The sequence below is a fragment of the Eublepharis macularius genome, chromosome 6 (assembly GCF_028583425.1).
Source record: "Eublepharis macularius isolate TG4126 chromosome 6, MPM_Emac_v1.0, whole genome shotgun sequence".
Taxonomy (NCBI): domain Eukaryota; kingdom Metazoa; phylum Chordata; class Lepidosauria; order Squamata; family Eublepharidae; genus Eublepharis; species Eublepharis macularius.
In genome coordinates, this window is record NC_072795.1 from 105745883 (window position 1) to 105817971 (window position 72089).

General features: G+C 43.8%; 1 protein-coding gene across 1 annotated transcript; it reads left to right on the plus strand.

Moving 5' to 3' along the window:
• The first annotated feature begins 9905 nt into the window (after window positions 1–9905).
• LOC129332772 (cGMP-dependent protein kinase 1-like) lies at window positions 9906–10430 on the plus strand. Its single transcript, XM_054984011.1, has one exon. The coding sequence runs from the start codon at window positions 10033–10035 to the stop codon at window positions 10300–10302; it is 270 nt and encodes an 89-aa protein (XP_054839986.1). The 5' UTR covers window positions 9906–10032; the 3' UTR covers window positions 10303–10430.
• Window positions 10431–72089: the final 61659 nt, after the last annotated feature.

A 72089-nucleotide genomic window follows, 5' to 3' on the forward strand; every position in this document is an offset into this window, starting at 1 on the left:
CTATCTCTTTCACAATCAAGAAGAAGAAGCTGAACACATACTTAATTCTTCAGTTGAAACCAACAAGGCTTAAATGTGCTTAAACTTTGGCTGTATCGTGCCCATTATTTTGGGACTTTTAGAACGGAGTTTAAAATATTTAAGAACTGTAGGAGCTGAGCTTTGCAGCCAATGAATAAACTATTTTCTCTGGATAGGTAAATAATTAGAAATGTTCCAACATAACATTTTAGAAATGATTCCTTTATTTTCCCATGAGAAGATTTTTTTTTTATAATCACTCCTAAAATAGCATCTTGAACTTTCTTTAAATAAGTCTCCTGCCTCCTCTTTGCTTTGTTTTTGGCAATTGCCTGGGCACAATATCCCTCCAGCTACCCAACCAGCTTCCTGCCTCCACTGAAGGCAGAAGCAGGCATCCTCTCTGCAAACGTGTGTCTCCAAACCTATTATGATCATGTGAACGTGGATGTGCAGAGGCAGAGAAGGCACCTGCGGAATGAAGAAAACAAAGGCAGGATGAAGTTTATTTAATTAATCAATGTCCTGTCTTTCCTTGTGGCTCAAGGCAACTTATGGATTTAATTAACAATTTAAAACATACAAAATAAAGTCCCAAATAACTCCCTGCCCCCCAAAGATGCCTGCAGCCTACACCCCTTAAAAGCCTTGGCAAACACAACAGCGTTGCAGCACCGTCTCAAAATTTCTAGAGACAGTGCCCCCCCACCCCCAGTGGATCCTATTCCACTGAGCAGGAGCCGCAATGGGACAGGCACTGGGCTCTGACTGATGCCAGGCAGGCAATCTGAAGAGGAGGAACAGCCAGCAGCTGGCAGTGGATCATAGTTAGCACACAGTGACATATGGGAAGAGGACGTCCAGGGGGCTTATGGTGCCCCCTCCTCTGCAATGACCTTGCGAAGTCATCCTGAAGGGTGGTATATAAATCGAATGTTGTTGTTGTTGTTATATGAGGCTGTGAGAGAGCCACTGGCTGAAGACTATCCCGTGAGTTTCATGTCTGAGTGCAGGTTTGAATCCAGATCTCTCCAGCCCAATGCTCTGACAACTCTGGATCTCAACACCTAATGATTCTTCCCTGCTAACGGGCAACCCCTCTGCTCCCAAACAGTTTCCCCTCAGCTGGGATCGGTTAGTTTTTATTTATTTGTTTAAAGCATTTGTATCCTGCCTTTCTGGCCAATTAGGACCGTCAAGGCAGTGAACAGTTCAAAAGATGTTAAAAATCATCTTGAAAACAATTTATCTACATAAAACAGTGATTGAAACAAACAACAAAGAGGGTTAATATGAAAATACTGAAGGCAAGTCTTTGCTCGTCAGCACAAGTTAATGATAAAGGGAAACAGACAAAACTCAGTGGAGAGGGAATTCCACACTTTTGGTGCCACAGCTGAGAAGGCCCTAATTCCAAAACCAGGCTTAGGAAAAAATAACTAAAAATGGCCTGAAGGAATTTGAATGGAAGCATTTACAAGTGGGGAATGGGTTAGACAGCCATCTGCTGTGAGAGCCCCAACACACCTGCATTAGTCTTTCAAGGAGAATGAAATTCTGGGAATCCAATTTTTCCATCTTGTGCTACCTAAAGAATAATGTTAACAAAACAATTTCTTTTCAGATGCTTTCAATTAGCTTGAGGCAAAAATAAACAACCCCCAGCATGTACTTTGAAAGATCCATCCATCCATCCATCCATCCATCCATTCATTCTATAGTCACTTTCTTCTCAGGTCTTACTGTTTCCCATGGCTGTTGAAGAATACTGAGTATCTGTGGAAGAGCTGACTACATTAAACTTTTTTCTCATGCTGTCCCTAAAAGTAATATCTTGCACTGGAATGTGACTGTTAATTATACCACCACTATACCCAACTCAGCACTGAAGCCAAATTCCACCTACTTTTCACAAGAGCATCTTCAGTTGAAGAATATTCGTTTGTTGGTGGTCCAGGGTGAGGCAGTCTATATTAATGGGAGGAAGCTCCCCCCTGGACATAGGCAGGGTTGCTAGCCTTTTCTGGTGACTCCAAGTGGGAGGGGGTTCTCCCTTAATCTCTCAGTTTTGGCCCTGTCTGTCTCTCAGACAGGTCGTTGCGGGCAATGCTTGTTAAAGAGCATGGTGGTGATTCCTTTCTCCACAGCATTAGTTCTCACTCTTTTCCCTCCATTTCTGTCAGAGAGGGCTTTTGTGTTTTTGCTGTCCAAGGTTGGGTGGTGTTGGCCTCAAATCTGGTGCTGGCAAGGAGTGCTTCCTACAAGGTCAATGCATGTTCCTTCAAAAATAGTGTGAAAATAACATGCAGTGAACACTATATGCTTTTCAGCTGGCATTAGAGATACCCCCTCATGCTATGCTGAGGATCATGGGACCTGTGTGTACAAAAGACGTGTAAGATGAGTCTGTACTGAGGATGGAAATGAATCAAGATTGTCCTTCCTCTCTCTTCTGTGAAAAAAATTGGTAGAATCCAACCAATAAACTTTACCAACTTTAATTTTGTTAGTATATGTGCACCATTCTTAGTTCTTTTTGAACATGTGGAACAGCCTGAAGACAGTAAAACACTTGAAATAAGACTTCTTTTGTTCTGACAGATTATTGCATTTGAGGAGATTCACACTAAGGGAGAGATGCTGAAACGATCTCCACTCCCCCCACCCCCAACAGCTGCTTCCACTCTCCTGATGGTCTGTGACATTTGCCCTTGGGGTTGGAGGGGATGAAGCAAATCTACAAACCTAGGGATAGGAAGCAAATATGTATGGGTGTGTAGTCAGAGCAGTAATTTTTTTATCAACCCGAATCCTAGATTAAGTTCTGATCATCAGATCAACAACTATGCTTTTATAGGAGTTGTGTGAAGAGTAGTACTAGCACAATGAACAAACAGACGCAAGAGGTCTGTCTATGCTCCAAATTTATTTTGGCTTTCCAGATGAATTGTCATGCCTTCCCACAAAAGAATCTTGGAAGCTTGGTCAAAATATTAAACATTGTGTTCTAGTCTCTCATGGAGAATGACAGTTCTTAGGATTCCTTAGGCAGATAGTAAGTAGGTCAGGAAAGAGGCATTAACTGCATTACAAAGCTATTTGCACAAAATCTTTGCCCACAAAAGCCTGATAGAGCCATGCAGCACAATGAGGTGGTAGAATGGGCTGTACCATTTTGCAAAGGGGGTGGGGGAATATATTAATTTTTCTTGCTCCCCCTCATAAAAACTCTCTGCAGATTAAAAAAAATAACATATTAGAGAGAAAGTTCTAAGATGAGCCTTGAGTATGCTGTGCTACTTTCCCAATTATAGGGAATTTTTAAGGATGGGGGACCTTTGAAAAACATACCTTACAAGCTGTCTGAAATGGTACAGTCCAACGCACCATGGAAGGCTTGAGCTCTCCTTGGCTCTGCTCACATCCTGCTTGCCCGTTGTGAACATGCAGCTAATTGTTTGGCAGGCAGTTGGATTGCTTGTGAGCAGTTCAGGCCTGTTCACTGGGTTATTTTCTGCAAATACACAGTCAGTTGGATCCAAACTAAATTGGCACTCTTCACAGATACCCCGCCCACCCCCCAGTCCTGCTGCAGACCTTTGTGTCATTCCTCAGGGTTCCCAGTCTCCCAGCAGCAGCAGTTCCTGGAGATTAGGAGGTCAGGAGACTGCAATGGGAGGGAGGCAGGCAGGGAAGTTCCATTTTGCCACTGCAAAATGGAGTCCAGATCCAACTTACTGAATATTCACTGACTCACCCATTCCTGCGCCCTTTCTGTGCTCTGCTGCCCAATGTTTAAATGAAGAATAAACCAAAACTGTCAGGAACATATAAACATTTTTTAATTTTTTTTTAAAAAAAACTCTTACTTTTTGTTGTTTGTCTTTGTAGACTCACCTTCATGCCCAGCTTGCTTCCACTGGGGCAAGACAACTAACTTCAAGGTTACATATGACTGAATTAAGGCTTTTGAATCTCTATATCCAGGGGCCAAATTCAGCGCTACCCCTAGGCTGTCTGTGAATTGCTCAAGAACCATTTCTATAACCTTAGCTGCAGGTTTATCGAGCGGGTGTTAAAAGTGGTAGAATAGCAAACTGCTGGATTTGGGGGCTTATGAAAAATGAATTACTTATATGACTGACTGACAAGCAATGCTATCGTTACAACCTTACATTCTTAAACGCCAGATAAGTTCTAAATTGTGATAAAAGTTATTATGAGTTTCCTTTATAATCTGCTGATGAAACTTAATTGGCTTCATTTAAACGTGTTAACTTTCCGCTTAATTGGATCACGATAGTTTGTGCAACATTTTGAAGTGTATACCTTTTTTTAAAAAAAGATCAGGCAAAGCTTAACAATTAAAACCTTGTTTTACTGCTATTTAGAGCAATCTCCTCATTGCAAAAAATAAATGTATTTGTTACTACAACATGCAAACATTAAAAAGTACATTGAGAATAGTGTTGTAACTTTGCTAATTTTTACAAGCGGGCTAAAGTAGTACATGAAGAGATTTTAAAGGCACCACAGCCAATCAACAAAGATAACTCCTGTGTAATCTCAGTGCCTCTGGGCATTCATTTGATGCTATGGACGTGTTGATACAGAGAAATACAACCTGCTGTAGCTCAGTTTTCTCATATACTAGCTCTCCCGTTATGTCCCCTGCAGGGGCTTGCACTCCAGTGGATAAGAAGCTTCTGGTGGTCCCTAGTCTGAGGGACATTCAGCTGGCTTCAACTAGGCCCATGGCCTTTTCTGCCCTGGCCCCGCCTGGTAGAATGCTCTCTAGGGCTGCCAGCTCCAAGTTGGGAAATTCCTGGAGATCTGGGGGGGAGGGGTGGTGGTGGAACCTGGAGAAGGTGGGGTTTGGGGAGGGAAAGGACCTTGGCATGGCATAATTCCACAGAGCCCACCCCCAAAAGTAGCCATTTTCTCCAGGTGAACTGATCTCTGTGGCCTGGAGACCAGTTGTAATTCCGGGAGATCTCCAGCCACTACCTGGAGGCTAGCAACCCTAATACTCTCCCTATGGAGATCTGGGCCCTGCTGGACCTTTTACAGTTCTGAAGGGCCTGCAAGACAGAGATGTTCCACAGGGCCTTTGACTAAGACCCAGCTTTTGCTCCCCTTTTCTGTCCGCCATGCCCCTCTGCAACTGCCCTGGGCCTTTATTATGGTGGTCCCATAGTTATTATGGTGGTCTTGTAGTTTCGCAGTAGTCTGGTATTATTAGAGACACCTAGATTTTAGCTGTTAAATTGGGGGGAGGGGGTTAATACTGTTATGATATTTTAATTGTACGTTCTTGTTGTAAGCCCCTCCGCAAAATATAGCTTGTGGGAAGGGTGTGGTATAAGCTGAATAAAGTAAATGAATAAAAATGGGAAAAAATAGCACCCAACAAAACAATCACAGTACATCAGAGATTAAAGGTGTCGTTTATACTCAAGAGCTCTAATAAAGATTCATTTTCATTACTTGGCTGGCTGCAAGCATTGATGACTTCTGCTCATGAGAGATTTCGTATCATCTGGAGTCATCTGAACCATCATACCTTTCACTGGAGCTTGTTTATCCACATGTTCAGCTGTCTCAGTGATGTACATGTATGCTAATCCAATCTGAAGTCCCAAACCTGAATCCATAATATACTAATATACAGGGCTTTTTTTTCTGGGAAAAACAGAGGGGCGTTTAGATTGCCCTCCCCTCTGTCTGGAGATCAGGGGGCGGGGCCACCAGCCATGTGGCCACTTTCAAGAGGTTCCGGAACTCCGTTCCACCGCGTTCCAGCTGAAAAAAAGCCCTGCTAATATATTTCAGGGTTTCCGATTTACCTTACGTTTTCATAAAGGTAGGAGCTTACGTTGCCGAAACCCAGGGCTTTTTTTTCAGCAGGAACGCAGTGGAACGGAGTTCCGGAACCTCTTGAAAATGGTCACATGGCTGGTGGCCCCGCCCCCTGATCTCCAGACAGAGGGGAGTTTAGATTGCCGAGCGGCGCGGAGGGCAATCTAAACTCCCCTCTGTCTGGAGATCAGGGGGCGGGGCCACCAGCCATGTGACCATTTGCTTCAAGGGCAACCCACTGAGTTCCACCACCTTTTTTCTTAGAAAAAAGCCCTGCTGAAACCTATAACTATATGTGTTAGAATAGTCTGTAGGAAGGTGGATGCCTTTCGCATTGTACCCAGCACAGCAATCCCCAATAAAGCGCTGCATTTGAGTTCTATAATGGCTGTAGATTTCAGTGGACTTTACTTTTAGCAAAATATAGTGGGAATTACTGCTTCAATGTATTTAAACTGCTGCTTTTCAGTTCCACATGTACTTGGAAGCATGACTCATTACATTTTTCTGAGGAATTATAGATAAAATCTGGGTATTTGTTAACTTTCAATTAATTAACATAGAACAGCAGCAGAGCATTCATGCTGGGCAATTCAGGAGCAATATTTTATGACTATGTTACTGTGAACAGGATTTATTTAGTGTTTCTTTTTTTTAAAAAAAACTGTCACCTTTCTCCCAACACGGGATCCAAGGCAGCTTGCAAATGATCAATAAAACAATGCAATACAATCTCTAAATAACTTAAAACACCAAAACAGTACAAACTGCAAAGCAGTCTAAATTCAGGCCGGGAGTAGCATGACAGCTGCCAGTATTCGTGCATAATTTGCACAGAAGTGGTGTGTACATACAAAGTGGCACTAAAGAATCATCAACAGCAGCAGCTCACACTGGACTAATTGCAATGATTATAACAGAATGGAGGGGTGGTGGTTAGATCAATTTTACCTTTTAAAAAAAATTCTGCAACTCAAAGCCTTTGTGAACAGAATAGTCTTAAGCCGTGTCCAGAAACAAACGGGAAGCCACTTTAACACAGGTGTAGTCTGTGCAATACGATGGGATCCAGTGACCAACCTAGCCACTTGTATTCTAAACCAGCAGATGTTTCCAGAGACTTTTCACAGGCAGCCCCACATGCCATACGTGACAGTAATCAAGCAAGATCACCTGTGGCAAGATTTCCAGAGGTGGCTGCAGCTGGCAAAACGACTCAAGCGGTGCTCAGAGGTCTTGATGGACTGGGAAATTAAAACAGCCCAGTCAAGACGAGTGGCATTGTTGGCCAGCTCTGCGGGAACCACACAGCGCAAACCCAGCCAGTAGTAAGGGGTGTCAGGTCCCAGCTTGGATGCAATGGATTCTGGCCAAGCAGGTTGGGCAGCAGCCCAGTGGGAACTTTCCCAGTAAGTGAAACGGCCAGTCTGCCCCTGCTTGGAGCTATGGATATCCCTATGCTATGCGACTCATGGCTCCTTGAAGCAGGACTTGTAGTACAAGAAACTAGAGCAACAGAACGCTGCCTTAGATTTCTGATAAGCACGAGTTAGTTGGTAATAAAGAGCTTACAAGAAGGAGGCCTGTGAGGCAGGAGAAATCCCACTCCCCCTTCACTGGCCCGTCTCCCTCCATCTGGTTTTCCTCCTTCTTCCCTGCCCAAGCTCCGACTCTCCCATATCGCCCCCCACACCCCAGCTGCCCTTTTCCTTCTTCCCCTCCACTAGCTCCTTCCCCCTGGCTCTTGCTCTGCCTCCTCCTTATGGTTGTTGCTAGAATGCTGGGCTCCATTTTGGGCTGCCCACTATTTTTTTAAAATGTCTATTGCCCCTTTATTTTATGCAACTCAGAGTTTTGTGCAAATCTGGGGTTCTGTCAGAGACTGGAGAAGTATATGTTGCAGCCAGGCTAGGACCCACTTTGTGGATTTTTTGATCTGCACAAAGGCGAGCTCTGGGCTATTAGAAATAAGGATTGGTGTGCAGCAGTGGCAGACTGTGAACTGGCAAGTCCTTGATTCAAAGGTCACCTCAGCCATAAAGTCACTAATGATCTCAGGTGCTTAAAGAGCAGGAAGCGGAGCTAGGAAAGGAAATCAGCAGCTGTAACATTCACAAATGATTCTGGAGTTTGTAGCAAGCAGGGAAGTTGCCAAGTGGACTCCGCCAAATCATTCAGGATGATGAAATCCCAAACAGACAGTGAAGAAGAACAGAAGGATCTCTCCAAACTGCACGGAATCATATCACAACGGCAAATGAGACTGAACTGCAAAGCGACACACACTGTGAGTAATCGCAAAGCCATGTGCCCTGTGGCGAATATACCAAATCAATGTGGATGGGCACTGAACTTTCAGAGAAAGTTTGGAGTGCTGAGGAGAGCCGATTGAAATCGTCAACTTGGTGAGCAATGGCAATGAAAGAAAAAAACAGAGTGCTGGGACTTAAGGACAAGGCTTGAAAATAAAACTGCCAGCACTATAATGCCTTTTGGGTGGCTTCTCTTCTTGCTCTGTTTCTAAAAGATTCTCACAGAGTGGAAAAGTGTAGAAAAGGGGAGTCAACACGAGGTTTAAGCATCTTGTCTCCAAGGAAAGGGCAAAGCATTTGGGGAGCTTTGAATTTTAGACAAGAAGATGACTCATCGTCAATTTATTTTGCTTATATGACCATAGGCCTTAAGCATAATTTAACAGACAAAAAGATTACTAATTGGGGGTGGAAGGACTGGTTATTGAAAGAATATTGACAGTGAAAGAACAGGGAGAGATTTTTCTCCTCTTCTCACAATACCAGAGCTTGAAATCACCTTTTAAAAAGTCTGTCTGTAAATTCAGGACGGTCAAAAGGAACTAGTATTTTGCACGATGCATGGTTAACTTATGGAACTCACTGCCACATGATGTGGTGATGAACTATAGCTTACAGGGCTTTAAAAACAGTTAGACACATTAAAGGAGTGTGGGTCTAACAATGACAGAGAGGCCATGGGTCAGTACGAGAGAATCTGCTTTGCATGAAGAAGGTCCAGGTTCACTCCTCGGCAACTCCAGTTAAAAGGATCAGGCAACGTGAAAGACGACAGAAAGGCCTGCTGCCGATCAGAGAGGGCAACATGGACCTTGATGGGCCAGTGGTGCAATAGTATAAGGCGGCTTCATGAATCCACGTACTTCTAGCCATGATGATGGAACTTCCATGTTCAGAGGCCTGGAGGAATCTGAGTCTCCAGGAAATAACATTTCATAACCCTTGGAAAGAAGATGCTGGACTAGGCGGACCCTCAGTCTGACCCTGAAGGCCTCTTCTTACGTTTTTCTGCCAGGCAAGTGAACAGTGCTTCATTGTGAGTCCCACCAACTGCAAATAGCACCGGCTTCCTTCGCAGGGCTGTTGTAGCAACGATGGAGGGTGCATGAAATGCCTGGAACACTTGAGCTGTGGAGATGCTGGGAGAAGCGACGAACTGATCTGTGCAGGTTATTACTCTAAACATCTAATTTACCCCCCCTCCCCCGCCTTAGGTTCTGGTTACCAGAACTGCATCACCCTTCAGACCACATGGCAATTGTTGCTATTTCAAGGATCACATCTGGAAAAGTATCACTTAGCATCGAAAAGTGATGCAGTGTCCGTGAGATGGAGGGAGTGCCCTTGCCAGTACGAAGCAGCTCAGGAGTTGGGGGTGTGTGTGTGGGGGGGGCAGCGGTGGGGCTGACCAACCTGCTTCTCCCATCCCCACCAACCTTCTCCCCCAGCGACCGCGATCGGTATCAAGGGCAGGAGCAGCAGGAGGGTGGCTCTAATTGCTTTCTCAATGAAAGATAATCACGGAGTCCCAAGAGAGGCTCGGCGATTAGCACTCAACCTCTCTTCCCTCCAGTGATCTCAGCCTTCTCCATCCTGCCTGCCTCCATTTACAGCCCATTCAGCAGTAAGTGGATCGAAGAAAGCCGCTCACCACCACCCATTAGTGACAGCAGATCTCTCCCCACTGCCTCGGACTTACTTTTTCCCCTCCTCTCTCCCTCTCTCGCCCTCGCCCGCTCTTGCTTAGAGGCTCCATTCACTGCGCGCTCGCCTGGGCTGCTGCTCCGCTCCCGCGGCTCCGACGGGATAGCAAAGTTGGAAGCGAAGCGGGCTGGGAAACATGAGCGAGCTGGAAGGGGACTTCGCCAAGGTCTTGCAGCTGAAAGATGAGCGGATCAAGGAGCTGGAGAAGCGCTTGTCGGAGAAGGACGAGGAGATCCAGGAGCTGAAGAGGAAGCTGCACAAGTGCCAGTCGGTGCTCCCCGCGCCCACCACCCACATCGGCCCGCGCACCACCCGGGCGCAGGGCATCTCCGCCGAGCCCCAGACCTACCGCTCCTTCCACGACCTCCGGCAGGCGTTTCGGAAATTCACCAAGTCCGAGAGGTAGGCGCGGACCGGGACCGGGGAGGGGGCTGCGCGTGCCGCTGTGGCACGTCTCGCGCCCGGGGTCTCGCGCAGCCCCCGCCCGGGACGCCCTCGTGGAGCCTGGGGCGGAGCTGGGCGGAGGGCGTGTGTACGGACCCCTCTCTTCGCCTGGGCTGGGGGTCAACTTCTCCCCGCCGGACCAGGCGACGGGGGAACGGATCCTTCGACCCAGCCCATCACGTGCTGGCTGGGAGCTGCGCTGGAAGCCGCATCTGCCCTTGCAAAGCTTTGCAAAGTTCCTCCAGCAGTTCTTGCGGCTCTTTGGCACCCCCCGCTTAGCCCCCCCTCCGCTGTCGCTGCCCGGGAGTGCAAAACCTCTCGCTCCCCATCATTTGGCACTTTTCACCGCTCTGCTATTTTTGTGGAGCACGCCTGGACGGCCGGGCATGCTCAGTGTCAACAGTGGAAGCCGCTGCGCCCTTCCTTGTTTGCCCTTAGAAGCTGCAGCTTCCCACCACGGGAAAAGGGTGGGGGGAGACGTAGAGTGGGAAAGCGCGAGGCGTTGGGCTTGGGGGGAGGAGCGAGAGACGGCCGGGGGTTCAAAGGCCCGACGGGAGGCGACGAGGAGCCCAAGCCCTGCCCGGCCTCGCCTCGCCGCTCCCCCACTATCCCGCCGGCCTCCGCCCCTCCCTCTCCAGCCTGGCGGCGGCGGCGGCTGCTGTTTGCACCGAAAAAAAAAAAGTCCCGGACACCAGAGAAGCCCCATCGATCGGCCCCAGCATGAAACCCCCTGTGGACATTAGCAAGAGGAAGTGCAGAGCGCATTATAAGCTTTTAAGTCGCTGGAAGCGCAGAGCTCAAAATGCATGTTGCAGGATATTGAATATCCCATTAAACTGCGTCTCTCTCTCTCTCTTTCTGCCACAAACGCCGCCCAGCCCGCTCCTCCTTGTTCATCATCATCATCATGTTTCTTCCCAGGCTACTTTGAACGGCCGTCCCTTGTTTGTGGGGGGTGAGAGACAGGAGGGTGCCTGACCCGCGCAGGGTAGAGGCCAGGTTTGGTTCTCCTTGGCTGTTTGGACTCCAGAGGAAAGTTTTTAAGGGGGGGGGGGGCAGTATTTCCTAGGCTGTGCTTGTCTGCCCCTGGGCGCTGCTGTAGAACAAGGCCCCCTTAGCTTTGGATGGCTTTGGGTCCGATTTGATGTGCATGTGTGTCCTGTGGCTGCTCTCTGGGAAATGTTGATCTGCGGTTCCCATGGCAATGAAGGCTGGATGGAGAGGCCTGGAGTGCCACTGCTCTGAGGCCTGATAGAGCTGGCAGCCCTGGCAGTTGAGGAACATGCGCCAGTTCTCTCCCTTTTACAGCCACAAGTGACTTAGGAGAGTCATGGTTAGTTTTCCCCTGTTGCCCTCGGTGGCGGCGGCAGCAGTGGCAGTGGCAACAATATGATTCTCTTTCTCACAGCGGCTACTGCCACTCATCTTTGGGTAATTACACCATTGTTGCACTATAGCAATGGCTCACAGCTGGGTTGGCTTGTCCTCACAGGAAAATCTAATAATGCTAATGCAGTATCCAACAATGTGTTGATATAGTAGGGTTGCCAACTCTTGGATGGGAAATCCCTGGACTTTGGGGAGTTGGAGCCTGGGGAGGGTCGGGTTTGGGGAGGGTGTAATGCCATAGAGTCCACCCTCCAAAGCAGTCATTCCCCCCCCCCCCCAGAGAACTGATCTAGAGATCTAGTCTAGAGATCTGTTGTAATTCCTGGCGATCTCCAGGCCCCACATGGAATTTGGTAACCCTATTACCTTACACTTAATTGGCCTTAATAAGTTTGTCTCCTAATTTCTAAGCCCTCCAATACTTTAGTTGATTATTCATTATGAACGAATCATCTGAATTGTATTTGATCTGCATACAAATAAAACAATTGGTCTGAAGGGGAGAAAAGCCCATTTTATTTTCCGATGGTACCTATATCACAGCAGGTGCCATCTTTGAAGAGGCCATTCCTTCTGGGTGCATCAGGGAAAATGGGGAGAATAGGGGAGAATGCCTCTTCTAAGATGGCACCATGGTTATTGTAAGCATCTTAATAAAACCTAATTTTAAAAGTAGTGTGCAACTAAGGGTACCTTTTAATCTATCAAAAGGATTTTAAGTGAAATAATCAGCCTTAAAGGTCATGTTGTTTATGTTTAGCATCTCTAAACCCTGAAAGAAATGTTTTTTAGAAGAAACATATCAGCAAAACTGAAAGCAGGATTATGCTATACAGCTGCTTAAATGGAAGGAGAGCCAGTTTCAGGGGGAGGGGCAGAGGTTGGCTGACTGAAGAACACTGAAGAGTTGTTACTTGGGGGGGGGGGGGAGGTACAGGAGAAGCAAAATTTCTCGGTGAATCCAAACCGTATCTATAAAACTGTGTTACAGACATATCCCATACAAGAAAGCCAGAAGGGTATGATTAAAAATTGGCTTCCTTGCTGTGTCAACTGTGGCCTGAATATGTGCGTGTGGGTTTGGTGCTGTTCCTTTGGTTATTTCTGCTTCTGGTGTCTTCCTCCTCTCTCAAACAACTGGAATTTGGGGGGGGGGGTGCTTGGGAGTGAAGCAGATTGCCTGCACTTTTAACACATGCAGTTCATTAAAGGCATTTAAAAAATAGATGCACTGACTATTTGGCTACATTTCACCCTTGGGTTTAAAAAAAATCCCCTCTCTTTTAATGACTGGTGTTATTTTCTGAATTTTGAAAGTCTAAAACACAGAGCCACTTGAAAGAGAGCACTGTAAGTCTTGCATTAAAATTAAACTGGCTTTGTAAATATAGGATTTTAAGTGAGGGGTTCCGTGTGCCTGATATTCCCACTGGAAAATGACTTTGAAAGAGGTTTCGCAAGGCGGTGGATGCCATACTCATTCCTCCCTCCCAGCTCTTTCCCAAAGTGGGAAACTACAGTGCAGATGGCGAGTGAGTCTCAGTTCACGGAGAGAGATTTATCTGTTCAATCAGATGTTGGGAACACATATTTTTCTTCCAACATTCATTGCAAGTATTAAGTCCCAACTTCCTCCTCTTGGTGGTTTACACTAGGACAGAGGGTAAGCGTTTTCCCCTGCTCAACATTTGGACTTTCGAATAGAAGCCATGAAGTTTATTTTCAGAACACTGACTCACTGTAGCGGAGAGTTATGACAAGTATAATATATTGAGATAGTAATGGTTGGAATTGAGGGTGGGAGAGATGCACCAGAAAATTTAAAGGAACAGAATGCCTTTTATTAACAATACTCCGGATTGCTTTCTCCCGTCCACTTTCTTCCTATCAGTGGCATGACCATCTGATAGCTGAAGTCATGTATTTATTTCTATTTGTAATGAAAACTATTGCTGGAATCCTAAACATGCTTGTTTGAGAATTCTGTGGAGCCCCTAGAATAAATAAAAATGAGTAAGCATTCTTAAATAAGGCTGGGAGGGTATTTTCCTAGGGTCCTTTGCTAAAAGTTGATATAAATAATACTAATACATAGTAATGGGGATGGAAAAGGCAGATATATTGAGTGTGTGTGCAGTAGAATACATAGCCTGAAGAATTGTGCGTAACGACAGCTGTTTGAGTTACAGTATCCTCTTTAAGGGTAGTCTTAGCGAAGCTGTGCCACCTGGACCTCTCTAGTCTCTATACTAAACAAATATATAAGACAAATATTTCCAATTAAAAGATGGAATGTGAAACAACAAGTCGTTTATCCCAGCTGCTTTAGAAAATTGTTGTCCACCCCCAGAACTACTTCTGCAGTATGCAAGCATGGCTTTTACGGAAATGATATCTCTGTGATTTCTGAAGTGATAATGGCGAATGCTGTAAATGTTTGAAACACAGTGTATCAATGGAAAACAGGATCTGACTGGTGCTGGACAAAGTGGACTCTCTCTGGCTCACAGAAGCCTTATGCCTGGGTACATTTGTTAGTCTTTAAGATATCACAAGACTTGTTATCAGTCTGAAATGATATGAAGGCCAAGTATTTTTTCTTGTAGCAAAACAAATACACAAATTACCACTTTTATGTTATATATTATGATTTATTATCTAAATTTGCATGATGGTGCCGTGTGTTAAAGGTGAATATTTCCATCTGTAAAGATTGAGACCAAAAGTGATACGGAAAGTTCACGATATTTTTCAAGTATGTGATTAAATTATTGAAATAGTAGCCCTCCCCCCAAAGCTCAAAGGCATTGCTGAATTGCATAGTACAAATTGAGCAGATTGCTTGAAAACTGTAGCATGGCATCTGAATCCAATAATAGGAGCGGATCTGACATTTGCTCCAATGACAGCAGCCCATTTAAGGTATGGGCAGAGCTGCTAACATGTCCATTTAAGGTGCAGGGAGAGATGCACAGATAGTGGCGCTTCCTTCGTTTTCATGATCATAAAAAATACTTCTGAAATAAAATGAAAGGTATCCTTGTTGAAGCTTCTCTACATCATGCAAACAGCCTTCCCAGTTCAAACTGATGGTCTGTGTGACACTGTAGCCAATCCTCTCCGGCACTTAATATGATAGACTAGATAAACCCCCTTTCTCAGGCCTATTTGACTATTTTCAGCTTTCATCAATCAAATGTTTGGGGACCTCAACAGTGTGAGAACATATATACTAGCTATTACAGGATGAATTCATGCTTGCATGTCCGTCATTTGCAACATCAAATAATTATAAGCATGTCTGGAAGAGCTATTACAGAAATAAAGCATGACAGAACTTTTTGAGTACTCATTGTAATTTCAAGCACAGTATTTTCAGTGGCGCCTGTTTCCATATTCAGGTATGAATTGTGTAGAGTATTCAAATATAGAGTACCTGCATGTGCAAACCAATTTTCATTGATAGCCATTGCTGTTCATGCATTTCATTAATTGGTCAAAATCAGTATTGGAAGTTTCTTAGTTTGAGATAATAATAATATATATTTATATACCGCCCTTCAGGACAACTTAACACCCACTCAGAGCGGTTTACAAACTATGTCCTTATTATCCCCACAACAATAATCACCTTGTGGGGTGGGTGGAGCCAGGGCCAGATCTAGGGTTGCTGTCGCCCAGGGCAACCCAAGCCTGGCCCCCTGTGCACGTGCGCTGCGTGCGCTCCCAGCACTGCGTGATGACATCATCACGCAGGGGCAGGGCATGCTGCCAGTGGAGCGGCAGCAGCGCAGGCAGCTGTGAGGCCGCCCGTGCGATTTGCCTGCCCTGCTGAGGGGGTGGCTGGCTTGCTGCACACTCCCTGTCATGCGGGGCAGGCGAATGGTGCAGGCGGCTGCTCAGCCCTCTGTGCCGCTCGCCTGCCCCGCTGAGGGGACGGCCAGCTTGCCGCGAGCTCCCTGTCCTGCTGGGCAGGCGAATGGTGCGGGCGGCTGCTCAGCTGCCTGCACTGCCACCGGTATGCTCCTGGTGGCTGGCAGCTGCACCCCTTCTTTGGTGGTGCCAGGGGGAGACTACCCCCCCCGTCAATCCGGCCCTGGGTGGGGCTGAGAGAGCTCCGATATAGCTGTGACTGACCTAAGGTCACCCAGCTGGCTTCGAGTGGAGGGGAATCAAACCCGGTTCTCCAGATTAGAGTCATGCGGCTCTTAACCACTACACCAAACTGGTATTGGGTGGGTCTTAGTGGTAGAGCAACTGTTTTGCATGCAGAAGTCCTAAATTCAATCCCTGTCATCTCTGCTTGAAAGGATCCAATAGTATTTAATACGAAAGACTTCATCAAATGCTGGAGAAGACTGCTGGTGAAAGATGGTCATAGGCCCATGGTCTGACCCAGTATATAATGCAGCTTCATGTTTCAAAACTCTTCTTCAGATTCTATTATAAGACTTGTAGAGCTGTGTGCATGTAAATGCAAAAAAAGATGTGCTTTTCAACTGCTAGAGTTTTTGGTTCCGTATTGCAAGGTTTTTAAGGTACGATTCCTGTTTCACACTGTTATCAGACTAAGATGTAGGAAAAAGCATATAATACACATAAATGTAGCTTAGGATTCACGACATAAATGGAAATAACATGCAGATTATGGGAGATATGCAACTAAAATATTAAGATTATTTGCAACTGTAAAAAAAGTCAGATTTTATTATATGTGCTGGATGAGATGCATGCCCTTGAATTAGTTCTTTTTACTATGTGTTGGACATTACCACATGAGGCAGCATTAATTCCAAAGAGCAAACACGTGCAGTGGGAAAAAGTATATCATTTCGTCCACTAGAAAATGTATGATTTTTCCCTAGTTCTTTTGAACCAGTAAAGAAAAGTTATCCTAATTACTTTCACCAAGTCATTCTTGACATATAGCATCTCTTCCATTTAAACTGAAAATCTATATTCTGCTTATTTTTGCATATTGTAAAAATGTGCTATATGTTAATTTTCACTGTTCAACTCTGCTTTTTCCCCCCATGTCTGAAAGGAAAGACATTTCTTTGTGAATTAAAATGGCAGATACACTATACTGTTGCATGTAGAAGATTTGGTTTTAGCCTGTGAAACAGGTTTCACATGTCCTTGTAGGCCCCTCCTTTCCCTAAATTCTACCCTCCCCAGGCTCCATCCCCCAAATCTCCAGGAATTTCCCAACCGGGAACTGGCAACCCTAAGCAAAACAGTAAATGATGCAGTAGGCAGCATTCTCTGTGATGAGATGCATTGCAAGTCTTTAATTGTATGACTACTTTAAATGTATTTCTTGTAGCACACTAACATTCCTTTTGTGACACAATACTGTGACCCATCATATAGTTTGGAAATCATCACATGTTTATCCCTCTCTTCCTCTGTGGCATCACATGTGTCTGTTCTGCTCTGTGATCCTTAAAGTAACTTCATGAAGTAGGATAGGCTTAGTGAAAGTGTATGATGCCCAAGATCATGCAACGGGTTTTTATGGCTTACGGGAGATCTGAAGTCCGATTTCCCTGAACCGAGTGTGACCTAGCCATTACACTGCACTGGATCTAATTACTACTGTATTCCTTTATGTATTATCACTATTCTGTTAACACTTGTAGTCAGGGAGACGTACTCAAGACATTTGTCGGTGTGAATATGGCCCACTTTCTATTTCAGCTCAAATTGACACTAATAAAGCCTGAACATAAGAAACCACTTCTCCTGTTATCTCTTACTTCTATGCTAAAGAAATGTCTGTCGTAGGGCTGGAGCAATGGCTACCTATTTGTTCAAGTCCAGTCAAGGGATCTGGGTCCCAAGGCAGCAACCTGAGCAATTAATCATCTGAAGAGGCAATCCAAAGGGGAAGTGCAGTGAGAACCAAATCTTACTGCATTTCAAAAAAGACAGAGACGTGATAGGTGTCAGTTGGGACACCTCTGTAATAACACTCATGAGTATACAATTTAGGGCTGATTCTGGCCCCAGTTATAGGACAAATGGCTTGGTTCAAAAACAAAAAAGTTTGTTTCTTTCCAAGCTTGGAAAGAGGGAATGAGAGAAGGCTTTGGTTTGTCAAATGAGTTCTCGGACTAGATGAAGGGAAAGAACTGGTGGATCACAGTCTCTGAAAACTACTGATTAAGGAAGCGGAGAGTGTTTGAGGGAGAGAGGTTTGAAGGATCCAGAGGAGTTAGCCGTGTTAGTCTGTAGTAGCAAAATAAAAGAGTCCAGTAGCACCTTTAAGACTAACCAATTTTATTGTAGCATGAGCTTTCGAGAATCACGTTCTCTTCGTCAGATGCATGGAGTATTTGAGGGCAGTCCTGGTCTGACGGATGGGCAATTCCAAAGTGATTTCCTAAGCAGAACTACAGCCTTCTAAGCCCATTGGCTGAGTCCATTGTCTTCAACTGGTTTAGAAAAGATGGCATTCTGCTGAGGATGGCACTGTTAATTAGATCATTCTAAGGTGAGACTTTGGGGGGGAATGCTAATGCAACAGGTTCATTATGTAGCTAAAGGCATGCTGATTCATTGCTGAGAAGACTCAATAATCTGAGACTGTGAGAGGTTGATTTTCTGGGGTGGCTGTTTTCCTCCTGTCAGGTTGATGTGAGTAGGTATAGGACCATTCCTTTCTATGGGCTTTCTGCCTTTTGTGGTGCTAATGACTAGAATCTCTGTTTTGTCCCATACAGAAAGGAGCAGGTCCCCAGCATCAAAGGCAGAAGGGAAAGAAAGGTGAACTGAAATAGAGGCTTAATGGCAATAGTTTGCATTGTGGTGCTTGAAATAAAAAGTGTATTGTATTATGCAAAGATTGCTCTTAGAAAAAAGCTGTTGATGCATCTGGAATTAGTTCCCCCTTGCTTATACCATTTCACAATCAGCAGCCATTCAAGTTATTTGGATATTGCATTGTCTTCTCATCTTACAATATGCATCTAGAATTCTTTAGATTGTTTGAATGCTCGTAAAATAAATTTTCTAAACAATTATTTGGGTCGACAGTTGTAGGTTATGATATACACGTTAGCTCTGTCTTGGGCAAAATGGTGTATGTTAGTGTTCGCTCACATGTGGCTGTTACAATATCATAACTGCCTTTTATTTTGGAATAATATCATTGAAAAAATGTCTCCCAGACCTATACCCTGGATAAACTTGCTCGCTTGGGATTGGGAGATCTTGACTGGTGGAACATCCCTTATATGACTTACCTTGAGGTAAAGAATCTGCTTGGCATGTAAGGTGTCCCAGTGTCATGAGCCAGCCCACTGTCTCCTCCTCTGAGGATGAAGAGATGGAGGAATTGCCGGCTTTGCCCTTGAGCATGACACCAAGATTCAATACCCAGGAATGCCAGTTAAAATGATCAAGTAGTAGATGATGTGAAAGGCCTTTGCCTGGGACTCTGAAAAGCTGCTGCCAGTTTGAGTAGACAATACTAACCTTGATGGACCAATGGTGTGATAAGAAAGCTTCATGTGTATGTGTTCATATGATTCCAAATACTGTGCCATGGAAGCAATGGGTCATGCAGAGGTCCACTTGACCCCAAATACTAAATTGGGGGTCGATTTTTTTAAAATGGCCCCTAATTTAGTATTTGGGGTCAATTTTAATCCCCTCCCCAGATGATCCATCATTCCCGTGTTGACCCGGAATGATCTCATTCCTGGGGCAATGTGGGGTTATCAGGAGTGCAAGTGCACTGCTAACAAGTATGAAGTGAGTGCCCCCCCTTGCTACTTGCCTCTACAAGCTCCCCCTCTCCCGCTTTCACCCCCGGGGAACCTTGCAACCCTACCCTCATGGCAGCATCATCCTTGTGGTTGCCATGAGGATGCTATCACATCTAGTTTCGCTGTAGGAGACCCAAAGTTTTTAGGGGATGAGTTCAGACAAACTGTTCACCAAATTTAACTAACAATGGGTTCATATTACAGAGCGGAGACAGCTCTGTTCTTATTTAGAAAAATAGTAAGATTTTAATATGGTAAGCTTTTTCATGGAAGTATTATACCAATCATAAAATGGATGGTATTTAAAAATCAATGACCTTAAAAAAATCATTTAAATTTTTTTGTTTATACCTCAAATGAGAAATTTAGATCCTAGAAACAAATGAATTTTTCTAGTGAAATACAGTTTTTAAAGAGATGTCTATTTTATCACTAAAATGAAAGTAAGAGAACCAAAAATTTAGCTTTGTGGCAATGATAATTCGATTTTTAATGTTAAATTGTGCTTTATGAAAAAGCCATTTTGTTGTTTGGGGTAGCTCATATAACCTTGATAAGGGGGGCATTTTGAAGAGGCACTCATTTTATTCAGGACACTTTTGTTGTTCTTTTTGTTAAAAAAACACCCCCACAGCTTGGCTTAGAAATAAGGGCACACCTCATTGAAATTCTCCTGAAGTATCCATTGTGCTTTGTGGGCTGACACTGGTGAGTTTTGTTTTCTCTTGCTTTGCCAATGAGTTCTGGGCAGAAGACCCTCTCCTGGGGTAGCTTTAGTTTTAAGCATAAAGCATACAAAACTAATAAAGTGGATGGCAAATTATGTGGCTTAAGCAGCGTTTCTTTTATTAATTTAGCATTCCTCCTTTGTTAACAGCTGCCATCTGGGTCAGTGTCCAAAATACAGTAAGAGACCTATGCAGCTTGCATGAAATAATAAAATCACACAATCATATTCAAGTAGGTGTTAGATGTGATGGAAGGTAAAAATACACTAAATAGAAATCAATAATGGATTGGTGGATAGTACTTAAAAGCTTCTGGAACACAATGTTTCTAAAGATGAAAATAGAAGAGTTTCTGATGCTGCTCAGGGCCTTAACAACCAATGGAACAAACGAAAGCTCTCTCCCGCACACCATGAGCTGCTACTGTTATAAAGGCAGGGCAGACTCAGCATTATCACGGCTGATGATGAGGCTTCTAAAAGCCCCTGGAAGAATGAAAATTAGTGTTTCCTGTGCTACTCCAACAAGGTCAGCAAGTACAAAACAGCAGTCCCTAACCTTTTTGGCACCAGGGACCGGTTTCGTGGAAGACAATTTTTCCACGGACCGGTGGGGGGGCGGGGATGGTTTCAGGATGATACAATTGTGCACTTTATTTCTATTATTACATTATATAATGAAATAATTATACTACTCACCACAATGCAGAATCAGTGGGAGCCCTGAGCTTGTTTTCCTGCAACTAGTCGGTCCCATCTGGGGGTGATAGGCACTGCCGGTGCCAGGGTTTCTGGCGCCGCGGTGAACCGCCGGCGCACATGCGCACAGTGCGTGCGTGCCACGGGCTTTGTGATGACATCATCACGCAATGACGTCATCACGCAGCACAAAGCTGCCTGCGGATGGCTGGGGTGGCGGGAGGAGGCTGCTCCAGGCTCTGCATGCCGCCCCGGCAGCGGCTCGCGGCTGCTGTGCCCGGCTGGGGGCGTGTGGCGGCGGCAGCGGCATGGGGCTGGCTGGCTGCAGCAGCTGCAGCCCAGCTATGCCAGCTCCGCAGCGCGCGCCTCTGCCCCCAACACCTCCTCTGGCGCCCCTCCGGAGCCCTTGCGCCCTGAGGCCACCGCCTACTTGGCCTCAATGGGCGCGCCAGCCCTGGTGATAGGAGGCGGTGGGCAGTGGCAGGCACAGTATAAGGCCAGTACTCATGGACCGGTCATCAGTGAGCAGCAGCAGCAGTTAGCAGCAGCACACAGAGCTGCCCAGCAGCTGCACTGCCACGAGGGCTATATTTTTTTAGTGCAACTGTGCAGGCAGGAGGCCAGTGGTACTTCACTTTCCAGCAGTGGTTACGCCACCGGAGGAGAGGAAGAGGCAGGCAGAGGCAAACTTGGACAGACGGCAAGTGATGCTCAGAGCAGCTGGCTGCCTAGCGGGTCTGGTGGTGACCGGAGGAGGCAGAGGCAGACTGGGGCAGGCAGCAGGCAGCACTCAGGGTGGCTGGCTGCCCGGCGAGCCTGGCAGTGACCCGGCACACAAAGGTGCGAGAGCAGGGTAGGGCAGCAGCAGCAGCAGCTCCAGCAAGCACAGCTACAACAACCACAGCATGAGGCAGCAACTGTGCATGTGCCAGCTGGGAGCGGGAGGAGAGACCCAAAGGCATGATGGGAGTCAGTTGGCCAGGTGAGGTGATATTTCTAATGAAAAATGCAGGGCTGGCCAGACGAGGCGCAGCTGCCCCTCCCAAGATGGCGACCGCCTGCTCCCTAGAGCTGACTCTGCACTCACACACCACTCACCTCCTGTGTGGCCTGGTTGCTAACAGGCCACGGACCGGTACCAGTCCGCGGCCTGGGGGTTGGGAACCCCTGTGTACAAAACACCAAGATTGCATAAGCCATGCTGTTGTAAAAAATGTGCCTCTCAGGTTTGGTTCCTGAGATTTCCTGTCCGCATCCTTTGTTTGACCTTCCAGACTAGCAATATTTGACTGCAGTGGATGCAAAGGTGCATCTGAAGTTTGTGGCTGTGTTCTTATTAGCTGCACTGTAGGGAGATATTTAATAAGTGATGCTACACTGTAATGGAGGAAACTTCCTCCTTGTGGACTTCCCCTAGCCAAGGAGCTTTGAAAGGAACAGAAGATTCTTCCTGTATGATCTGGCAAGTATAGTGGCTGCTCTGTTCAGATCTTCATGGAAGAAAAGAGCTGCAAAAACAGAGCATCCTACTGTTTAGGAAGACCATGAGACTGGTACTGTGCAGGAATATGATGTCAGGAACAGGGCCGGTGCCAGAGTTTCTGGTGTCTGAGGCCGGGGGCAGTTTCAGGGCTGTTGCTGCCCCCACGCATGCATGCGGGCTGTGTGATGATGTCACTGTGTGTGATGTCTTCATGCAGCATGCCGCTGTGAGCTGGCCCCATTGGTCTGGCAGACAGCTGGGATGGCACGCAGATGACCTCCCAGCCCTCCCGCTCAGTTGCCCCACGCCACCTGCCGTGCCTGGCCTGCAGCTGTGTGCAGGCATTGGTGGCAGCATGGAGCAACTGAGTGGGAGGGCTGGGAGGCTGCCTGTGTAGACTGCCCCGCACTGCTGCTGCCAGCGCGCGCTCCCAGCTGGGTGTAGCAGCTGCAGGCCAGGCATGGCAGGTGGCCGGGACAGCATGTGGGCTGCTTCCCAGCCCTTCCACTCAGCTGCCAGCGCTGCTGTTGCCAGCTCTGTGGCGTGCGCCCCTGCCCCCGGCGCCCCCCCTCAGCACTTGAAACGGCTGCCGGACCCATCTCCATGGACGCACTGGCCCTGGTCAGGAAAGACAGGAAGGGAAGCGGTCAGTAGAGCTGGCCCAACAGAGCAAGCCATCCGACCGCTGGGGAAACCAAAGAAGTAGTGTGCATCTGATGGAGCACCCAAGGTTCCCATGCCCTATTCCAGTGGATTCCAGCGTGTAGTTACTGGATTGAACATGGACATGAATGTTCCAAAAACTGTCCCCTTGCATGCTCTGTATCATTTCAAAAGATCCTTGCTCATACCTGTCGGATATGATAGCCATTTGGGGCATAAAATGGCCTTCTAGATGATAGTAAAGATGTTTTTGTGGAAGTAGTCTGCATGTTCCAAGCTCTTACAAGAGATAAGAAGGAAGAATGTTCTGTTTAAATGAAAAAAAACACGTTGTGATAGGTAGTACAATTTTGGACAATAGTTTCTTTTCTGTCAGGTTAACTTGGCAATTATGGGCTGCACATTCTAGTATTTGCAGTTCTTGTCTTTTATTTTCAGTTTTCAGTTACTGGGTGGGAATACAGATTACCAAGTACCTTGGGATGCTCAAGTGAACCTCATTTCACATTCCCTCCCCCTCCAACTTCCCATGCACTCGCTTGCACAATAACACTTCAATTTACTCTGCTTGAGTACATTCATGTATTCGATATCAGTTCCTCTTCAACTGCTAAAAGTATCCCAATTTCCCCCACATCCATTCATTGAAATGCAGATCTTGACACTTTCTCAGACCTCAAAGAAATGAAAATTGGCAAATCAAAGGAGCCTACAGTACTTGTTCTCGCAGTGAAAATAGAGCTGAATTGGTGCTCCACCCTCTGAATTCACTTGCAGATGCAATCACATAAAGGGAGCTTGTGTGAAAGTGGCATGCATGTGCCCCGAGCAATAATAGTCTGCATGTGAATTGAGGACCACACATAAAATCCTGCACTTAAGTTTCCCCGGGAAATTTGCAACATGTATTTTCACTCACTGGTGAGTACTGTTGGGAGGCTGCTTTCTTGTTGCCTGAATAAACTATCCATTACTCTGGGGTCCAAACTAGTTACATTTTTAAAAGACTAACTCTCCCCAAAGCCACACAGCAGCTGTTTAAAAATGAAAGAAAGCCTGAGTCAGCTGGGAAATATGGCGTTGGGGGAGGAATAGCTCCTGCCTTCCTTCTAGGGTTACCAGGTCCCCCTACCCCCTAGAAGATGTTCTTCTTGCAGTCATGCAGTCCTGGCCTGTACAATGATGTCACTTCCCAGAAGTGATGTAATTGCATAGGCCACGTGCCATCCTGGGAATGCTCCAGTGCTCAGCAAGGGGCCGAATTGAGGCGCTGTGGAGCGCACGAGGGCTGTGTGCTCTGCAGTGGCTCAATTCGGGCTGATTTGAGCCCAATTCAGCCCAAATCCAGCTGTTGTGGAGCACAGGCATGCTCCCGCGTGCCACAGCAGCCCAATTCAGGCTTTGGTCTGGGAAGTGACGTCATTGTGCAGGCCATGTGCTCCAATGCTCCACAGGGTGCTGATTCAAGCCTGAACCAGCCCAAATTAGGCCATTGTGGAGCGCAGGAGTGCTACTGCGCTCCACAGCGGCCCGATTTGGGAATTAATTGGACCGCTGTGGAGCACCGGAGCGCTCCTGCACTCCACGGTGGTTGGATTTGGGCTGCTGCAGCATGTGGGAGCACAAAACGCCACAGGGGAGCATGCTCTCGGAGTTGTGTTCCCCCCCAGCCGGGCAGGTAAGCGGCGAGTGGAGGGTGGGAGCAGGAGACTTGCAATCATACTTCCCTCCTTGCTGTTTTCCCAAGTGCTTGTGGGTAGTTTCCTCCTTTTTGCAGCTCCACATGTACTAATACTGTGTGTGCAACTACAAAAAGGGTGAAAAAACTCCCTACAGTGCTGTTTCAACTCAGGAAAATGGCAGGAGGGAAGGAGCCCGTCCTCACCCCACACCCTAGTTCCCAGCTGAATCAGACTCTTCCTCATTTTTAAGGATACTTTCCCCATAGCTGATGTCTGACTGCAGAGAGTGAGTCCCAGTCCTGACTATTTTGTAACATCTAGTTTGGCCCTTGAGTACATGTGTTTTGGAAGGAATACTTAGTAGTTGCAAAGTGCAGAAACAGGCCTAGAAATACTTTCAACTGAGCAAATTCATTTTCAGACTACTACTTCTTCTTCTTCTTCTTCTTCTTCTTCTTCTTCTTCTTCTTCTTTTATTATTACACTTCTAGACCGCCCTCCCTGTCAGACAGGCTCAGGGCGGTCTCTCTACTATTTCTCTGATTATCAGTAAGTTTGAAAATCCACAATGGTCTGGTATACTTTCTCAATATTCTTGAAGGCAGGATAGGTAGGTAAGTGGATATCTATCTTGAAAACCATTGTGGTGTAATGGTTGGCCTTGGGCTAGGGAAATTTGAATGCAGTCCCCATTCAACCATACTGCTCACTGTGATTTGGGCTACTTTTTCTTTTTCTTAACTGAGAACAAAATGGAGGAGTCATATTTGTACCTGAGATCCTTGGAAGGACAGGATAAACAAATGAATCAGTGTAAATACATAAAGCAGAATCTTTGACATATTTTTAATTACGCAGACATCTATGACTGCACAAAAGTTCTCTTACTGGTCACAGGAAAATACTGAAAATGAACTATTTGACCTTTGCTTTTTGTAATAATTTTATATTCTAGTAGCTTCCCAGTTCTCAGCTATTAGGAAATATTAAATGTCATTTTTGTCAGAACTTTAGAAGTGCTATTAACATGCCATTATCAGAAGCAGAATAGAAGGTAGATAAAAAAGTTACATTTGACAAGACATTCTTATTATTGTAATCAGTTTTATTTCATGCACAATTTAACAAAGTCATTTTAAAATTCCTTGATCATCTGAAGAAAATAGGACTAAAATGGAAAGGTGTTAATATTATATTCGTTGTTGTGTAGAATTTGACTTTGTATTTGCTTTAACATGGTTTGAAAAATGGCCTCTAAAATGTACTATTATATTCTTATCACACAATTTGTGGCAGAGATAGAGTGAAGAAAAATTTATTAGCGGTGCTCAGATGCTCCAACATTGCTGTATGTGGATAACTAGCACAAGGAGAAAGGTAGCCAAAAGACAACTGCAGGGACTTTTTTCATCTTGCCTATAGAAAAGATGTACATCAGGGGAAAGACTAGGCTAGGACCTATATATGCTAGCAGCGTTATCCTTCACAAAGGTAGACATGCCTAAGACCATTTATTTGAGTGGATCTGGAGACACCTAACTTTTTGCAAGATTAGGTTGTTTGAAGTTTTGCACACGGGCGTGTTCAGTCATGTAATCCACCTGCGTTCTGATGTGGTGCAGTCTCTTGCTGGTAAAATAACTGCCATTTCCCAACAATTCAGTGTAGCGGTTTGAGTGCTGAAAAACTCTGTTCCCCTAATAGATGCAGTTGCTGATAAAACATCTGGATAATGTGCTTAGCAACATCTGCACATTCACTGGGGGGAAAAGGTCCTACTTAAGGGTAGGTATATGACAAACTATAGCAATACTCCTAAAAACACTTTCCTGAGAGTAAAAAGCGTGTTTACTTCAGAGTATACCTGGCTAAGCTTTCTCCCCCAGTCTTCTACTTTGCCTTCTGTGGTTAAGAAATGGTTTGAAGTGACAATGATGTTTTACAAGACCACAGTATCAAGTGGTAATGATTGTGATTATATAGAAAACACACTGTGAGAAGATTTCATAAAAAGGTACAGAAGCCTGATAAACTGGAGATACATCCTATTCAAGCAGCAATACTCTGTGAGGTGGTAAGTTTTTTTAATGTGATGTGCCTATTTGAACTCTTGATTAGAGATGGGTACGAACAGCGATACAAACTAAAAAAAGCCACAAACAGCCCAATCAGCTGTTCGCAAACAAGCTGTTCGTGAGGCCCCATTCTAAACGAACAGGTGGTCGTTGCAAGCCTCCTTCATTGCTGTTCGTTGCTATTCGTCAAGCCAGACAATCTGGCACCTGCAATCAATTCCCTTGGCAACCAGAGGCAGGGACTGCCTGAACTCTGTCTGAACTCTTGCTGTTGCCCTGGAAACCCCAATCTAAGCCCAATTTAGCTTGACAGACAGGTCTTCCTTTTAAGTGTGGAGCTCCAAATTTGTTACAAGGAAGCAAAGAACAGGGGGGAGGGGTCTCCCAGCTCTGCTTTTGCAGACAGTCAGGGAGAGACAGTTGCTGTTGGCATTTTGAGAGACAGGGAGAGTGTATTGGAGCTTGAATTTTCTTTGTGTGTGGTGGGATAGGGATCTACCTCTTCAAGTTCCAGGGCTGCTGCTAGGCTCTGGGCCAAGCTATTATTTATTACTGGTACCTTTCCTGCTGCCTGCTCAGGTAAGGTTTCTGGGAGTGGTGCAGTAGGGATCTACCCCTTCAGGTTCCAGGGCTGCTGCCAGGCTCTGGGGCCAAGCTATTATTTATTATTGGTATATTTCCTGCTGCCTCCTCAGGTAGGGTTTCTGAGAGTGGTGTGGTATGGATCTTGATGGATGGAGGAGAGCCTGCTGGCCCTCACGAACAACGAACATGTTCATGTATAGGTCATGTTCATCAATGTTCATTGTTCTTGGATGGCAACAGACAACGAACACCATGTCTGTTTGTTTTTTTCTGTTCGTGCCCATGTTTACTCTTGATATGCTGGGTATTTTATCAACTAATTAGCTAGTTATCCTAACGAGAACTGTTTATTGTAACAAAGATCCAGACCAGTTAGCCGTGTTAGTCTGTAGTCGCAAAACAGTGGAGTTCAGTAGCACCTTTAAGACTAACCAACTTTATTGTAGCATAAGCTTTCAAGAACCACAGTTCTTTTTGTCAGATGCTGAAGAGAACTGTGGTTCTTGAAAGCTTATGCTACAATAAAGTTGGTTAGTCTTAAAGGTGCTACTCGACTCTTTACCATATTGTAACAACGGGGATTCATCTTTTTTAACTGCTTTATTGTATGTTCCAAGGCTGAGGACCATTTTATCAATATCATTTTAGATAGCTCTGTTTATTTTACGCTGCTTTTATATTCTGTTGAATGACCTGGTTTTATTGGCTCAACTACGTTTTATTGGTTTGGCTTGTTTTGCATACTTGTTGGTATTGTTTTGTTGGAAGCCACCTCGAGCTGGTTCCAGAGAGGCATCATACAAAGTCTCTAAATGAATGAATGAATGAATAACAGTAAGCATAAAAACACATCCCTATGTTAATGGCCACAGTTCTCAAAGCCTGAGGCCAGCATCCCCCCAGATAATTGGGACTGCGAACTATTTCCTCGAATCTTATCCAGGCTTTTATATCATAACTAGCTTGATGCCTGTGCCTCGCTATGGTGGACCGCATCATCCATTTGCACCACAGAGCCCTTAGAAAGGTCGTGCACCATCTCTCCATGAACATTTAAAAACTCAGTTGCCATACTGACTTTTATATAAAATCCCTTTTCATGAGTCTTGTGTACTGTCTTTTTTCACCTGTCTGCTGTTTCCTTGACCTAATTTTTACCTCAGAACATAGATTTCCACAGCTGACCCATCAGGCTGCCAGGCACACAATAAAGTCAAGCCCCACAGGGAGACTGGCAACCTTAGAGGGGCCGAGTGGGAGTTGTATTTTTACCTCAGGATACATTCAATGACTGGAGTCATTGAATGTGTCGTGAGGTACTGCATGTGTCCTGCATACTGTTTAGAATGTTGAGATGATGGCCAATCAAGGCTGCATATGCAAATGACCTCAGGGAAGCGTGGCGGTTGGCAGGGGGGGGGAGGAGCACCCTGCCAGCCACACAAGGAAACTGTATCCCTATGGGAAAACACATTTTACAGCTTTTTACCCCCTTAGGGGGTGAATTTCTTAAAATCCATTTTTAAAAAATGGTTAGAATGCTATTACAGTCAAATGCACTTATCACCAGTGTGTGTGTGTGGTGTGTGGTGTGTGTGTGTGTGTGTGAGAGAGAGAGAGAAGTGCTGACAAATCACAACTGACTTATGCAAACCCCAGCAAGGGGCTTTCAAGGCAAGTGAGAAGCAGAGGTGGTTTGCCAGTGCCTTCCTCTGCAGAACCTTCCTTGGTGGTTTTCCATCTAAGTGCTGACCCTGCTTAACTTCCGAGATCTGCCAAGATCAGGCTGTACCATGCTGCCTTCCCTCCCACTTATCACCAGGAGGGATAGCTGAAACAGCTGGTTGTGAAATCAAGTTGGATGTAATTTAGTGATCATGAATAGTTGTGTTAATCGTTATCATTAATCTTACCTGTAGGTGCTGCAGTGCCTATGCTCTCAATAGATTTTTTTCTTTTAAAATATTGCTTTTTATATACCAAGAGAATGATTCTAAAATCTGTAAACTTTTGGTTTTAAAGCTATTAGCTATTCAGAAAGGGTTGTTATAGGGTTAGCCACAAGATGGCAGCTGGAGTTAAGGTTTAACACACGTATGCTCAGACTTCAGGCACTATTTTCTTTTTTTCCTTGAGTGACTGTGTTTTTGTGAAATTACTTAAAATTACTGCGGGGGTGGGGAGGGAGCTGTGTGTATATGAGTGTTGAATGAATCTCTTCTACCACAGGTCACAACAGCATAGACTTGTTCATTCTGTACCAATAAAGGTACAGTATTGATTCTCTAATGCTATACAGTAATTCTGTGAATTTTTGACGTCTTGAGTTAGGCAAGTTAAACAGATGGTTGTTAAAATAGATCTTTTTAATTCCACAAGAATGTGCTGTATGAAATGCAAAAAATGATTGGTTCTCTACATAATTTTCTTTGGTCCAAAGAAGAAAGAAGTGTACTATATTTGATAATTTTTAAGAAGGAGGTGTAAAGTCAGCTTGTTTTAAAAGGCTTTTCAATGATAATTTGAATCTTTTTGATGGAATACCAGTGAACTTAAAAATATTGATGGACTGGTTAGTAGTGTGTAGCTAGCTTTTAAATGTTTGACTTTATTGATGTGGATGGGGTTTTTTTATCCACTTTGGTGAAAAGGCGAGAAATAAATGTTTTCAGTAAGTAAATACACCTCCAAAGTAATAAATAAATAGCAATGATTTCTACAGTCATTGAAGCACCCCCACCCCCCGCAAGTTGACCGTATACATCACTGTCATGTATGGTGGGGGCATTTATACAAAAAGCCTGGCTATTTTACCATGTTTCTTCATGCAAGTCTGTAGCCAAAGGGTGGTTATAACTGAATCCTAAGAACTGGAGCTTTGGATGCAAATGTTTACTTTTAGTTTACTAGTTAGGGGATCAAGTGGTTTTCTCCTGTATATGTTTCTACAAAAGCATTGCTCTTCTATAAATACAAAACTACCCACCAAATCTTGCAGGTGGCAATGCTGTGTGGATTAGCTCACTTTCATAACTGTCTTGCTCTGCTTGCCAGACTAGGCAGAACTTAAAATTTTCCTGTATTACATCCCTACCATGCCTGAGAATTTCCTACACCTGCAACAGGGAAATGGCCATGTGTGACGTTGTACTAGATGAAGGCAGCCATGCAAACTGTGTGAATAAATTTTGTGCGCATGGATAAAATATGTGTAAATATGTGCCTAGCAAATGCTATTATTTCTTTGTAGATTTGCTGCTGGAAAAGAAAATCCATGTCCCACATATGAGGCACCACAGTAGGGGATATGGTATAATGAGGTCATGCCTAATTGACTACAATGTTCTGAGTCGATATTCCCTCTGAGCATTCTATTCAGCGTTTTGCAAGAGGACGATTTCATTCAGCTGTACCTGTGTCTGTAATCGCATTAATCCTCCAGAGGCGGGAAGTGAAGTAATCTTTTCTGATGTCATGGTTTGCATTTTATAGCACTTGGTATAAATGGTTTGCAGTACATTAAGGTATAAATCTACTAAATGAATTAGACTAAGGTTGATTTTTGAAAAGAATGGGATCTAGAACTCTGGAAAAGACTGAAGGCTAAAATAATTAACTGATTATTTTTTAATCTTTTCTCACTTACATGAGTTGTCAATTCACAATATACTCATTTATTTTCAAATTTTGGTACATGCAATTGGAAATGTGGATACTTAGTGTGTGTTTATGTGTACTGCTGAGTTCATACAAAATGATGACCATGCATATTGAATGGACTGTGCATAGCATGCGCGTAGTTGGAGAGCCAAAATGGACTTGTTGGATCAGAGACAGCCCTAAAAGGGCTTATCATAGAATCATAGAGTTGGAAGGGGCCATACAGACCATCTAGTCCAACCCCCTGCCCAGTGCAGGATCAGCCTAAAGCATCTCTGACAAATATTCATCCAGCCTCTTCTTGAAAACTGTCAGTGAAGGGGAGCTCACCACCTCCCTAGGCAGTTGATTCCACTTTTGAACTACTCTGACCATGAAAAAGTTCTTCCTAATATCCAGCCGGTACCTTTGTGCATGTAATTTAAGCCCATTGTTTCGGGTCTTACCATCTGCTGCCACCTGGAACAGCTCCCTGCCCTCCTCCAAATGACAGCCTTTCAAATACTTAAAGAGAGCGATCATGTCCCCCCTCAATCTCCTCTTCTCCAAACTAAACATTCCCAAGGCCCTCAGCCTTTCCTCGTAGGGCACAGTCTCCAGATCCCTGATCATCCTCGTCGCTCTCCTCTGCACCCTTTCGATTTTGTCCACATCCTTTTTGAAGTGAGGCCTCCAGAACTGCACACAATACTCCAGGTGTGGCCTGACCAAGGCAGTATAGAGAGGGGCTATGACCTCCTGCGATTTTGACGCTATGGCCCCTTTGATACAACCCAGGATTGAATTGTCATTTTTTGCCACCGCATCACACTGACTGTTCATATTTAGTTTACAGTCCACTCTTACCCCAAGATCTCTTTCACATATACTACTGCCCAGAAGTGTATCCCCAATCCAGTATTTCTGCTTCCCATTTTTGTGTGCTGGTTGGATCAGAGACAGTCATTGTAGAACTCAATTTTGTGTTGCCCTAGAACTATGAGGAACTGGAATTACTGAGATGATGCCTAAATCAGAAAGTCCGGTTGAGGTTTTTGAAAAGCTGTTATGCAATCAATCCAGTGGGACTAGATATGTGACAAATATGTGGGATTAAATATGTGACTATGTGCGAGTGTTATAGGAAGCATATCCCATCCTGTCTCTCCTCCAGACTAAACAGAATTGCTCCCAAATTGGGACTTAAATGCTTTGGCCTACTTCTAAATGACTGAAAGGATAGGTGCTTTTGCTTCTTTCCTTGGGAGACTAATCCACAGTTGGCTAGATTTCACAGGATTTGAGATATTACATTTTAATGCAGTCTTCAGCCTGCAGAGATTTTCCATAGCATTGTTATGAAGTTCTTTTTAAAAAAAATGGTTATACATAGAAAATAAATATTGTGAAGATGCTTCAAGACAATACTACGATAAACTGCTTCCATCTATCACATCAGCTCATTTTAAAACTCAGAAGAAAACACGTTATCTTTTCTGTGTGGAATATTATTGGCAAAGATAGCATTTGGGAGGCACAGAGCTCTGCTGAGGAGCCTATTCTGATATAAGGGGGGGGCAGGAAATAAAAAGAAAAAACATTGACAGGTTGAAATGATCAAACCAAATGCTTTGAAGAGCAAGCATAGCCATGTTTATATAATCAAGAAGACAAAAAAATGTGGTGGTAGCATAGAAACAAACAAACAATCTGGAATACACCTACTTGGAATTAAGAGCTACATATGGTGGTTTAGGCTTCATTGAATTATGTGAATGTACAAGTCATGGTCTAGAAACTTAAAGGCAGAAAACCATGCTGGCTTCAGTCACAGGCATTGGTGTCCTTCCTTCCTTTCCTTTAATGATATGGTTTTAATGGCCATAGCCATAAACCTAACTACATCGATTTGGCCAACCCCCCCCCCCCCCCAACCCCTACAAACCCCACTCTAATTATAAAAGTTTTTAAATTTTAATTTTGTGTTGGATTACTATTAGAAAAGAAGCCAAAGGCTTAGTAGTATTTGGATCATTATCACAAAGAAGAAAAGAGACATTGGTCGCTAAGTCCATCCAGTTATTAGTGTCATCTTGCTGTGGCGATACCATACACACTGTTCTGTTCAGCATAAATTAAGGAGGACCTCCATAAAAAAATAGCGATGGTGCTGAACATTTTTAATCTGGAAAATGAATTTGCCCGCTCATAATGCTTGGCAATATTACCAGTGGAATGCCATTTGTCTTTTCTCGCTCAGAATGTTAAGGGAGAGACTCTGCATACAGAAGAGTTGCCCAAAGAGTGCTGCTTTGTTGGTGCAGGTGGACACATTCTTTAATGTTAATCCTTTATTTTGGTTACTATGAAACTTTTTGAATCCCAAAATCCTATATGTCCAGGCCTCCTGACCAAGCAACCTTATGTTTTGTAAGCTTCTTTCCTATTTGGGTCAGTGCTTTTAATTGTTTTTATGTGGCTGTTGTCCTCCACCCAGGTTTAGAATCCTCTTGTTGTTGGATGGATTTGCTTATTTTGATGGGATGGGGGCTAAAGAAAGGCTGTTTTCATAAGTGGTACTTAAACTGCCTTTGAATGAATGAATTTTAATTAAAACTCTGTGTTGAGTAGAATATATATTCAGTACTGTGATCGCTCTTCTATTTTCTATTATTTGTTAACAACGTTCACAAATGACACATTCTAAACTAAAAGATGTTCTTAGCACCACTTGTGAAAATACTTGAAATTGTAACAAACATCCTACAATGGAGTGTGGTTATCATGCACAATGAAGTTGAATCAGGAACACTGTTCAAGTTTTCGGGTTCCACTGTGACCCTAACTGACCTTGGATGATCCATTGTCTGAAGCCTCCTTACCTCTAAGGGTGGGTTGTGAAAATGAAATTAATCCAGTATGCTATTTTGAGCTCTTTGGAAGAAGGACGGGATACAAATTTAGCAGATAACAGTTTTATGATTTCTAAAGCTTTTTCTGAAAACATAAGATTGCCTTATAATCAGTTAGACAATAACAGCCGTTTTGAAACATTTTATCATCAGGGCACTGTTTCCAAGTTGACTTTTGGGAGACTTTCAGGGGATACCAGCATATCTCCCCCTTTGAATGAGAGACACTGAGCTTTTAGGGTGTCATTATCATATTTTGCTGTGTATAAAAAAGAGAAACAGAACATAGGTGAAACTATGGGTAAGGGCAAAGGCAGCCCTAAAAGGTAGTAGGCCTCCATCCAGAAATCTTGCACATTAAGTTATCTCAACCAATTCACAGCTTGCTTTCTGTCTAAATCTCTCTCTGCCTATCTGTCAGTTCCTGGCAGTTAGATCCCCGAGTTCTCCACAGTTAACACACAGTTGTTCCAGTTGAAGAAGCTTTATTAGAGATCCATTCAGTACCAGGCCCTGCAACAGAACCAGATGCCAGCTCTGCCCCTATATCTACCCAGGGAATACAATTACAGGACCCAATGGCATCAACTACACTGTCTCTGGCTCTTACAGCTGCTCATCCTCCAATCTGATATATGCCCTCATGTGCCAACAATGTCCTTCTGCTCTGTACATTGGACAAACCAGCCAACCTCTACGCAAAAGAATAAATGGACACAAATCTGACATTAGAAATGGAAATGTCCAAAAACCAGTGGGAGAACACTTCAATCTACCAGGACATTCCATCAAAGACTTAAAGGTCGCTGTAGTTCAACAGAAACCTTTCAAAAACAAAATCCAATGGGAGACTGCTGAATTGGAATTCATATGCAAATTTGACTCTGTCAAGCTGGGACTGAATAGGGACTATGAATGGTTATCACATTATCACAGGTAACAGATTTCCTTTACAGAGGCGGGGTCTGGGGGAGCCCAGTGGCGCCTGGCGTGGGCTTTCGGGGACCACAGTTCTCTTTGTCAGATGCATCTGGCGAGGAGAGCTGTGGTTATCGAAGGCTTATACTACATAGGAATTGGATGGTCTAGCTGTTTTACTGCTGCAAACTAACAGGGCAAACTCCCTTGAAGCCTCACCCAAGCCAACTGACCCCGAAAGGACACCAAAAGGAGATGTTTACATTTACTAGCAAAGGAATGTTTTGGTTGCACCCTCCCTTTCCCCCCTAACTGCATCTTCTCTCTCCTCCCCTCCTCTTCTATATTTGACCAGTTTCTGTACTATGCATCTGACGAAGAGAACTTGATTCCCGAAAGCTTATGCTACAATAAAATTGGTTAGTCTTAAAGGTGCTACTGGACTCTTTTTGATTTTCCATTCAGTACAAGGTACTCAGACAGTGCAGTTGGCAGAAGTGACGTACATGGGGCCAGCAATGTTAATTATAGGGAATATTCATGCCTTTGCGAAAAGGACCGTTAAAAAGGGGGATTGGGGGGGGGGTGAGACATTGTTTTAGATTAGACAGAGAAAAAGACGAACTTATCTTGGCTTCTCAAGGATACATCTCGAGCCAGTTTCAGCTGGCATCCAAGGACATTGGCTCAGTGGAGCACGAAAGAGAAAGTAAACACTGGCATTACAGCAATAAAGAACTTTCCATACCCTCAGAGACCAGAGCCAAAGACAACATACATTCATGGCAGATATGCAGGAGGCATATATGACACTATCCCTGTAACACACTCTCACACACATCCTCTGTCCCCTTCTCTCAGTTGGGCTGTGTGTGTTATCTTCTCCATGTTCTTACAGGTAAATGGACAATTGCTTCCAGGACTCCAAGAGGTTTTTTCACACAGGATTTTTTCATTGGTTCTGGCCTCATACAGTTTTGGTTTATCTTGATTTCCATGCACAATAAGTTGACAATGCAGAAAAGACCCTGTTAGCTCCCATTGAGGAAACGTCCACAGCCATGAATGGAAAGAATATAACATTCTTTTAACATAGCCCAGGACTCTAGTCCCCTTAAACCATTCAGGCAATGTTTAAGAACATTTCAAGTTTTCAAAATACATCTCATTTGTTATGCCAATCATACATAAAACAGCCCTGTTATGCAGGCCAGAGTGATTATCTGAGAAGGTAAGAGTGTTTGTGGTTGAGGTGAAATTTGAACCATGGTCTTCCCACCTCATTTAGCCATTCTTTTGAACTGCATCAAAGCGGCATGAATTTCACTAACCATTGGGAGACTTTTTCATATGAAAGACTCCCGTGCACATTTTTTTAAATCTTCAAATGGAATAAAACTGCTGGCAAATTGTTGCCAATATTCCATTAATGTAATTGGGATCATATTGGCTCAGTTACTGTTAAGAACAATTTTGTAGAGGCTTGAGGACTTTTTTTCTTTAAGAAAGGAAGCAAGAAAGAAATAGAACACCATTTCTAAACTAAAACAAAACCGATACTGTAAATGCTATATATAGCCGTGGATGCTATTATTGTAATAACCACAGGCACATTTTGTGTGTTTTGTGTGTTTCATGGCTTGTCCTTTCAAGCATGAGTGTTTCATGGATCTTCTCAGATATTCAGCCTTGAGAGCAGAACGAGATGTTGTTACAATGAGCGCTGTTCTTTGCAGGTGTAGAGTGTGTTCTGTTTTCTTTGGGATACTAGATCTGGCTTTCTCTCATACTACAGAAAAACAAGCTTCGGGAGGCAGTTGTTAGCCACTGCTAGAGCAGGAAATGTGCTTAGAAGAGAAGTATAGCTTTAGACTTCAGAAGAGGATGGGGAGGTGGGAGCAGTCAATCTCCCTTTCTGATCTTGGTGCTTATTGCTAATTCATGAAGAAGAATTCCTTCCCTTCCTCCCTCTTCTGCCATAACATGGCATACAATATATGTTCCCCTCAAAAAAGTGAGTTATTTGAACTTTTTGTTATTCCCTACTCTCATGTCATGATGTCTGAAGTCACCCTAATATGGAACCCAAACAAATAATAAACTTTTAAAAAAATTAAACTTTTTTTTTTAAAAGGACAATTCAATACATTTCCCTAGTTGCTATTTACTGGAACTTGTTCTTAATAAATCACTCTTCCTAATTAGAATGTTATTTCTAGACCAAAACAAAACTGATAGTATATTCCTAATAAATCATTAGTTCCTAATAAATTTTGCATTTTGCTGAGTTTTTAGAGATGTTTTAGAAAACGTTAACATGTACTATGCAGCTTTCTGCCCCCCCCCCCCCCCCGTTACTGGTTACCCCGATAGTCAACGGACTAGAATTGCAGCTGTTCTATAATACCAGCAAATCCATTGGGAGATTAACCATCCAGTCATATATTCTGTCACCCCCTTTCCAGCATAATATAACACCAGCATCACTATGGGGTGGCAGAGCGGATCTTAAACTGAGAGAGTGTAGGATCCTCACTAGATCCCAATCCTCCCCTGATTTGCCCTGCAGACTCCCCCCATTTCTAGCCCCCTATGCTGGCGTAGTTGTGCCAGCAGTGGACTTACACAGAATGTTGTTGTGCTGGTGTATCTCTGGGATGTGTTTTATTTGTGACTCTAAACATTGCCATCCTAAGCACTTGACTTCAGTGGACTTAGAAGGGTGTTATTTTGCTTAGAACTGTATTCTCTGGCAGAACCTTAGGACAGCACCCTGAACATTCGGCTTCCACTGTTAAGTTTTTTTATTTTAAAGCAAACTGCTAAGGTTCATTTATTTTTGCACTGAGGGAGCAATTCTAAGCAGGTCTACTCAGAAGCAACTACCATGTTAATCAAGTAGGCTTACTCCCAGGAGACTATTTTTAGTATTGCAACCTGTGCTTCCAAAGTCAGCCATGACAGGCTCACCAAGTAATGCATACAGGCAGCAAAGAAAAACTTTCAGCAGTATTTGTTAGTGTGGTGGAGGTGAGGAGATAAGGCACTTATCCTTTGTTTGAGAAGAGAGCCGTTATATAAATACAAAAAGTACACTGAGTTTTACCTATAAAATGTTGCAGAGTATGCAGTTTCTGAAAGGGGTATTATATGAAATGTTATGAACTATCAGCATTTAGGGGTTCGCAAAATGAATCTCAGGGCCTGATATAAATTAACTAAAATTCAAGTTGACATATGTGAATAAAATAGGGTAAAAATATTACAGCTTTGTAACTAGGAAGAGCAGCAGATAGAATTTGAGATCCCGAAAGAAATGACACATATTAATTCCTCCCTAAGGACTGTCTTTAATCTGGATACTTCTTAATTGCTTTCTTGAGAAAAAAAACCCCTCTCCTAAAATTAAAAATACTATTAGGTTAGATTTGAACAAACAAAGAAACCTTGAAAAAAATCCTCAAACCTGCATCACCTATCCCAACATTATTTAGAGTGCAGTTATACTGACTATAGTAATATACAGTTCCACAATCTTTGTCTGTGATATGTGCTTTATCTGAGTCTTTTTAACCCAACTATTCTCCCCTATGGGAAACCAAAGTGGAATATAAAATATGATTTAAAAGAACACACAGTAGAAAACTAAGTACAATAAACTACATCTTGAATCCATTGGGCTGCTTTCAAAAGTAGGATGTGGTTTACTAGACTTTGTTTTTTCCTGTTTGTTCGTTTAAATTGTATTGGGCTGGTCCTGCATCCACAAAGCTGGCTTGCTCAAGGCTACAAGCTCTTTGGTTTTTGATCTTTGGCTCTTGCCAAAAGACTTGTGCCTGTGTCTAATCCTCTGTTCTCCCGCACTTCACCTGCAAGTTGAATGTAGCCCCACAGCACTTGGAATGTTAGTTCCCCAGTATTACGTATGGCACAAGTGGGATCAGGGAGCCCCTCACCCAGCTTGTCCCTCACAGATTGTCTGGTACAGCCCACAGCCAGACGTTATGCAGCTGGCAGAAATACTCCGGAGAGTTTCCCTCCCTTACTAGTACAACAAGCAAAGAGGAAGAGTCTTCTAAAGAAGCACACTGAGAAGAAATACATTGGTTGCATCTTTATGAAATATTTGAGGACACTAAAAATATGAAATAATTTTATGTCTGTAAATAAAGAACTGCAAAAGAAACTGTAAAAATAGTTTGCTATGATAGTTCTAATAAGATCAGTATATAAGAGCATTATATAATAGCAATCAACCTTGTGGGATTGTGTCTGTAAAAACAAAGTCCTGGCATTTCTGCTCATTGTTAGATTACCACTGTGAAATGTTTCCCCACTCACCTGAGCCCTGCACTATTTCCTTTGTTTGGTGTCCGCACAGGATGCATGATTCCTGTCATTCCCAACATGACTTAGAAGTGCGGGTCGCTCCAGGGGCCAATTTGATAAAAATTGTCTCCATACTCTAGATTGGGGGCTGATTTTTTACCAAATAGGTCCTTGGTGCAACCTGTCATTTCTACGTTGTGGCAGGAATGATGTCATTCCCAGCACAACATAGAAGCATTCTGGAGCACGCGAACTTTGCATGAGTGAGGTAGGTTGCTCCCTGTCATCTCCCTGTCTCCTGCTTTGAGCCCCGGGGGACCTGGCAACTTTATTGACCATGTATATGGGCTGTTTCCACACGTTCTAAAAATAGTGCCCCACTCACCAAACACATTTTCATGGGATTTCTGACATCTGTTTCCAAAGTGGATGCAGGCAGTTTTGCTTCTGTTTTCGCAGTGCCACGAAAACTGCCTGCATCTGGTTTGGAAACGGAAACGTCAGAAATCCTGTGAAAAAGCTGCCAGTGTTTTGTGAGTAGGGTGTTATTTTTAGGATGTGTGGAAACGGCCATGGTTGGTAGGCTCCCATTATGAGTGACTGTAATATTTGGAAAGGACTTCTGGATGCTCACGTTGATTTGCCCAAAGCCCTGTCATCCTTGCTGCTAGATGAGACAATACCAACTGACCCAGCCAAGGGTATGCCCAAGAACAGCAGCTTGTTATCAATTGCGTGTAGATGGGAGAAGTGTCAGGCCTCAGAATTCTGTCTTGGGTTGATGCCATTTTGATTTAGCCACTTTGAACATATGAATGTAAAGGCAGGACCCAAATTAATTTAAAAAATCTTTCTTACAATAAATTATTTATTTTTGTAGTTGTTGGCTCTTTTCCAGTCAGTGGTGCTGGGTGCATTGTTCCCATAGTTGCAGAAGTGGCTAAATATTATCATGCACAATAGCTCAATTTGGTTGCCAAGAAACCTTTTGCTTCTTTAGCTCTTCAGTAGTAATTATTTAAAAGTTGACCTTATAAAACAAAAGATCACTTCTAGACAGAGAAAGGCTGAGCTTAATCTGTTCACATCATACTCACGCTGAAGTGTTTTTTCATTTCCAGGACTTAGGCAATGTGACGTAACTGGGGAGGCACCTCTGAACACATGATGGTCAAACTTCTTCTGGTTTTCATATTGTCATTAGTTCACCAGCAGAGAGCAGCATTTGCTGAAAAGGGTCTTGTTGGTTGTGTTAGCGATAGGGATCCCCTGCTTCCAGCTTCTGCCCTCTGCCACCACTTATCTGGCCGGGAGTGGGTGGGTACAGGAACAGGCCTCCCAGGCATACTTCCAGGATGGTGTGACAATGTCATTTTCTGGGATTGATCTCATCGCGCCACCCTGAGAGTGCTCCCGCGCTTTGCATCAGGCCAATTTGGGCCCTGAACAGGCTGAATTGGGCTTCCAGTGCCTACATGATGATGTCACTTTCTGTATGACAAGAGCACAATGAGAGCTGTGAAAAAGTGCCAGGTCCCCCCTCCCACTGGGAAGGCAAGGGAACCTGGCAACCCTAATTAGGGAGGGCCCATCATCCCCTCTTTTTCTGACAGTTGTGGCCTCCCTGTGAGTTCCTCTCCTATTGTGAGAGGGGAAGGGGTTTGTAAGGCAACATTGGCTCTCCTCTCTCCTTCAGCCTCAGGAGTGAAAGTTTGGCACACCCTCCTCAGTCTGCTCCCATATGGTTTTAAAAGCAGCCTCACAGGCCACAAATTCCCCCTTTTAACTTTCTGCTCCTCATTAGAGGGTGAAGGACCTATCCTGCAAGAGGCTCAGAGTGGCCTCCTTTGGGCCAGGCTAGACCGACTATTCTGCATCTGAATTGCTGGCCAGGCTAGCTTCAAACCAGAAAGCCTCAAGGGAGCCCTGTGCCTCACTGCCAGTTGGCTGAGTGGCAAGCAGGGAAGGCATAACAGGTGCCACCCTGGCTGGTCAGATGGCAGTGGCAGTCTTAGCCAATTGGCAAGAGGGACAGCTACCCTTAGGCTTTCCAGTTGCCCAGTGGCGGGCAGTCTCCAGGGGGTTTACTTTATTGCCTGCCAATCGCTGACAATTGGCGGGAGGTGACAAGTCCCCTGAAGCCACTGGCAGGCAACCCAGAAAAGCATGCACCAGGTGCGTTCCTGGTGAAACACAACAATGTCACTTCCTGAAGTAATGTCATCATGCCTGCCATGGGGTTTCTCCTGTGCTTTGCTGGGGCCAATTCTGGCTCCACATGGGTTGAATTTGCCCAGTGTGAAGAACTGGTGTGCCCTGAAGTGATATCATTGCACAAGTGCTTGGAGCGCACCCAGTGTGTGCTTTCCTGGGTTGTTTTCTGGTGGCATGCGCCTGAAAAGAAGAATGCAGAAGGCACAAGCGAAGTGCCAGGTCCCCCCTTCCACCAGCAAAAACAAAAACAAAGGCTCTGGGGAAGACTGTAAAAGACCGTTGCGAAAAGGGTCTCCCCAAAAAACATCAACTGTATACAATATCCAATAGTATCTATGTTGTTAAATCACCCTTCTAATGTCATATGTAAATCACTGCCACTTACAAAAATTATTTTTATCTATCACAGTGAACACTTTAACCAATACACAGTCAACTTTAAATGAATATAGAACTACATGTGGAAATGCATATATACAAATCAATACAGAACAGTGTCTCTCTGTCTACATCCACCAGTAGTCCATTAAATGTCCTCAACTCCAAAGAATGTTCCAACCTGATAGTAAACGTTCAAAATATAGGGGAAAGTCCTCCTTCAGGTGGGGATGATGTAATGAAAGTGCTGTTGTGCTGTGCAGATCCGCGTCCTTTCAACCACAAGCTGGAATATGCGAAGGGATTCCTTAGCCTCCACAAATGTCGACACGTTCCAAGTTGCAATCTCTCCCCTGGAGTAATATGGAGGACGCCGTTCCCAATTCGCCCGGCAAAATGCTAGCAATTTTTGTTTCGTGTGGCAAAGCTTTCTCAGGGGCTTTGTGTTTCAATTCATTTCTAGGTGTAAAACTAGTCTGGAGCCAGTATGACGGTAATTCTCTTTACGTTTACTATCAGGTTGGAACATTCTTTGGAGTTGAGGACATTTAATGGACTACTGGTGGATGTAGACAGAGAGACATTGTTCTGTATTGATTTGTATATATGCATTTCCACATGCAGTTCTATATTCATTTAAAGTTGACTGTGTATTGGTTAAAGTGTTCACTGTGATAGATAAAAATAATTTTTGTAAGTGGCAGTGATTTACATATGACATTAGAAGGGTGATTTAGCAACATAGATACTATTGGATATTGTATACAGTTGATGTTTTTTGGGGAGACCCTTTTCGCAACAACCCCCCCCTTCCACCAGGCAACCCTCACTAACCGAGGTCTCACACTTGGGTGGAGCAACTGCCCATGGCTCCACATCCCAAGCAGGGGAGGGCAGGGAGAGAAGAAGAAAAGCAGGCCACTGCTATCTCTTGCACTTTCCCCATCTGGAGCTTGGACAGCTGGCTTTCGGTGGTGGCAACGGTGGCTTCTTACGCTGGGTGAGAGTAGGGTTGCCAGGTCTCTTTACTCTCCTGGTGGGAGACGGGATGCTGACTCTTACCTCCCTCCCTTCCCCTCATTTTCTTCTCACACATGCACATGTTCCTGGTTGGTGTGATGATATCACTTTCGGGAAGTGATGTCATCGTGCGAGTCTAAGGATGGCCCAGGAGTGCTCCTGTGCTCACCAAAGGCTGAATCGCCCCCCACAGGGCCCGAATTGGCCCAAAACAGGCCCACTGCAGAGTGCAGGAGTGCATCACGCTGCCTTCAGGTGTCCTGTGCTGCTGGGGGGAGTGTTCTGGAGGCACGCCCTCGCTGGCCAGGTAAGTGGGGGAGAGAGGTAGGAGCAGGGGGTCCCCCACCCGAGGTGGGGGAATGACAAACCTAGATGAGAGCCACCCTTGCTGGGCCCCTGCAGAGTGGTGGCGGTGAGGTGGCAGTGATTCTGGGGCTCTATGCTGGACTTTTGTTCAGGGCCCCAGAATCATTAAGACAGGCCTTGCCAGTTGGGCACTGCCTCTCCCTCCTCCTCTGAGGCACAGGTGCCACCAGTAATGGACGGAGTCCCCTCTCCACTTTATACTTGTAAAGAATTCTAAATTTGGCTTGTATTTTGGGGCTGCATACATGGTCTGTCATTGTCATTTGGGAACGTAGTGCATGTAAGAAGGACTTACATGCTGTCCTTTGTTCCTGGTGTCAAGTTACAGAGGGGGCTTACTATAGAGATGGAGAGGAAGGCACTCTGCTCTATCTAATGCTATTCCTTTGATGTGTAGATTGCTGTTCTCAGGGGATTTCCTTCCTCCTCCTCCTTCATCTTCCTCATGCATGTGCACGTGCGCACACACACACGTGCACACGCACCTCCATCTTGTCACCTTGGAGGACACAGGGTTTGCTCCCTGTACCCACCAGTATCCGTTTCTAGGTTAGATAGATCAGATTGGATTCCGTCTCTCTTCTTTCCTGTCCTGAGTGGAGTTCTTAAATAAAAGGACTCTTATTTTCTTTACTGAAGTAAGGGGACTCTGTGTAAGTTTATTGCCTCATCAGCACCCATGCACAAACACTCAGCTGTGCTCTCTGAATTGCTCTGCTTTACTTATTTAGTTTTTTTTTTATCCTACTTGCCAAAAGTGTAGAGGCCAAGTAGGGGAGGAAGCATGCTGCGTAAATCATATTTGCACTACACATGTCCTGCTTCTCAGGTGTGTATATGTGTGTGTTTTCCCAAGAAAATTGCATTCTGAAGTCAACAACCAGAGTGTTATTTTGTGTATTATGTTACCATTTTAAAAAATTTCCAGTCAGTTTCATAACTTTATAAAACACAAATGGAGGATGACGCAGGGGGAATTAGGGAAAGGAAAAAATGTGGAGGGGGTGGGGCTCTAATATGAAGCAGAATATACAGAGAAAAAAGAAGGGGATGCGGAATGGGGAAAGAGCAAGGTTTTATTTCTTATGTTAAGGAATGGAATTGTGTATCTGGGCAGGTTGGTAAGGAGCTAGTGTACTTTTTATCCACCTATGGATAAAATTCAGAATAGATGCTAAACTGTGGAAGCGTTTTGAATATGGAAGCCAGCCGTGGCGGTTATTCTGCATTAAAAGGGTGTGATAGTACATATATCGACTACAGTCCCAAGAGTCTCCTAGTGAAGTCCACCCTTCATTACCATTCATCGATGTGGATTTCCCCCTTATTTATTTATCTATCAATGTGACAGATGGGAGTTTTCATTCCAGCCTCGGGACAATTTGGATGATTTTAGCACAAACAGAAAAGCAAGTATTGAAGCTGAAGTGAGGCACAATGAATTTCTTACCCACATATAAATAAGGCTATGGCTGTGACGCAACCTCCTCCACTCCAATTCTCCAAATGGGGATTTTGCATCATTTTTGCTTTGGGTCTTCTATCATTTATCACTGGAGGGCAGTAGTGTCTGGAGAGCAGATGAAAAAGAGCAAAACATTGCATAAATAATACATGAAATAGTATAGATTTCCAGTTTTCTCTTACGACTTCAGTTCTGTTTGTGCTCTGGAAGTTGTACACAGCATTGATCATGAGTCTAAGCTGCTTTTCAAAGCTGCCCTGGAGCCTCTCGGCTCTTTACTTATTTAAGAGCTTCCTCATCACCTGGAGCTCATGAGGCTCCATATATGACAAAGTGTCGGAGGCAGAACTGCCATCTTTTGTGATTCTTTTTGTGTGACTTTGAGCTAAGAGATGCTGCTTGAGTTTGGTGTACTTTTCTTACATTTCTTACATTTCTTAGGGTTGGTCTCTTTCTCCTGATCCCCCGTGCTGAAATACCATTGCTTCAAACTGGCAACAGGGACATTCATGGCTAATGCTTTTTTGAGTTTGGTAATGAGAAATTTGCTGTTTCTGAAGAGTACATAGGGAAGCATTTGTAGCAGAGATGGTACCACTCCATGTTGGGTTGAAAACAGATGCACCATTTAAAGAACTAGGATTGTGAGCTCCTCTCTGGAAATGGGCAAAACAGATGTACTAAGCAGGAGCAAGCTGTGGATCAGCTACCATGGCCTTCTCATTGGATAAGTGAGCAGTTCACTGTTTTATCTTTCACCTTATAAAGAAAACGATCACAGGTATGAGGGGAAAAGTTGTTAGCCTCTAGGAACTGATGCTGAGGAATCACTCATGATGTCAAAAAAGGCTGTCAATGGGCAACCTTTACAGCTAGAATTTTTCAGCACTGAAAACATGCAGAACTGGAGGGGGAGGGCTTAGTTATTGGGGAAAATAAGGACCTCAATTGAGCAAAACTGTCACTTTTGGAATTCAGTTTTTCTTTTTCTTCAAAAATTGGTTGAATGCCTCCTATTTTTCCTTCTTCTACCCTTCTTCTTATGTTAATCTTCCCAGACCCAGCATGCCTGAAGGCACATTGAGTCTGCAGTTAAAAAAGAAATTAAAAAAGAAATTGTTGTACTTACCCTAATTGTGAGTGCTGTACCCAGATGTGCAATTGGCTGGCTCAGTGGGAGACAGTGATGTGAAAGCTTTCTAGAAAACAAGAAGTAGATTTTTTTAATGCAGTGGCTGCTTAGTAGCCTATACTGGTTTAAGACTCTCTAGAAACCCCTGCGTTGGATCCCATGGAACATTCCCATGGGTGCAAAAGTTCTTAAGCAAGCAGAACTTCTGAAATAACTCCTTGCTGTCTTCTTGCATGAAAAAAGCAATTATATCCCTACTAGCAATTATATCCCTACTGGCAAATCCTGGTTATATTTCAAAGAGACTTGGAAACTATACAACATATACAAGTTGGTAGCGTTAGCACAGATAGGGGAATGATCCCATTAGTTGCAGTATTGGTATGTTATGCTTTGGGCTTCTTGGCTGGACTTGTTGAATTCATTTTGTCATTAAAATGTGTTATTCTGGATGTATTCTTATGGGCATGCTGAAGATTGCTTTTCAAGACAGATTTCATCTTCTCAACCTTCAAGGATCTTTCTTGAATAGCAACTCTTGTACCATGTTTGGTAGGACACATACTGGAATTGTATTAGAGTAAAGTGGGTCTCCCTTAGGAAACACAAAGCGCAATCCTAGGCATATCTGCTCAATTACATAGTGTTCAGTGATGTTTACTTTGAGGTAAGGGTACACAGGCTTACTCCAGTCTGAGCTCACTGAAATCCATGGTCTTAAACTGAAGAAGTTCTACATAGGGTTAATTAGTATGGAAGTTTGCTGTCAGAGTTAAACACACTGAAAGTTGTTGCAGAGGAGTTGTCAAGTGTGCAATAGCAGATTGGCCTTGGCAATCAACACTCTCGGTCCCAACCACTTTTCTGCTTTTCAGCGATTGGAATCCCCTTGTTCTGAAGCAAGATGGTGGGCAACCTATTTTGGCAAAGACAATGCCCATCATGAAGAAATATTTCTTCACTGCTGCTGTAAAATCTACCTGTGGAGGTTTTTCCACATGCTTCAGAGCATCTAAAGTATTTGCAATAACCACACAGAAATTCAGCAGGAATTTAAATATAAGGCCTCCTTATTTTAGCTTTAAAAACAGGAAAATCACCTGTGCTCTGTTAATAACCAATCATATCATTTTCTTTGTTTCCAATTTACCTGGGGAAGTTCAAATATTTTTTTTTACACTTGGTACAAAGAAATTTGCCATTACAAAGTTTTGGTAGGAAGTGTGGGTTTCAGGAAATTCAGTGTCTTGGCCTCAATAATGTTACTAGATTATAGAGTTTGTTAACTGAGTGAAGCTCTGTCAGATCTGAAAAGGCCATGCAAGATGAATGGCTGTTTCCTTCTTTGAATGGCTGAGGTGGGACTCAGAGGCTAAAATCTCAGGTCATCCTCTGGGGGGAAAAGAGTCATTTAGGAGGATTATCAATAAATGGAAGGACTGAGAGGATTGTGTACCTATCTACCATCATATTGGCAAGCTTTGCTGTTTTTCCACAGTTATTAAGGTTGATGCAGAATTTTTGTATTATGTTCAGGTAGAGGATAAAAGAACACTTTCAACCTAGACAATATTTCCAAGAGAGCTGAGGGGAAAAATCCATGGATAATTTGTTTTCTTTCAACATTTCTTATTGCCTATAGAAAATTCAGTTTAGTTTGTTGAGGAGATTTATCATTAGTTTCTCATGTTTCTGTGTATGTTTTGCTATACCTAGAGAGCTATCCTAAGCAGATCTATCCAGAATGCTATGAGCCTTTGCAGTGGGGCTTACTGCTGGAAAAGTGTTCTTGAAATTGTACTGCAAGGGCATCAAAATGTGATTTTCTGCTCCTTTTTGCTTGAGTGGGTCCCTCTTGTTGGACTACAAAATACGAGGGCAGATTCTTTAATAATATATGGGCAGTTGCTAGGGGAGATACAAACTTACAGTATAAATTTCACTAGGGCAAAGAAAGGGGTGCTAGAGGGAGTATGCACAGCTGTTTTTGAAGAGAAGCAACTAATTTCAGTTTAGCTATTGTAATTTGCCTCTTGAGTATACTCGGTTTGGGATCTTGTGGTCCGTTTTAGTCAAAATTTTAATTATGGGGAAGGAAGAAAGAGGCATGTTGATATTTTCATCACAACGCTAGGAGACATTTTACCTTTTTTGCTATAGAGCTACAAATAGATTTTTGCACATGAACACGTGTTGTATGGACTTTCCCATCATTTGCCAGGCCCATTTTATAGAGATATACAACATTCAGCAGAAACCTTGAATAATGTAAACAGATGTAATGCAGCAGTTTCCTATATAACACTTCCACACATGATATGCTTAAAATGAAATCAGTCTTAGAGGTCCAAACACCTAATCAGAAATATCTCATTGTTTAATATAAAGCAGAGTCTAGAATTCAAGCAGGAAGAATTGGTTGATCCTACACTTGGTAATAATGTAGCCTGTGGGCCAAGAGCCAAAAATCTATATATCGGTATCAAGTAAGGTGGCAAAGTTCTTTATGTTTTTCCGAAAGGTGTATATCTATGTATTATGTTTTGATGTGATAACCCATTCTGATTGGTAGGTTAAGCTTTTTATGCCATCAGCAAGATGATTGAAACCAATTTTTCCTACCTTTTCTAATGTGACCTATAACTGAGTGAACAATTTCAAATTTTGAAGGTCTATAAGAAAGTGAATAAATTTCCATATAAATAACTAATGCTAATAATGCTTCCATCCTTTACTGTTTTTGTGATATAGGGCATAAATCAAAGAAAAAGGCAATTTCACCTCTCACATTTTTATAAGGTATATGGCAGAACCTCTTTCTTACTATACACATGCCAGAAGATGTCACCCAGCTCTTCAATGCCAGTTGTCATTGTTACAAGTAATAGGGCAGGTTAAAAATGTAAAGGTGGTTACAAGTAATAGGGCAGGTTAAAAATGTAGAGCTCACGAGTAGAGGTGGGCATGTACCAGAAAACAGACCTAAATTTGACATGGATAGGCCCAGTTCGTGGTTCACAAACACGTGGTTCATGGGACCACGTTTTTCCACAAACTTTGGTCTGTTTGGTCTGGTCCATGGTCTGTGAGTCCAGACATCCTGGTGCCGATCTATCACTTCCCTAGGCAATGGAGGGGATGTCCACAGACCTTCTGCAGTCCTTTGAACACACCAATCCTAGCCCTCAAAACTTTGATAGGCAGCTCTGGCTGTCAGCCAGAGAGCTCCCATTCTTCTCTATGTGAGCAAGAAGCAAGAATTTATTCCCTAGGCAATGGGAAGGTGTGTGAGTGTGGTGAGTGAGGGGAATCTTCCCCTACCCTTTTCTGTTTGATTTTGCTTCATTGCAACTTTTTGGTGCTGCAAGCCAATGCAAATCAATTGGCATTATTGCGACTCCTAGTATCTACTGGAAGTTTCCTGGGGGTGACTGCTTTAGGGGTCTATAACTTGGACCTCCAAAATGCAATCTTGGCCAAACTTGGAGGGTGGCTGGAGGAGAGCCTGCTGAAATCCTGCTGTGAGTTTGGCATCTCTGAGTGCAAAGGGGGTGGTCCTAGGGCCCCCAGTAGTGACACATCATGGACCGATGAACTGGTCCATGAATGGGGCGCGTCCGTGAAAAGTTCGTGATCTGTGGTCTGTGAAAATCGATGGACCATGGGCTGATGGTCCATGGGGTTTTTCTGGTCCGTGCCCACCTCTTCTTATGAGAGAAAGACTTTTGTAAAGGGATAGTACAAAGGGATGTGTAAAGGTACTACAATTGGGTTGTGTGAGAATGCACATGCATGAAAAGCCAGTTACATTGCAGTGCATAGTGAGGAAGGAACATAGAGAAACAACCTAACACAAACAGATTAATGAACTATTGAACTAACCATGGCTGGCTGGAGTGTTTCACCTTTTAATGGGATGCAAAGGCCTCCCTTGTGCCAGGTGTTGCTGACATCATATTAGTAACAATTGTGCCCGTTTTAAGTAACTCCCCTTGTTTGAAAAGGGTGAATTCAAGCTGGAGCTGGTCACAAGAAGAGCAATGAAATTATCATAGGAACAGAACATGGATCTTAAGCAGATAATTAACTTGCAGGGTTCATATTAAAAAACGAAGTTGAGAGGAGTCATGATAGAACTTTTATAAATACGCTAGGGAAACTAAAAATGAGGTTAAAGAAAGCAGTGGGTGCAAAATGGAACTTAACACATTTGAACTAGATATCAAAAGAAAGTTTTTCACTCATTAGATATATGTAATTTGGGAATAGTGTTCCTGGAATGTTCATCTAAGCAAAGAACGTTAATGAGCTCAGGCCAATGCTAGATACATTTAAGATTTTTTTTTTACTATGTGGGTTAACTGTGGTCCCACTAAAGCATAAATCATGAATCTGCCTAGATACTGACACCAGGGGCCCAAGCATGAGGTTTAGGAAATAGTTGCAGTTACTGGGCCAAGAGACTCAGTAATTTTGTTAGCCTTATAGGTGCTACTGGACCAAGATAGGCAGTGTAGTCTTAAGAACACTTTTATGGTCATAAGGCCCATGGAATGGGATTCTGAGCATATTTCCTTAGGCTTGCACTCATGTTCTATTTATGCCATATCTGAAACAGACTTTAAAATTTCATGACTCATGAGATTTTGGGTTTGTGCATGGACAATGTTACAAATAATAGTAATAATAACAACAACATTTGATTTATACACAGCCCTTTAGGACAACTTAACACCCAGTCAGAACAGTCTACAAAGTATGTTATTATTATCCCCACAACAATCACCCTCTTAACCACAACACCAAACTGACTCAGTATATGTCACACAGAAATGATTCTTGAATCTCATGAACAAAAGTAGAAGTTTGGATGACATGCAATTGTGTCCAGGCAAAGTATAAAAATTGTTGTAGACTACTGGTTAACCAGCTTGAAAATTCCCTTGAGTTCTGAAAAGATTTTGGATAGTTGGACTTCAGACATCCCAGATACTCACTGTTGTTGTGCAACTGATGTACATTTAAATTATGGATTCATTTTTAAACTATCTGTGTTTCAGCAGAAGGCCCATCTCTGCCCTAGTGTGTTGTCGTATTTTTAATTCTTGAACATACCATGCTATTAGAACTTGAACTGTTAACAAAAGAGGACTATCCTACATTTGTCTCTCATTATTTCCTCTTTAAAGCAGTCTCAGGTTGGCCTCTAATGTTTATCTTTTATAAGTAATTTTTCTTTGCCTTGGCATTCATTTTTAAGCTAGAGACTTATTTTATAATTACAGCAGGAGAGCACTTCTCTTGAGTGTGATATCGAGAAGAATAAATAGTTGTCAAGCTTAGTTGGTATCAAGTACAATTATGGAATTTAATTCCTGAGTGCACATGGGAGTTCCCAATATAGAAAAGTTTGCAGTGAGTAATAGCCCACATCAGCTGTGTAGTCCTTTTTTCTGTATGGCCTTTCTTACTTAACAGGCTTCATGTGCTCTGTGTTTTATCCGCGTTTCAACTTGTGAAGTGACTATCCTGCATGTTCATTTAAATATCATCTTGCTTAAATAAATGCAACAGTTTTAAAATACCTCTCCTCCTCTGCTAGCTTAATCCTGTAGTTTTCTCCATTGGTCAAGAGATCTGTAGTGGGGCATAGGCAAAATACTAGAAGAATGCCTTTCATATTGAAGGCCCCAGGACTAATTCACATGTTACAAAGTCCTTGTGTCCCCCCTGTGTCAGGCATACTCCGAGTTTTATGCTTGAAACTTAATTCACTGATGTACATAGGCCTGATGTACACACAGGCCTGTGACACAATGGAAGAATGGTCTCTTCTCCCTCACACCATTGAAATGGCCCAAGGAGCTGCTGTTTGTCCCATGTATCGATGGGCTACACATTAATGGGGGGAAACGACCCCTCAGGCCCTTGTTTTTACTGTACAGATGAAAGATTTATTCAGCTGGCCTACGTCTTGACGGCCGCTAGACCTCAGTGAAGAGTTTACCTCACCAATTTTATCCCACTGATTTCCTTTCACAAATAGGATTTACTGACCTCTGCCATCAGCAGGCCACTAGAAACACTGCAGCCTGATGGTCTGCAGCCAGACCCTCCGTTCAAGTACAGAATTCCCTCCTCTCAGGTAAGGGAACATTTTGGAAACCTCACTTGTTAGAGAAATTTTCAACTAGGCAGTTGGATTGTCTGTTATCTGACAAGTGCCAGCCACTTAGGGCTAGTCTGTGGTTGTAAAGATACAATAACTCCATTTTCAGAAAGAGAAAAATGTAAAGTATAGATAAGTCATCATCGGTTACAGTAAATTAAAATGTTCAGTTAAATAGCAAAGGACTACAGCATCTGACCATAGGAAAAGTCAAATAGGTATAAACAAATCCTCTTTCCTTATGTAAAAAACTTATCTCTGATGTTAAAGAGAGGCAGAAATATCTTAATGGTTCTGGATTTGTTGTTCAGGCTCTGATCATCTCTATTTTACCTTGTTTCTCCATCAGGCTGGTCACGTCTCTTCAGACTATGTATGTATTTCCTTCAGGGTCCAAACAAAGTCTTCTCCAAACAATGGCTGCCCTTTGTTAAATGGAGAGCGTCTTCTTCCCACAAGACCCCCAAACCCTGCCCAGTAGAGAGATTCACCTTGTGGAGAAGGGAAAAGACTAGAACATTCTGATAACGCTGAGACTCAAAGATCTCCGTTGCTTACATTATCAGAGCTCATCTACCCTGGCTCTCCTTTGTCTTCTTGGGACATATTTGGCTATTCTGCTAACCAGCATGGAATTTAGAAGGAGTTGAGAAAGGTGGAAAAAGTAGCTTGTGGGCTTTCATACAGATCATTGGTCTAGGGTGCTATAATTACTCTTATATTCTTGTGTTCTCTAGTTTTTAAAGTATACTTCCAAAGTAGGGTCCCCAGGTCCCCCAGGGCTCAAACTGGGGGATGAGGTGGGTGCTGGGGGGGGGGGTTTGCGCTGGGAGAACTTACCTCACATGTACATGCTTCAGATTGCTTCTGTGTCATGCCAGAGATTCATCCTGTTCCCTTACCTTTCCCCTTGCTGGCCAGATGAGAGGTGGCGGGGCAGGGGGCAGAGGTTGGCAATTCTAAAGCCTTCATATTTTGTGACTAGTGTTGCCAGTCAGCAACTGGCAACTGTTGGGAGTCTGGGGGCAGGGACTTGGAAGGGGGTGCTGTTGGCTGATGGTGTTAATACCATGTTGAGGGAAAATCCAAAATTGATTTCAGTCTGCTCTAAGAATTGGCAGTAACTCTATGGTTCCTACAGCAGATTGACATAACTCTGTTCCCCTTCCCCAATGACATAATGCCTCCAGCGATTTTGAAAATTTCTATTCTCCTGGCAGTTGGAAATGAGAGTCAGGTGGGGGAATTCCCCCCACCATGGGAATATAGAAGCCCTGTTTGTAACCCACCAAGCCAAACACAGCTCATGAACTCTATAATTTGTTCCTTTCTTGAACTGCAAAAATAGGGAGAGGAGATTGCCAAGTGCCTAATAAGCCACGAAATAAGAGTTGGTGGCTTTGTTCAGCTTGATGAGTGACATATTTTGCAGACTCATACTAAAGCTTGGAGGAACGTGAAACAGAATATTATTTCAGAAAGTTCTCTGGCTGTAGATGTTACGAGTCTCTGTTTTTGTTATTAATATTTTGCCAGATTTGCTGTTGGAAATGAATGTGGTTTAGAGAATCCCAATATAAAGGTGGCTGTTTCATATCTGATATTTTGCATTATATGCTTTGTTGCATTCTTAAGCTTAGGGAAACTGTTGACATGCTTTCACAAAGTTTATGTGCATCTAAAACTGGCAAGATGATTCAGTACATGCTTTTTATGCCAAGCACATTGCTATGAACTCATTTTTGTCTACTATAATAAAATGAAAGTACATGCATTAGCTTTTATTATTGTGATCACTTAGGGGTGAGACAATTATGTAGGATCAAAACAATTTAGTCTATAAGAACAATTGGCAATTGACATATGTAGGTTGACATTCAGGTGGTCATTTATTAACGTAACAACTCAATAGGTTAGTGTGCTTAAGTCAATTGATTTCAATGGATTGTGGCCAGTACATGTAAAATTATGCTACAGCCTTGCTAGAGTAATTGAGATAGCAAAGATGGTTAGTATAAAAACTGGACCAAATTCTTTTATAAAGATTATACTTTACTTCACTTGGGACTCAGGGAATTTTTTGCCTCTTTTCTTTAGGCCAATACAAGCTTCTATTGGTAAAACTCACTGATAGTAAATCTGTACTGTATATATAATTGTGCTTTATTCAGTGGAGTCTTGGTAAGTTCGTGACGACTTATGGCTATACACAATAAATTGATTCTGAATCTAAATTGATTCTGATTCTTTGGTTCTAAGACTCAAGGGGACATTTGCACTTCCTGTTTGATGCCCTGGGTTTTTCAGAGCTGGCTGCAGTTATTTTGCTGTTCTAGGTGAAAATCTAGGCTTTCCCCTTCAGCCTACTTGTCTGCTAGAATGATTGTAGTAATTTTTTCCTTCTTGAGTGGAATGATGAAAAGGGAAGGGGCTGCAGATGTCTATGCATATAACCACTGCTGATCTTTAGGGTAATGAGTTCTTGTGTGGGGGGAGGAAGTGTGTTCCCCTTAAAGGTTTTTACAAAAGCATTTTCTCTGGTCCATATATGGGAATGGATGCTTTTGCTCCATCAGGAAGGGGAGGCACAAGGTTCGTGGCTAGGTGAGAAAGCGACTGTGTTCCTTCCACTCGAAGCAGCTGCCTGTACTGGCTACTGGTCTGGTCCTACCTGTGTCATTCCAGGACTGGACCGAATCTTTCAGTAGATTAGTTCAGCTAGTGCCTGGGGGCTGAACAAGAGGTTATGGTGGCCACAGGTTGGACCTGTAGTGGCCATAACATCTAGTTTGTCTCTCATGTATATCTGTTTCAATTAAGCTTACCAGTTGCCTGCTTGTGGTTGGAAATATCCTGGTAATTTTTTCTGCTGCCCGCTGCTGCTCTGAGCAATGGTGGGGGAAATAAATAAACAGAAATAAGTCTCTGGTCCAGTCACCAGCACATCACTTCCAGAATGTTTTGCCAAAAAACCAGAAAGTTTTACCATGAGTTCTGCAATTTCTAGAGCTACCCATTCTGGGTTGTGTCCTGGAAGTGACGTGCCAGCAACTAGAAAGAAGTCTTATTTTTATTTATTTTTCTTTGTTATGTACATAGAGTTGCCAAGTTTTGGCCTGGACAGTCTGGTATTTTGGGGAACTGTCCAGGAAAACAGTCTCCCAAATACCGGACACCTGGCCCAGGCCCGGCCCCTCTCCTTTCCCCGTTAGTTGCCCCCCACTAGGCTGGGAAAATGGCCTGCCACCCTGGGTGCCCAGGCAGCCTCTTGCAGTGGTGCATTGCCACCCAGGAGCAGCTAGCCAGCCTGGCCCCTGCCTGGTCTTCTGTAGCAGTGTGGTACTGCCCAGGAGCGACCAGCTACCCTGGGCACCTGGGTAGCCTCCTGCAGCTGCACAGTGCTGCCCTGGAGAGGTGCCCATAAGTTGGGGGTGCAGTGGGATGATGTCACTTCCTACAGTGATGTCATCACATTGCCCAGGAGCATGCACCCAAAAGGTAAGTTTACCCCCACCCCTCCCTGAGGATCAGTATTAGGCTGGACCCCTTCTGGCAATCCTAAATATATGCAGATTGTCAATTTGTTTCCAAACCAAATTCAAGATGTGGATCTTGACCTACAAAACCCTAAAGGGGGTGCCCCTCCCTCATCCAGTCCCGTGAGTTAAGATCAAACCACAAGCTGCACATGCACTTACAGTGCCGTCCTGTTGAAACTGACTGCCTATGCTGTTTCTTGGATTTCCAAACCTTTGATTCAGGTTTCTGCGTCCAGTAAAGCATAGGAGGTCTGTCTCTGGAAAAGTGTGATCAGCATGACTTTGCGGTTTTCAGAGGTGGAACTGAAGCATGCAGGCGCAAAAAGAAGTCACAGCTTCAAGTCCAAGCCAGAGGGGAGTTTTTGCACTTACATTTCATCACCAGTGCAAGGGATCTTGAGTGTGAGTACCTGCCAGCTGCAGAGGAACATGCTTCACCCTGATTAATTAGGATCAGGCCCTGTTACTAGCTTGACAATAAAGCAAGGGTTTTCATTCTAGTCTGCGTCCCTACTTTGTGTGGCTGCTGGTGGAATACCTGTTGCTACATGCCTTGCTGTGCTCTGGACTTGACTATCAGAATGGGAGTCAGCCCAGGACTTTGCAGCTCTACTTGGACCTTGGGCTTTTAGTCTGACAAGCTAACGTCAGTGTCAGAGAACCAAAGCCTGTAAAGCATTTTAGGATAGTTACTTAGCTTCATTATTTTCTTTCCTGTTTGTATTCTTTTGTACTCTTCTAATAAATTCTATTAATAATACTTATGTGGTGTTATTTGAGTTTTGGGGCTTCAATCTGAGTGTAGTACTTTGGCCCATTTTGGCCAAGGCTACTCAAGTAATTGTTTATTGAAACTCAATCTGCAAGTGTCCTACCTTGCAGGGTTGGTTTCTTGCTTAATAGCTGGTAGGGCTGGAGATGGTCTCTTGGTGTCACAGCTGAGGGTTAGTCAAAGAGACTGCTGGTGATGATGTCACTCTGGGCAGGAAGGATTTGTTCCCCAGTTTTGAGTGTTTTGCTCCTTGACTGCCACTCTGGCCCTCTTGTGAGACAGCAAGGCTGTGACATGGATAGCACAATTTAAGCGAATGGACTCGGGAGATGTGATTGGGCTTAGGGCTACACTGTTGATGTCCTAAGCAGATGTTTTTGTCAGTGTGGTTATATAATATTCTTGGAGAAGTTTTTCAGGCTTTCCCTATTAAGCCTTAAGTGACGGGGGGAAATTTCAGATTTTCTGTACACAGGTATTTTTTAATGCCAAAGTAGTATATAAATGTCAGTATTAATAAAATACATTGCCTTCCCCCAAGTGTACATTGCCCTGATCCATCGGTTTTGCCTCGTCTTGGCATAGGGCAGCTGGTCTAGTCTTGCTCTTTGATCTGGCAGATTGTGATCTGGGTTGTGGGTTAATGGTGCTGCACATGGGAAGGACCGTAAGTTCCCATTATGACCTCCTTGTCCCTTCTGGATCCATTATTCTGCAATTGCCTTCTGATTAGCTACTGATTTACGGTTTGTCGGACTTTAGCAGCTGTTCATGGCACATGGAGCAGAAGTGCCTGTCTGTGTCCAGTGTCAGTGGGAACTCTTTCCCACTTCTGTTTGGGCCTGTTTACTGATAAAAGAAGAATGTTCTTTCCTTATATCTAAATGACTTATACACATTGTTTGATTTAAGCTGGCAGACTGTATACAAAATGTGACTGACATGTTTATCTAGAAGGCTTTTTGTATATTTAAGGAAGTGTCTCATTTAATTTGTAGAATATGTCCAATATAGCAATATATAGTCTAATATAGTGATTATGCTTGCATATCCTATGCATGTTCATCTGAGAACAAATCCCATTGAAAATGCCTGGAATTATTTCCAAATAAATATATATTGGATTCTTATGATTGTTTTATGTGATATGAAACCAGTCTTTTCACTGTGAGTCTAGTATTTAGTTCATGCAGTAATTTGGTGCCTCTTTCAAAATCTCCTTCAAAGAATTGTTTGATTACATTCAATCATTTAATCTTTATTATGGCCCACAAGCCGTGTTTGATTACATCAAAACATAAAAGGCTGCTGTTACAATAGTATAATGTTACATCCCACTGTCATATTGGAATTTGAGATTCCAGGAACTCAGGTTCTTGGGACTTACCATATGTTTACTAGTAGAGGATGAAGGGACTAGTGGTAGGGGGGCACAATTTTTATAACTTTGCAGAGACCTCCATGAAGAAGACTGAAAGGAGGAGGTTACAATATATTTTCCCATAGTGCAAAAAGAGCGCTGTTATCACAGCTATGCCTGTAGCTTTTCTAATAGTAGTCTTTTGTAGAGATGGGGACGATCGGCATTACGATTTGGAAAAAAACCCGATAATGGCGTTCGCGCCATCGGGACCCGGTTAATCGGTGCTGTCCACAGCAACCGATCCAGCGGTCGGGAGTTTGCTTGTTTGGGGCTTGATTGGATCAATCGGTTTCTGTTCGGGATTGCAGACACTCAGGCGCCAGGAATCAATTCCCCTGGCAACGGAGCCAGGGGAATGCCTGAGCTGTGTTTTCCCTCCTTCTGTCGCCCTGGAAACGCGAATGGAAGCCCAGCTTTCCTTGATCAGCAGGGCTTCCTTCCAACCACGGAGCAGCCAGCAATGCATCACCATTTGGGAGAAGGGGGGGGGAGGGGGAAGAGGGTGTTCTGTAGCCACGGGCACTCCAAATGTTTTTTGCTTTTTTAAAAAATGGGCTTTGTAGGAGGAATGGCTGTTTTTCTGTCTGTCACTCTCTGTTTTTAACCTGCTTTTAAAACACTGTATTTTGTGGGAAAACCTCATTCACGGCTCTGTGTGTGTGTTTAAAAGGGAGTGGGTAAAAGCTGGATCCAGATGATTTTAAACGGAACCTCATGAATTCATATGATTTTTATATTGAAACAAAACAAAACAAAAAGGCTGTCATATTATAGATCATGTCCTAGTCTACAGACAGCAACTAAACAATCATGTATCCACTAATCCGTGGTGCTGCCACGGCACAAAAACATGCTAAAAAAGCACGGATCCGCATGGATCCTCTTGATTTTTAAGTGGGGCCACCCAAAATCCACCACACAATCACAGACCATGTCTGTTGCCACAAATGGGACCAAAAATTCAGCCATCCACTACTTCGTGGAACCGCCACGGCGCAAAAATACGGTTCAAAAGCATGGATCCGCATGGATCCTCTAGGTTTTTACATGGGACCACCCAAAATCCACCATACAATCCCAGACCATGTCTGTTGCCACAAATGGGACCAAAAAATTCAGCCATCCACTACTTCGTGGAACTGCCACGGCATAAATATACGATTCAAAAGCATGGATCCGCATGGATCCTCTAGGTTTTTACATGGGACCACCCCAAATCCACCATACAATCCCAGATCATGTCAAATGCCACAAACAGGACCAAAAGATCTAAAATATGACAGACTTTTTGTTTTGTTTCAATGTAAAAATCATATGAATTCATGAGGATCCGTGTCTCAGATTCATGTTTTTTCACCGTGGCAGCACCAAATATTTTTGGATCTGTGTTTTTTATATTTCAGTCTGTGGACCTGGCTGTGATATGTGATTTGATGTTTCATTTGTGTTTTTCCTATTTAAAAAACCATAGGATCCGCGAGGATCCGTGTGGATCCTGGTTTTACTTTCTTCCTGTTTAAAATATGCTTTTGGAAGACTGGTTGCTTGCTTTTAAAATCGGGTGGGGAGGAATGGAGGATTCTGTCCCTACTTTTTTTAAAAGCTGGCTGAAACCTGTTGACGGGGTGTCTCTCTCTCTATTTGGAGAGGCAGGGACGGGTTAAAAACTCCCCCCCTCTGCTCTAAGAGTGTGTGTGTGTGTGTGTGTGTGTGTGTGTGTGTGTGTGTGTGTGTGTGTGTGTGTGTGTGAAAACATCCCCTCCTTGAGGGGAGGTGGCTCGTCGCCGGGTTAAAAACTCCCCCCCCTGCTCTAAGTGTGTGTTTGTGGGGGGGGGGCTCCACTTTGGCCTCCCCGATCCCAGTTCGGAAGTGGGACTTGTTCAGTGTGGATCGGTGATCTGGGGTTGTTGCCGGCGCAGATCCACGAACAGCTTGATCGGTATTTTTTTTTGGATCGTGCCCACCTCTAGTCTTTTGTATCTCTTGATGTTGCCTGATTTTTGACTGTTATGCATGATCTGTATTTTATGCTGTTAATTTTGTGACTTTGTATTTTATTGTTGTGCGCTGCCCTGAGCCTGTTTGTGGGGAGGGCAGGATATAAATATGATTAAATAAATAAATAATATTGGGTTATGGGACTGGGTAGGTGAAAAGAGGAGGCAGAGGGGAATGGGAACTACTGATGCCTCTGTTACCAATGATGTTATGTCCATTGTGGAGGTCAAAGTAAGTTTTGCTGCAATATTTTGCCTCCATCAGGTGGGCATCTTTCAGCATACATTTTCAACATTGGGGCTGGGGTACCCTATCAAGCTGTATGGCTGCAACTTTCACATGAACTAGTGGTGGAGTGGGCAGGTGAGGCACATGTATCACATGAAGCTGCCTTATACTGAATCAAAGTATTGGTATATCAAGGTCAGTATTGTACTGCATTTCTGGATTCTGGGTAGCCAAACTAGCTCTCCAGGTTTTCACTTGAGCCTTTCTACCTGGAGATCCTAGAGACTGAACCTAGACCTCTGGCATGTAAAACAGGTGCTTTACCACTGAGCCATTACCCTGAAACATTCTTAACAGAGAGTAAAGTTTTACTGTATAAAGTGTAAAACATACGTATTAGGGATAGTACTTCTGTTGCAGTGCAAAAATTTGTTTCAGTTTTCCACTGTTAAATGTACAACCCTATATGGTCGTCCTGATTAAGTTTTTATTCCATTTATCTTTGCCTTTCCCTAATAAATTACATGAGATCAAAAGGCATTAATGATTTTCAGGTAGTATCCCATATAAGAAGTACCCCCATGTTTTCCATTCTCTTCCTGCACTATATTTTTCTGCCTTGGAACCACCATTATCTTTCCAGAATTTCTCATAATCAGAGCTACTGCATTTCTGGATTAGCATTTTGCGGGGCCCTAGATATACCCTCAAGTGGTTGAAGCTGGATTTGGTGCCTCCAGGTGCTGATCTCAAACAAAATAATGCCAGTTTATAACCATTTCTAAATTTTACCAACTGTTCCTGGATTATCTCTTGCTAGTAAATTCTTCAACCAGTGAGGGCCTTTCCCTATGTGGTATTTTAACATATGGAAATAATCTTACACCTCAGCTTGACAAGACACTGGAGAGCCATAAACGAATTACTTCTCCCTTCAAATTTGTATTTATAGCAGCTGGAAGGAAGAGGCTGTATTTGAATTGGACGTGGGGGAAGAAGCATGGTTAATCCTTCCTGATGCACTGACTGGCAACTCCAGAAAGCTAGAGAACAATGCAGTGGAAAAAGTTCCCTTGCACGCAGTCATATAGTCACTATCCAAATTGGGTCATGTTGAAAATATAAAGGGACAGAAGGTCAAATTATGGAAATCTAACTGCACATCTAAGTTGAGCCCTAGTGATGGGCAAAGTGTGCCTGCCATCATGTATGCTTTGCAGCCATATGAACCATTTCACACTGGATATAGCCATGTGCAGAAGAAACGCTTGTATGTAGTTGTGTGTGAAAATTTCAGAAGTGTGTACCCTGACGTATATGCACTCTATGAAAGTTTCACCGAGCAACATTTTTACATATATGGCAAAATAAGCACTTGTGATTTTCTCATGTGATTGTCCATATGGCTGGCTGTATATGCTTTGTCCCATACTCCAATGTCAACCCATGCAAGAGAAGCAGCTCTCTGATCCTGTATTATTGCTGTGAACTGCATTAGTACCCTCAGATGAATATAGACACTAAACTGATCCACTGGAAATTAGATGATAAGGACAAATGAAGGTCACATTGATGCATCATACAGAAATAAAATTTGCACTTTAGAAACACTCTTTGATTTTACTTGCAAATTCTAAAGGAGGCCAAAGAGGGTCATGTTGAGCTCAGGAACAGATTGGTGTTTTGATTCACAAATGAATAAGTTGAGGCCTGAATTTATTTCAGTTCAGTAGAGAATGAAACATCAAAATGTTGCTGTGCATATGCACAATTACACACACAACCTTTTTTTCACTATATGCTGTAGAAATAGCAACTGATATAATCACTCCCAAGATAACCAGATCATACTAACTTAAATCCAACCATGAACAAAAGCATATTTTGTGAACAAATAAAGATTAAATCTGCGGGTTTAAGCATGAAGGAAATGCAAACCTGGCCCATTCCAGTGTTCTTCAAAATGATAGAGCTAACTGCTATTTAGTTGTTCAGATATTCAATATATTCTGCCTTGTGTTTCCAGATAGCTTTATTATCAAATATATGCTGATATTATAGGGTGACTCTTTGAAGGTACATCTAGCAAAAACGCAGAAAAATATGTTTTTCTCTCTTGGTTCAAGATCTTCCTAGATCCACAAAGAAAGCAGACAAAGAAATACACGTGGCAAGATGTCAAACAGCCTTTTGGTGCCTAAAGACAGATACTGCAACCAGGCTTTCTACAGGATGAAATAAGTTTGTCTGCTTCTGATTATTTCCTTCTGTGTTTGCCATTAGTGGTGGTAAAGTTCTATCAAGTTAATGATCAAAATTAGTGTTGCTGTTTGTCTCCTATTGTGTAGGGCTGGGCCTTGTTCAACACTATCACAGATCCAGCATACATATTGGATATCCATTATATAGGCTCCTAAATATCCCTGGTACTGAAGTATATACTGGCTGGGAATTCCTCAGTGTCCCTGAAAGCAGCTGCACCATTGTCGATATCTAATGAACAGCCGATGTCTTCAGCCCTGTATATGGGCAGGCATATTTCTTAAGGACATCAACTGATGACGCTAACTGGCCAATCGAAGACAATGCATGGGGGAAAGAGACTGAGAAGCAGTCAAGTTTTTTTTCACTGGTTTTCCTCTGTTATCTGAAGCTTTGCATTCTACATAACTCTGAAAAAGAGATGGCAAACTAGAACAAGCTATTGGCAGTATAATGTTGAAACGTTTCACAGACATGTTCGGTGGAACGAATGGTGTTATTCAACTGTATTCTTACATGTTGCTTCAGCTTCCGTTGGTCCCAGATGCTGGGTTGGGAATACATCATCCTTTTACCTTATGTTTGAATAAAGCGGATTAAAAGGGTAGTTGGCCTTTGGACAACTTGATAAACAAAAAGTGTTCTGCAGTATGTCAGTGTTAGGAGCTACGAATTGTACTTCCTGTGGTGCAACTAGTGGGATAGCAATATTGAAAAGCTTTATGGAAAGGGGGAGCATTTCGGACTCTCACTCTCTTGGTGCTCTGCAACTTCCTTTCTCCTTAGACTATTTTATTTGCATTATACTTAAAAGACTGAAGAAACTTACAGTGTTAATAACACAGGTTACTGTTTCCCAGTAAACCATGTGGAAATCTATGAACTTGAAATAACCTTTGTATAACCATCTGTTTCAAATATTGTTCATTCTGTGCTATCATAATCCTTTATATTACAGTGCCTGGCTACCATCAGTTATGTTTATTTCATGTTCTCTCCTTGCACATTATTTATGTGCAAGTGGCCATTTCTGACGCAATATTTAAGTTCTGTAGAATGATAGTTAGATTCATAGCTCTGCTTTGTTGCGTGTGAGTCTGGTTTTTTACAGGGCCTTTGTGGAACATGGAGCTTTAGAATCATTATTGCTGATACACGAGAAAGCAGCTTCAGTTCAACATGGTATGTAATTGAGGGCAAAACCCATGTTTAACACTCAGTTCAAAGCTGCTTTATAGTTGGTATCCCAGCTAGATTTTTGCCGTTGAAAGGAGGAGGGTGATTTTTGTGAATCTCACCTCCTGCAGGAGATTTCTGATTCCCTCATAAACTATTCCTGGAGGGGGCACCTACCCCCCCCCCCAAGAGTAGCATTTCAGGACGTGTTTTGGGCTGCCACAGGAGGTGGGACCCAAGCCCACTGTCTCTGTTTATCATTCAGGAAAAGACTAATGAATATTTTAACAATGAATATAAGAGAAGCATAAAAGGCTTTCCTATTGATTTTTGTAATACTAGATTAAGGAACTAAATATGTGTACATCACAACCTAAAACAAAAAAGCTCTATGCATTATTATTTCTTGTGAACTCTTTCCAACAATGTTTTGCTGAAGAGACAAGTGCTGAGGGATGGGGCCCAGCTCCCCCAACCAGGGCTGGTAGTGGATGCGTGTGGACCATGCCTTCCAGGTCCTCTGCAATCCCCACCTCTTGCTGGAACATGGCAACAAGACATGGCCTCTCCACCCTCCTCCCCTGCAAGGCCTGCAACCTGGGCCCCCAGGTGAGTCTGGGGAGCTGGTGTTTCTCAGTCCAGAGAAATGGAAAAATTAGGGGCGATCAGACTCTTCCAGTGTAGATTATTTCCTGTCTGTCCTTAAGATCATGTTCTCATGGGGAAGGTAATGTCAGACCTGGGGTTACAGCTACCCAGTATAATGAGAACTAGGAAATTCAGTCTGACTAATTAGTTTCTATGGGAAGATTGTGTTGAAGCCCCAGAACCCTCTTTAGTTGCAGAAGGGAGTACGGATGTGCAACACTGATCATAATGACAGACAGCAGGAAGGTTCTGGAATTACTAAACTTGGTATACACATGAGGGATAGAGTTGCTAGGTCCCCTCACTCTCCTGGCAGAAGGGGGAGGGTCCCTGACACTCACCTTTTTAAAAATCTTGTGCATGTGCTCTCAGGGGTGGCACAATGCTGTTGCTTCCGGGAAGTGACGTTAAGATGTTCCCTCCTCCTCTTTACGTCTTTTTAGTCCTTAAAAAGCAGAAATGGCATCAGAGGCATATTTAAAATTCACAAATAACTATTATATTTATTTTAAAGGGGAAAGGCCAGGTGAAATGAGGGGCTGAAAATTTCTGAGGTAATTCAACCTAAATATATCTGAGGTAAAATCAGTGCATGCAGAGACTTCAGTTCTTATGCTCTTCACAGATACTTAAATTCTTATGATTAGAGGCTTTTGTTCCTGTGTTTCCCCCAAACACTCTAGTACACTTTCTTTTAGTATTATCCTACTCTTTGGGATTTAGGAATGCTGGTACCCACTTTCTAGTATCCCAAACGCCTTCTCTTCAAACACCTCTGTTTTCCTTCAGTTCTTGACTGAATCTTAAAGCCTCCAAAGGCAGTTTCCAACCACACCCGACAAGGGATCTCTTCACTCTCCAGAGCTACGCTCCTGTTTGACTGGGTAGGGGAAGTTTCCTATCCTTAAAAGATCTATCCCCTTTCTTTGACCCAAATGGGGATCTGCACCTACTTTCCCAACTTCCTTGCCAACTTTTCACCAGTTTTAGGGTTGTCAGCCTCCAGGTAGTAGCTGGAGATTTCCTGGAATTATAACTGATCTCCAGGCCACAGAGACCAGTTTCCCTGGAGAAAATGGCTGCTTTGGAGGATGGACTCTATGGCATTATACCCCTCCTTCCCTCCCCAGACCCCACCCTCTTCAGGCTCCATCCCCCAAATCTCCAGGTATTTCCCAACCTGGAGCTGGCTACCCTAGCAGTTCTCCTGCTTTCGGTTAGGACTCCTGTCTCTCGACACTGTTCACACTCTGTTCCTCTCAGCTAGGGCTGAAAACAGAACTTCCTCTTTCCAGCACATGCTACCCAATCAGATTCCTTGGAGTAGCCTGTCACTGAAAGCTCTTTGTGTCTGTGTCTGTGAAGAATTAACCATTAAGAGTCCTTCAACAGTCTGTTTGTGGCCCAAATCAGTCTGCTGCGAAGCGTGGGAGTGCTCCCAGGGCAGCACAATGACATCACTCATGAGAGTGACGTCAGGGAGTGATGTCATTGCACGGCCCCAGGACCATGCCCAGGAGGCATTTCTGCCTGAAATTTTGAAGAATTGCTATTAGAGTTATGCATAATCTCATTCCCTAACATTTTGTGGTTGGCTCCACCTCTTGCAGCAGTTATTTTGTACTAGTGCTCACTATCCTGCGTCAGAATTCCAAGGCTCAAAAGGTTAAGGATCTAGGCTCTGGACCAATTTTCACATCCACTATGGCTGAAATTGGTACAGACTAAAATGTCGCCCCAACAAATTAGCTTTGTCACACATTATGTTCTACATGTGAATGCATCTCCTGAAACTGCCAGAGTACCTTTTGTTGCAAAGGTTGTGTCAGTGAAGTGTATGGGTTTCATATGTGTCTGTCTAGTGTAAGTACAAATGATGAGCCAATATTTCTCACAGGTAAATAAAATAGTAGAAAGATGTGATCTAAAAGGTTAAATCAAGCCACTGACAGCTTTCCAAGATGGTCATGTTTGGATTCTAAATCTGAACAGTATGTTATTATTATGGTGATGTACTTGGACAGTGCTCAGACCAAAATTATGTGGTTGGAGTAGCAAAAGGCAAACCATTCTACAGAGGGGAAAATAAAATATTTCAGAGATAAATAAAGTTGGATTTCATAGTAAGTTTGCAATTATTAGTAATTTTTAAAATTCAGTCTTTGTTACATTGACAAAATAAACAAATATATACACAAATGTATATATACTCATGCATATACACAAGTGTAACCATCAGTACTTTTCCAATGATTATAATATTAACCTACAAATATAAAATAAACAAGCAACAACACAATATGCTGTACTGTGTACAACACAGAGAAAAATCAAATATAGTAACAGACAGCCAGAATGGTACCAAGGAGTAACCTGCTACAAGATAGGCCTATACGAAACAACAACAAAATGCCACAGTTAGTCACATACAGCTCTCAGCTCAAACCAGTTCAACATTTCATTAATGATTTGCAACCTATGCTGGACAATGATACTTTAATCTCACAAGCATTGGGAGGCAAACCTTTTTCTCGCCCACAGACAAGCCCCTAAACTTAAACAACTTCTCACTCACAATAATGTATTTCCTGACATGGACTCTGGGATCACAGCCTGCAATAAACCCACAGGGCCGGCGCCACCGGTGAGGCGGGGGCTGCAGGCGCTGTGGGGCTGGAGAGGGCACTGGAGGGGGTGCTGGGGGTGGAGGTGCGCGCCCCGCGTCACCGCTGGCCAGCCCCGTGTCGCCACCGGCCAGCCCCACGCCGCTGCTGCCGCCGCTGCCACCGCACACCTCCAAGCAGGCATAAAAGCAACGGGACACGGGCATGCAGCGCGCAGGCAGCCTCCTCGCACCGCCTCAGCCACCCTGCGGCGGCATGATGACGTCATCACGCATTCCGGGGTGCCTCCAGCGCCAGAAACCCTGGTGCCGGGGCTGCAAACCCAGATGTCATATTTACACAATCAATGGACCAATGTTACACCAGTGCAAGACAGAGATGTTCCACCAGGCATTTGGTTGAGGCCAGTATTCAGATCCACCGACTGGCCTCCCTGCCTGTCTCCTATTAGTGGGGGGCTATATGAGTAATCTGCCCCATGTAGGAATGGTGGCAAATCGCACACCAACTCACGCCTCCACCCCTCTCTTCCCCTTATGGTTGACAGGGAAGGGTGAAGTGAATCCCTCCAACATACAACATACAAATCACCACCACCACCACCAGGACCCAATGCTTACCTGTCCAGGCTTACCATGAACCTCCTTGCGTGCACATGAAATGCATGTGTGCCCAGTGCCTACACAATGATGTCACTTCTGGAAAGTTATGTCCTTGTGCAAGCACGGGGGTGCGCACTTCACCATGGGCTGATTCGGGCGTCAAATAGGCCAAAACAGGCCAATTTGGGGCCAAAGTCAGCCCACAGCAAAGCGCAGAAGTGCTCTTGGGGCAGTGCAATGTCACTCCTGGGAGTTACATTGTCACACCGCCCCTGGAGCATGCCTGGGAGGCCTGTTCCTGTGCCTCCCCCCTCCACTGGCCAAGTGATTGGTGGTGGGGGGGCGGAGGGTGAAAGCGGGGGATCCTCTGCCCCCACCAGGGGAATGGGATTCCTACCTGAAAATCTTGTTGGTCTCTTAGATGCTCTGGTCTCAAATACAGCAACAAACAAGAAAAGGGTGGGGGGGAAGCTTCCAATTGCTGTATGACTTCTCTCTCCACCAGTTCTTGGCTTTGTTGCTTAGGCTATGAACGAAAGGACAAGTGGCTAGCACCATTAGCCACACCCAGGGTTTAAATTTGTAACCCCTCAAACCCCTCTAAACCAATTTAAAATTGGTTTTAAATTTGTAACCCCTCAAACCCCTCAAAGCTACAATGAGAAGGACATGGAGATATGGTAGGGCTTGGTTTTCTTCCAACCTTCATCCCATCCTGAGAAATGCTAGATGTGGAGTTAGGAAATTTAACCCCCTTTCGACACTGATGTTGTACAACACCACGTCCATAAATAATAAAACCAGAACACTGTATGATTATTTTGCACCGAATGATATGGATCTGGTGTGCATGACTGAGACCTGGGTAAGGGAGGGCGAAACAGTCGCCTTGAAAGAACTGGTCTGCTCCAGGCTCTCAGTTCTCCATCAGTCCCTAATGGGAGGCCAGGGGGAAGGGGTGGTGATTCTTGTCCGAAAGTCGTTTTCCTTCAAGCCATTCTCTGCCCCAAAGATCTCTGGCATTGATTGTGTGGGCCTAGTGTGGGGTGCCGAGGAGGGTTTGGCTATCTGTGTGGTGTACTGACCGCCTAGCGCACCAGCAGATACCCTGTCGCACCTGCTGGAGGTGGTAGCGGGGTGGGCTTTGGAGTACCCAAGACTGGTGGTGTTGGGAGACTTCAATGTCAACGCTGCTGCTGCTGCCTCTATTCAGGCTGCAGACCTAGTGTCTTCCATGGCTGCACTGGGACTCTCCCAGTTTGTTACAACTCCTACACACCAAGCAGGACACACGTTAGATTTGATCTTTGGGATGGGGATAAATGTGGGTCTGGAAGTAGTTGAGCAGGTGCCATGGTCAGACCACTTGGTTTTGAAGGCCCGGCTGGATATCCCACACACACCCCCGCCCCTGCAGAGACTCATAGATCCTATTGGTTTCCAGAATGCTCTGCGGGATCCAATACTCCCTGGCGGTTTGTTAGATGAGCTGGTGGAAGACTGGCAAGTCTGTCTCTCTGAAGCCATCAACAAAATTGCCCCCTGTCGCCCTCTTTGCCCCCGCACCAGACTGGCTCCCTGGTACACTGAGGAGCTACGATGGATGAAGCGGGAACTAAGATGGCTTGAGCGAGTGTGGCATTGCTCTTGCGATGAAGAAGCAAGAACATCTTATAGGATGTTTATGAAAGCCTATGAAATGGTGGTGAAAGCTACGAAGAAGGATTTCTACACAGCTTCCATTGCGTCAGCTAGCTCATGCCCAGCAAAATTATTTAATGTGGTTTGGTCTTTTCTTTCCCTGTTGGGGGGAGACTCTCAAATTTTAAATTTGAATATTAGCTGTGAGGCTTTTGCCGACAAAATCTTGTCTCTCCGCTGTGACTTGCCAGCCACAATTGATACAGTATATGAACTAGAGCCCCCTTGGCTGTCTACTGGGCCAATATTAGATCAATTCAACCTACTCTCTGATGATGAAATTGACGGGACCCTGCGAGTGGTGAGACCTACCACATGCTCCTTGGACCCGTGCCTGTCATGGCTGGTGAAGGCCAGTGTGGATGGGCTACGGACTGCCTTGGAGGCCATTGTCAATATGTCCTTGAACTCTGGGGTCTTTCCTGGAGCACTGAAGGAAGCTGTGGTTAGGCCTCTACTGAAGAAACCATCTTTAGACCCCACTATCACCCAGTTTCAAATCTTCCGTTTCTGGGTAAGGTGATTGAGCAGGCAGTGGTGGAGCAGCTACAGGGTTTCCTGAATGATTCCTCATCCCTAGTTGCCTTCCAGTCCAGCTTCCGCCTGGGTCATGGGACAGAGACGTTGCTGGTGGCCCTCACTGACGATCTCCGCAGGCAACTGGATCATGGCGGATCGGCACTGCTGATATTGTTGGATTTGTCAGTAGTGTTCAACATGGTCGATCATGATCTATTGACCCACCGCCTCGCCGAGGTGGGGATACGAGGGACTGCCTTACAGTGGCTCGTCTCTTTTCCCCACAGTTGGGGACAGAGGGTGGCGCTAGGGGAAAAATTGTCATCCCGCCACCCATTGGTGTGCGGTGTCCCTCAGGGGGTGATACTCTCCCCATTATTGTTTAATGTTTATATGCGCCCCCTCACCCAGTTGGTGCGGAGTTTCGGACTTGGGTGTCATTTATATGCTGATGACACCCAATTATATCTGATGATGGATGGCCGGCCTGACTCTGCCCCGGATGTCTTGGAGTGTGCCTTCGAAGCTGTGACTGGGTGGTTGAAACAGAGTTGGTTGAAACTAAATCCCACAAAGATGGAGGTCTTGCATGTGGCTCTGGGGTCCATAGGTACGGGACTCCGGCTCCTTGCTCTTGATGGAGCGCCGCTTGCGCCACTTGTGAGAGTGAGGAGCCTGGGGGTGATCTTGGATGCCTCCTTGACTGTGGAGGCACAGATCGCAGCAGTTGTCCGGTCTTCATTTTTCCATCTGAGACAAGCCCGGCAGCTTGTCCTCTACCTGTCAACCCACAACCTAACAGCAGTGATCCAAGCAACGGTTGCCTCTAGATTAGACTACTGCAACTCGCTCTACACAGGGCTTCCCTTGGGCTTGATCCAGAGATTACAGCTGGTTCAAAATGCAGCTTCACGGGTGATTGCAAGAGTCCTGATAGGGGAACATATAACACCTATATTACGCCAGCTGCATTGGCTATCAGTTGAGTACCGGGTCCGGTTCAAGGTTTTGGTGCTGACCTATAAAACCCTATGCAGACTGGGTCCAGCATATCTGTGGGACCGCCTCTCCCTATATATACCCCAGAGGACACTTCATTCTACAAATAAACAACTTTTGGTGGTCCCTGGCCCAAGGGAAGCTCGCCTGGCCTCAACCAGAGCCAGGGCTTTTTGATCCTGGCACTGGCCTGGTAGAACTCTATGTCTGATGAAACCAGGGCCTGGCAGGATTTATTATCCTTCTGCTGGGCCTGTAAGACAGAGATGTTCCGCCAGGCATATGGTGGAGGCTAGGCTGAGCCCCCGCTGGCCATACTTGACTTGACTTGAAAAGATCTGTCCACCACCCTATATATATCTATAGATATGGATATATGGGCCATGTCTGAAATGAAGTACTCTTCCATCACCATCTGAGGAGAAGTTTTTATTGGGAGGGCGGACTAAAAATCTAATATAATAAATAAATAAATACCCATGGAAGCGGAGAGGATACTCAGTGAGGTATTATTCAGCTGCTGCTAAGTAGCAGGATTTCCCCCAGCTCCTCCCCAGCCATGGTGTAATTTCAAAAGAGAAATATATACCAATATTATATTACATCTTTATAGTCCCTTCAATATATTGCTGAGAGATCAAAGATAATATATCTTCTCAAAGAATAAATTTCTACTCATGTTTCCTTTCAAATATTCCACTTAAAACAGTGAGGAAAGAGCATAAGATTGTGTTTTAGCCTGAAAGTTATCATTCCAGTGCATTTCAAACAATGTCTGTTTCTCAATAAACTTACTACAGCATGACCGAGATCTTAATCTTCCATAATATGCTAATTTGGACATTACCACAAAGCCTCATATTCACTTGTACCAATCTGTTAAAAGGCTAGGTACGATGGCTGAAATAACATGACAGTACAATGCTAGTCTTAAAAGTGTGTGATGGGGAAGGGGCGTAGTTTATTTTCAATTTAGATGCTTTTCTTTGGACTGCTGCTGAGTGGGGAGGGAGCAACATAGTAAATGCTGTTATCAGCTTTGTTTTGCCTGTTCAGTGCCATAATTACATAAGGGCAGATGTTTAAGAGGATCTGGAAGCCCTTGAATGCTAAAACAAGATACACAATTCTGTATTTTCCTGCTCTTCCTAATACTTTGAAATGGTAAGGGTAAGACAACAAAGACTTGAAACAAGTAATGTGGGCAATGTCATGATATTCCATGGTCTTCAGCTTAATGAATAAAGCAATTGCAGACTTTATAAGTGAGGCTGAGTTTCCTTTCATTATGGTTTAGCTTTATTTATTATAGTTTGGGATATATGTAGTGAGGGGTCAGGTAGTATCCCACTACAGTTAATGTGGTGAGGAAAGCTCCTGAATTCAGGCAAGATTGTACCAAAAGGATGGAAGAATTACTCCAGATGAAAGCAGAATTTTGTGCTGGGTTTTGGTTTCCCATGCACCAGAACCAACCACGACAGAAACCCAAGAGTGCTGGTAACAGGTTGTAGCCATGCTAATTCTCTACTCTAGGTGGAAATTCTCTCACCTCTGGGCCTCCTCACCTGCTCTTGCTTCTGGGTTCAGCAAGAGAACAGGGGTGGTGGTAGAAGTGTTGTTCTTTGATGCGTCGATGTC

Bases quoted from the DNA above. Each gene is read 5' to 3' on its own strand.
- LOC129332772 (XM_054984011.1), top strand. From the start codon at position 10,033: ATGAGCGAGCTGGAAGGGGACTTCGCCAAGGTCTTGCAGCTGAAAGAT.